The 72,089-nt window shown below is 32.9% G+C and overlaps 1 protein-coding gene across 1 annotated transcript; it reads right to left on the bottom strand.

Moving 5' to 3' along the window:
* Window positions 1–16,710: 16,710 nt before the first annotated feature.
* LOC132732199 (hemicentin-1-like) lies at window positions 16,711–40,201 on the bottom strand (the record flags this gene model as incomplete). Its single annotated transcript, XM_060718588.1, has 11 exons — window positions 40,147–40,201; window positions 39,315–39,614; window positions 38,443–38,715; window positions 36,732–37,037; window positions 31,345–31,668; window positions 30,354–30,671; window positions 30,102–30,209; window positions 28,276–28,306; window positions 24,005–24,054; window positions 20,185–20,325; window positions 16,711–16,766 (listed from the first exon to the last, which is right to left on the bottom strand). Coding segments are annotated over exons 1-11 (1,962 nt in total), but the record flags the coding sequence as incomplete, so codon positions are not given.
* Between the last annotated feature and the right edge of the window lie 31,888 nt (window positions 40,202–72,089).

Genomic DNA, 72,089 nt, shown 5'->3' with positions numbered 1-72,089 from the left:
AATTTTGTTTCTTATACTTCAAAATTTTTTGATAAAATAATTGAGAAAACATGCTCTTTTTTGATTGCTTGGGCCCCCGGGGGTTTGGTTTTTTGTCCCTTTATAAAAAATAAAAAAAATTATTTTTTTTTATAGAAAAAGAACCCTTGAGAACCTAAAAAAGAAAAAATTTTTTCGTAAACTTTTCGAAAATTTCCCAATCAAAAACCCAAAATATAAATCAATCCCGAAAAAAAGGATCTGTTTTAAAAAAATTTAATGTCTGTTTTGGGAATTAAGATTTTTAAAACCGAAAAAAAAAGTTTCTGTAACCGAAAAAAAATTTTGTAATATGTTTAATTTAATATCTGGATCAGAATGATTTTGGAAAAAAGGGCCCCTATTTTGAAAAATGATTTGTCTTTATAAAAAAAAATTTTTTTAAGGGAAATTTAAGATCTGTTTTAAAAATACATGTATATCTGTATGATAACAAAATTTGTAAAAAAATAAGATATCTATATTTTGATATGATTGGTGACTGTCATAAATCGCCAATAAACACCTTCAATGATGGGCTTTAATAAGTGTGTGTTAATTACGATAAGTGCGAAAATCCAATAATCCAATCATCGTTTTAGCGCATTGATTGCTGCCGACAGCCATGTGCACGTGTCATACGTTGTATATCTCAAATAGAAAGATCTTGTCCGTGCATTATCTAATTAAAGCACTATTATATAGTCTATAGCAATAACGTTATATACTGATCTTTTACTAAATATAGATATTATTTTTATATTACACGTATTTTAAATTATCTTTATTTTGGTATAAATCATTTCCATATTGATATTTTATTTTCATCTTATTGTTTACAGATTTTGATCTTTTTTTTTTCGTATCATTCTGAAACAGATATTATGTTCATACAAATTTATTTGTATTATTGTCGTATTTCATATTCACAGACCTTATAAAAATATTTGTAAAAATCTTAGCTGAAAACATTTTTTTATGTTTGCAGAGATCTTATTTTCGTGCAGATATATCAATTCATACAATAATTTTTTTACAGATCTTATTTTCGAATAGATCACATTTTCAATAGGATCTAATTTTCGTACATACAGTATTTTCATGCAGGTATTTTTTTAACATAGCTCATTTTCGTATATATATCTTATTTTGGCAAAAATCATATTTCAATTAGATCTTGTCTTCGTTCAAATACCAATTCAAACAGGTTTTAATTGTTTACAGATCTTATTTTCGTGTAGATCATCATATGATTTTCAATTGGATTATATTTTCGTGCAAGTATAAGTATTTTCATACATATATTATTTTCATACAGGCATTAATATTTACTAAGAGGTCTTATTTTCGTATGTACATAATTTTCATACTTACAGATCTTATATTCGTAGAGCACTGTATAGATTGTATTTACGTACATATTCTATATACAGTAGATCTTAGTCTTGTAGTCTTTGTTTCTGGGTTTTTTTTTCGAACTGATTAATTCTTGCTTTTATTTTGATGCTTTTTCACCCCACTAACTTTTCTTGTTTTATAAGAGAAGATTTACTTTTGCAATTAATACAATTTTATAAGTTATGATCTTATTTTCGTAGTCGCCATCTTGGGTTATTTTCGCATGCCTTCTTTCTATACTATTTGGGATATTTACGATATTTACCGAACAAACGGTTAATATTTCATTACAAAACATTTCATTCTTTATTATTTTATTAATACAAATCATTTAATAACAACAAAAATACATTTTTAATGCATTATATTAAAAATAAATCTTATTTTCGTACACCCGATCTTATTTTCGCTCACACGGCGATTTGAGCTATATTCGTACGTATGTATTTTCGGCCAAACTGCACTTTTTTAGATATTTCTTTGTTCTGAAATTTTGATTTGCTGTAAAATCATCCAAAGAATGCATAAATATATAACTTACATAATTATTCAAACAGATAAATGCACTATTTAAAAAATAAATCTTATTTTCGTAGCGAGATCTTATTTTCGCGAAAATAGCTTATTTTCGGTATCCATCTATACCGAAAACAATTTGTTGTATTATAATACAATCCTATAGCTGCTCTTCAAGCACCAATGCTTATATTACCCATTGGGAAGTAAGAAAACGAAATGCAAAGGAAATGTTATGAGCAGCCATGTATAAATAAAAGAAACTGAAAATGACATTTTAAAACAGAACAGACAAACCATCAGAAGAAAAGTACACGAAAATAAAATAATCATTTGATGCTTATTTACATAAAAAAAATATTTGCGAGCAGAGAATAAGCCGACGTCAATTAAAAATATAAATACTTATTTGAACTGACCAAACTTTAGCTATGTTTAGGGATCTATAACATAAATGTTACATGACTAGCCACATTTTAATTGTACTACGTTTACACATATTTTATAAATTACACGATTAAATTTTACACAATAGTATAATAGACAGTTGCGAAATTCAGTTGATTACTTTGGATTATAAAAAATGAATTTGGTTATCAATAAGTGAAGACAGCAATATTATTTTATGTTCTGGAAATTAAAAAAATAGAAGGGATTATTAAAGCGGTAACAACAATCAGCGGATATTGAAAATATTTTCAGGATATCATTTCAAAAAATATACTTAGAAGTTAGATTGGTGGAAAACAATTTTTTGTACAGTGTTTACATAGTTATAAAACAAAAGATGAGAATTTGGATATTCTATAAACTTTAACTGAGATTTAGTGTTCAGTTTATATGACACTTATTAAATTATATACATATATACTGTACATATTTACAAATAAATATCATCATGTCATTATCGTTAAAAAAAAAGAGAAAAACAACATCATCATCATCATCATAGAAAAAAAATCTAATAATCACCATACAATACAACAACATCACATGTCATGATCACATCGTCACATAAGTATATAATAATAATAATTACATCATATCGTGATTATATCGTTATCATTACATTTTTATGAACACATCTCATCATGATCACATCATCATTGTTTATTCATCAAGATCAAATATCATCATCATTACATCACGATCACATCATCATTACATAATCATGATCACATCATCATCATTATCATCATCATATTATCATTACATCAAAATCATATTAACATGGTAACATCATCATTACATTATTATCATAACATCATTACATTATCATAATCTTATCATCACATGATTATATCATCGTTATCAGTAATGTCATTCAGTCTTTAATTATATACATGTTTTCTATATGATCATCAACAGGTCATCATTATCACATCAATATAACATCAACATTAAAATATCATCATCACATTTATATTTCATGAATATCACTTAATCATCATCATCGTCATCATCATCATTATCCCAATATAAATTTATGCATTGTAATGTCCTTTTGCAATATGTAAACCTTTATAAGGATTTTGAATGAGTCAGTGTTACTTTGAAGCCAGCCCGCATAGCTCAATCGGTAAGAGCTCGAGACTTGAAATCTCGACATTGTGGGTTCGATTCCCGGGCTGGCCAACTAAATTACTAATCAGTCTTTCGGATGAGACTTTAAATCGAGGTCCTGTGTCTGAGAACTTAAACACTTTGCAAGCTAAAGATGCAGGAGAAGCTTCTGCAATTGGGTTATCTTTCTGTAGCTGTATCTTGCAATTTCCTCCAGATATCTTCAATGACTAACACTCTTCTGGAGGACTCGCCCATACAACTCGCCCGTATGGGCAACAGGCGGCGAGAATAAATAAACTCAAATACACACAAACACAGTGTGACTTTAACCTTGACCCGGGGCAGTCCAAACTGCGCTTTGCACATCAAGTAATAAAAATCGTTTTCTGTCAAATAGATTTAATTTCCTACTATCGGTTTAAGAGAATCAGAGCAGACACAAAAATTTGACATTTATACAAAATGACTAAGTGTGACTTTGACATTGACCTGGGGAAGGTCAAACCTGCGCTCTGTAAATTCAGTAATGGAAACATTTCTGCCAAATAGATTTAATTTCATTCTATCGGTTTAAGATAAACAGAGCGGACAAAAAATTGTGCAGACACACTATTTTGATATTGAAACAAATTGACTAAATGTGACCTTGACTTGATAATCGTCAAAATAGAGAACATAAGAATCCCTAAAGAAAGCCCAACACGGCAAAATTGAAAATGTTGCAGGCTCGGTTTGATTGAGCCTGTTCATGGACGGTACTGTCAAGTGCAAATTTCCGTCCACGCCCCCTAGCTCCGGCTAAAGCAAAATTCAACATTTAAACATGAAATGGTAAAATTTTGAATTTAGAAACATCCGGAAATGTTTTCATACGGCGGTTATCATGGAACCTTCAATGTGACACTTCCGTGTCATTCCATGAAAAGCGGCGTATGGTCCCCAAGTAATAGAAAGCGTTTGCCCTAAATGACAAAACAAAGGGTGGATTTAAATAAAATTTAATTTTGAAAGGGGATCCGAGGTTATGAAGCCTGCACATCACAGATAACACGTCAAAAGACAAAGTTAAAAAGCAGGCAACATATCCTAAGGGTGATTCAACATTATTCAAGTAGAATATTGGAACCATCGAACTAGGAAATGCCGAAAAGTTCAAACTAAAAATACCACAAGCACAGCAATAATGTCATGCTGAACGATCTTTAAGGATCGGAAATATAACATATCTGATTGAATGTTCGGAGCGACTTTTTACAGCCTCCACACGGCACAAACAACGCTGATGTGGCGATAAAATAGAGAAAATAAGAATCCCTAAAGAAGCCCAACACGGCAAAATTGAAAAAAATGTTGCAGGCGCTACACATCGTCTCAATATGGTTAACATTTCCTTAAATTTTTCAAAAGATACAGACCGGACATGAAAACCTGTTAACAGATGGACCATCGGTCAATCAGCTGCAAAACAATATACACTGAAATTCTGTCGGGCGTATAATAAAAGAAATTCAATTTGGTAATGAAGAACCTTCATGTGTTAAACCACTTTACATTTCAAAATATCATTATTCTGATGCGTGTGACATGTTTATTTTCATAATGAATTATCTTCACACTATGCTTGGATTAAAGATTTTAATAGATTGCTATTTAATAAGTACAAAGTTAAAACATTTCTCTAAATTATGTTTACAACGTTTTCCCCAAAAAATGTGTTAAATGAACACATAACAAATTGTTTAGTTATTAATGGTGTTCAAGCTGTTATAATGACAAAAGAGAGGAGTAAAGTATTTTTCATTATCAAAAACAGTTATCAGCTCCATGTGTTCGTTATTAGAATCGTATTGATTTTAGCTATTCGTTTGAAGTCGTGTGTTGCTATAAATCTTTTACCACCCAAACTGCTTTTAATAGAGGACCTGATGCAGTTTATTGATCTATTAAAAAAGTTCTTGAAGTAGAACAAAGTATTGTAAGGGAATAACTGGTTGAACAACACTTTAATATAGCGCCATCTATGACAGAATAAGAAATATATAAAAAGCAAACATTTTGTCATACATGTAAATATAAAGATACATAAAAAGATTAACAAAACATTATCCTGTTCGTGATCAACGCATTTTACAGGGAAATTTCGAGGCAGTGCTCATTCTTCATCTTATTTTATGTTTCGTTTAATAAAGAACATTCTTGTAATCTTAAGAGGTGTGATTATGCAGCAGATAGGAATACTTTAGAAAATTGTAATTCCTTATAATATAGTGTATTATATGGCTTTGATGATTTCTAATTAGTCTTCACTGATTCTTTTCAATTTATGTCTCAAACATAATATTTTTAGCAAATATGATCGAGGATTTAGATTCCAAAGATACCCTTCGGAATGAGTTTTAAAAAACGAAAGTTATCCATATGATTACATGGACTACTTTAAAAAATCAAAGATTCAGTTTTACATACTTTTTAGCTCAACTGAGCACAAAGTGTTCAAGGTTGAGCTTTTGTGATCACTTTGCGTCCGTCGTGCCTTGTGCGTCCTTACAAAATGGCATTCACTCTTACAACAACATCATCTCCTTTACCAATAGGCCAATATTGTCAAAACTTAACAGAAATGTTCCTGGTATAAAGCCCTTTAAAATTTGTTTAAAGAGCCCATTCTATCTTAAATTCTGGCAACCAAACGAAAAATCAAAACAAATCTTGTATAAACCGAAAGAGCTAGAGCTTAGATATTTTGTGTGAAACATTTTTTTGGGTGTCTACCAAGTTTATTCAAATAAAAGCATTGGGGTTAAAATTGGTCCGCCCCAGGGGGTCATTGGTTTTCCTTATATGTATATAGTGAAAACGCACACAAGAATCATGCAAAACATCAAAAGAGCTAAAGCATACATATTAAGCATGAAACAAGTTTGTTCAAATAAATGCATTGGGGTCAAAGTTGGTCCCACCCCAGGGTCCCATTTATTTACATTACATGTATATAGTAAAAACAAAAAAAAAACTATTCTATATACATATTATATATACTATTATACATATGTATATACTAAAATGCCATGAGTTTAGATATTTGACATGCATAATTGCCTTGTTGATCCCCTTCTTAAGTTTTGCTGTTGGTGAATCTTAGATAAAAGATCGCCCTCTGGGGTTGCTCATTTTACACAGGTTTATATACATGTATTGATCACAGTGCATTTTATTCAGGCTTAATTATATCCCTGTAATAAGATGAAATAAAGTTTCCATACCAAGAAAACAAATAAGATCTTTAATTTTTTAATTTATGATGACGAATTATATAATGAAAATATTCATATAAAAAGTGAATGTCTAAATCTGCTTTATGGTCACTAATTGTACATATACTTTATTAGTCTGGTTTCCTGCCTACACTATGAGAAATAACATACACTCTGAGGAACTTATAAAATATGATAAACAAGATCAACAAGGAAAGGCGGCGTTCAATGAACGCAACCCCCATATTTATATTTTTTTGTAAAAAATAGCTTTTTGGTATAAAATATTGTCAGGTGGGTCTCCATAAGAAACAGTACAAATTATAGCCATTAATTAATTATTAATAAATTATTTCACACCCATGGTGATAAGGCGTTTACCACAACTTTTCCGCGCAACGTCAAAATATCTTACTTCCGCCCTGGACAAAATAGTAAAGAGTTATCAGTTGAAAATTAAATGCCACATTCGATGGAATGAAAAATTCGATGTTACCTTTTTGGGGGCAAATTATGAAACTGAAACTGAAACTTAAACTGGTTTATTTGGTTAAACGCCTATTATTTACAATTAAACATATATTCAATGGCGTTTTACAATAAAATACAATTTAAACTAAAATCCCATAATGATACTGTTTTAACATGAATGCAGCGTCAGAAAATGCTAAAATACAAATAATAAAAGTGATACAGACAATTTAAACAATAAGAATTATTGCCTTTAATATACCGTAGAATATCAGAGACCCAGCACATAATACAAAGAGCATAAAAACGAATAAAAATAACTAAAACATATAAAAATATAGTTGGTTCTTACACAGTCATTAAAAAAATCAATACATGTATTTCTGGTAAAACACATAAGTTATGTAAAAATATCAGACTAAAACGCAGAAGTTACTTGAATTTTACAATAGCAATTGTGCTAGATTATTGCTTAGCAAATTGTTCTGAATCACCACAGTTGTTAAAGCCAAAAATTAAATTAAAACAATGAGTAGAAGTTATTGAAAAAGTGGGTTTTTAGTTTATGTTTAAACACATCTAGAGACTGAGACTGTCTAATATCTATTGGTTATTGGTTCCATAATTTCGGTCCCGCCGTACCAAAACTTCTGTCACTGAATGTTTTTCTTTTATTAAAAGGCACTTCGTAAACACTGTCTACTAAATCAGCTGATCTGAGCCCTTGTCGCTTTGGAACCGGCCGGCTTAAAAGTTCAGCCAGGTAAAGCGGTGCGCTGCCTACAGAACATTGGTACATGAATGTTAGAATTTTCTGATTTATTCTTGCTTTAATAGGTAACCAATGCAAATCGTACAATGCCTGTTTAGAACTATCAAATTTCCGACATTTTAAAACCAACTTTGCACACATGTTTTGAAGCCTTTGGAGTTTGTAAATGTCTTTATCGGGAATACCATACAAAATCACATTGCAGTAATCGAGATGTGAGATCACTAGACTTAAGATAAAAGTTTCTGTTGCTTCTTTGGTAAGATAGTTGCGTATATTCTTAATTCTAAAAAAGTTGAGCATGGCTGTTCTACATTTATTTTTTACATGTTCTTTAAGGTTTAATGTTTCATCGAGACAGGCTTCTAAGTAACGAATACATTTTACGCGACTGACTTAGTCACCGGCGATGTCAATTTCAGTTGTCTGACATTTGTGAAGTTGCTGTTTGCTTCCAAAAATGATAAACTCGGTTTTCGAAGTGTTCATTTCAGCTTATTCTGGTTCATCCAGTCGTTTATGGTTATTGCACAATTCTCGATGTCTTTGATTGCTTTAGTTTCACTGTTTTGAGTTGCGGGCCTGAACGTTTTGTGAGCAATGTGGTCATCTGCGAACCCATAGACGGAAATTGTGGGCGGTATGACGTCAAAAACTGTCCCTGCATATGCAAGATATAGCCATGGTCCTAGGCAGCTTCCCTGTGGCACACTGCATTCCAACGGATGAGGATTTGACAAAGATGAATTATCGCTAACTACACAAGTACGTTCATTTAAGAACCAATCCAACACAGCGCCTTGTCACTAACACCATATTGCTGTTTGACGACATCCAGTAGTATTTCATGATCAACAGTGTCAGGGGCTGCACTAAGGTCGATAGCAATAAGTGCTGTAACCTCTTGATGTTCCATAGCACAGAGTAGGTCATTTACCAATCTAAGTAAAGCCGATTCACATGAATGATTTTGTCTGAATGCAGATTGATTCTTTGGCAAAAGATTGTGCTGGCTGGCATGATGATTAAGTCTTAAAAGTACTGCTTTTTCTATTAGCTTTGAAAGAAAACTCAAATTCTCACAGGCTATAATTGCTATATGTAAGTTCTAACCCACATTTCTTCAAAAGAGGTCGAACTATAGCCTGTTTCCATCTTGATGGGAACACGCCTTGTTTCAACAATAGATTTACCAGTTTAGTGATAGTTAGAATTAAATGTGTAAGATATTGTTTGAGAACATGTTTAGGTAATATGTCTAACTCACAAGATTTAGTGTTTAATTCACCTATCAGTATTTTGACTTCGTCTTGTGAAAGCTCCTTAAATTCATCAAGGACTGGGACGCTTTTATTACATGTAATATTCATATACTGTCTGTAAAAAATGTAATTTAATTGAATATATTATAAAGCAGAGGCAGCTTGTTTGTTTACTAGACATCTTATCTGTGATATGTAGGCTTCATTACCTCTGTTCCCCTTTCAGAAATCCATTTTATTTAGTTTCGGTCATTGTTTTCTCGTTAAGTGCACACTCATTATTTAACTTTGGGACCATATACCGTTTTTAAGGGAACGACATGTAATATTCATGGTTCAATGATAATCGCCATATGAACACATCTGCGGATGTTTCAAATTTCAAAACTTTACCAGTTCATGTTAAATGTTGAATTCTGTTTACGCTGGTGCTTGAGGGTGTGGACTTTAGCTTGCAATTATCACTTCCATCTATAAACAAGATTTTTGCATCAGTTTCAATTTTGCCGTGTTTGTCTTACGGGTTTTCCTTTACTTTAGATTAAATAAACAAAAAACACCAATCTCGCAAGTAATAATAAACGTCTTAAATTGACAGTAATTAATCTTTGCCACGTCTTCTGGTCCTGCGAACCGGATAACATACAGTATATCATTTGAAGCTTATGACAAAATTGCAATCGATATCGTATTCATAAGTGAACGATTTGGAAAAGTTGAAGAGTACTTGACTTTCATATCAATAAATTAATAAATCAAAAGCCAGCATCGAATTAAACCGAAACTTTGATAAACCTGACCGATATAGTGGAAAGACATTTAAACAGTCTAGGAGTGTTAAGTCAATATGTTGATCAAGCTGTATTTGTGTCAATGATACGATCTAAACTACCAAAGAAAGTACTTAAGTGCAAGTTACCGCCCAAGGCCCCTAGGACCGGCTTACGCAGAATTCATCATTTAAACACGAAAATGGTACATCCATGTGTTCCTACTGCGGTTATCATATAACCTCCAATGTAGCTCTTTCGTGACATTCCATGAAAAGCGGCGTATGGTCCACAAGTAAAAGAGAGTGTGTGCCTGCCCTAAACGAGAAAAAAATGGATGGAAATAATCCAACTGGAATTTTCAAAGGGGATCAGAGGCAATGAAACCTACATATCACAGATAAAACGTTAAAAAAGACTGCAATATATCCTTAGGTGATTATACAGTGTTCAAGTTGGAATATTGGAATCCAGACAACATTGCAATGCAGTCTGTTATACTTGTGTTGGATTCAGGATCTTAACAAACATATATAACTGAAAAGTTAGCGAGGATGCTACATCTTGAGGTAGCAGGAAATAAAATTTGTAACAATAGGTTATAAAAGTACGCATTTTATAAAAAAAAGTGCAAAAATTGTTGTTAACTTAAAAATAGCGAATACCTTTTAATTAGTGTTAAAATTGTTCCGATAAAAACTGGAAATGTGCATCAAAATCTATAAGTGTTATGGATAAACAGTATGTTAAACACATTATTGGAAGTGTTGATTTAGCTGATATTTTACCTACTAGGAGCAAAATATAAATTAATATAAATTAATACAATTAAACTGTAAACGACATTAATTTGGATTTTATTCTCTATCAAAATATCGAATTACATCCTGCTTTGATTTCTTTTGGGTCTAGTTATGGATGGATCCTTACCAGGAGATCCTCTGATTAAGAAAGTGAAGGCCCATGTATGCATGGCAATTATGTTACAAATATAAGTTTATTTGCAAATGTGGATCGTGTCGTATCTGTGAAAATCCAGAAGATATTTGGAAAGTGGAGTCGATAGGTTTTATTGGAAAACAAAGAACTTCAGATGATGAACGTGCAATAAAATGTTCCTGGGTACAAGTCAGTTTGAACATACACGATACCAAGGCTATGGGCTAAAACATTCATAAATGTTATTAAAACCAACCAGCTTGGTGTTGCAAGATTTCTTTAAGTTAAAAGACTGTTGTTACAAACACTACACAAGAATTCAGGTTTTTCAGGGTTCCCTTTGGAGTTATTAGTTGTCCGTTTCTAGCAGGAGCAACGGTAGTCCTCCATTAAAAATGTTATGACAACCCTGTTGCAGAAAATCTAAGAAACAACATTTAGGTAGACAACGTTTTCATTGGAGCTGAAAATACAAGTGAAGAAATACAACTATATACAAAGTCAAAGGCAATATTTGCAGATACATCAATGAAGTTACGTGAATTGATTATAAATACAATAGTCTATTGATCTTGTTTTTGATCTATTGTAATAGATATCAGCAAAATAGATATGTAAGGGGAGCGGTGGCCTAGAGGTTAAGGTGTCTGCCATGTCACGACTATGTTCCTTCATATGACACCAGATCTGGTTCCAGGAAGCGGACTCGAAACTGATTTATATAAGTTGCTAGAACTTGTTTCGCAATCGAGCTTAAATAATTATGTTGAAACTAAACTAAAAGAGATATGTGTTCACTTAAAAAGTGCGTTGTGAGTTCAGAGGAAACAAAATACAAAGTACATACTGTTATGTTTCTGTGGCGCTTCGGAAAAGGCATGCCCAACAGTGTTTTAGAGGCAAACGCAACCGAATGAACGTAGTATTTGCAAAGACAAGAATTGCATCTGTTAAGAACTTGACAGTCCTTTAGTTGGAGCTTCTGGCAATTGTGATCGGACAAAATTGCCTTAAATTTGTTAGAGAACAATTAAGAGTGCCTTTTGAGAAACAATATTCATATATAGCTTCACAATGTGTTTTATGTCGAAAAGGGATGTTGCATTTGTTTGTAAGAAACAGAGTCATTGAAATCAAAAGACACACTGACGTGAACATGACATATATACAACTAAAGACAACTAAGCAGAAGCAGACCGAACGTTGAGTGTATTATTACTATTATACTGCAAAACTGCTTCCGAGGCACCTTGGAAGTTGCGAAAATTGAGAAGGTATGTGAAAGATATGTGATGTGATGGAGAGTTCCTCGGGGTGTTGAAAGCTAGTCTAGGTAAACCGATAATTACTTTCCGATTTAGGGGAAAAGGTTTACAAGAAGTTTAAGTTAAAAGATCTTACCAAATAATAACTTCTGTTTTGATTCATCCGGTGTTCCCATGCCTGAATATCTATATACCTTACGTAAATATATATAATAAAATATAAAGATAATACTGGATTATTATGTGGATACTTCTGTTTATTTACTATTTACATGTTACAAAAACAACATATCAATGCACGATATTTATGTAATACTGAAAGAAGATATTACTAAACAAAATGTAGCAACCATGATAAATTATTTGACAAGTTACTTTGAAATAATGCATAAATAACAATGATGAAAGAAGAAAAATAGGTTAGACTATTTTGTAGCTTTAAGATTTTAACATTTTCAAGGACTTGTCCTAGATAGATTTCTTGAGAAAGAGTTATAGTATGTAAGGAATGATATTGCTATTTTTGAGCTTTGAAAATTTGAAAATTGCGGTTTACAGTCTGCATTTTTTAGTTTGGACAAAGGTTAACCAGTGGTTAAGACCGATAATTACTTTACAACAAACAAGATATGATAATATAACGAGTTTAACTGATTAACACATGTATGGTATTATTATGTAGTTTTTTTACGTTAACGTACTTTCTACTCGTTTTCATTTATGAAAGATTTAAAAAGCTATGACATAAGTAAAATTTAAGTAAGAGAAAACATTACCTAAAAACAAATTATGATATGATTTCATATTATTATGTAACGATGTGAAATGAACGTATGTGCAATTTATGAACATGTATGTCATAAAGGTGTAATACATAAATAAAAGAAAAGCCGATAAACGGGCATTTGCCCGCCAAGACATACGCCCACTCTATAAATGAATCAAGGGACATTTGCCCCCCCCCCCATCCGCCAAGTGGAAATGTACAGGTACACTTTTTCCCTTCCCTTTCCTATTGTATATCAAATGCACTCTTAAGCTAATGCTCGAAGTATTATGTATTTATTTCAATAATAATACTTTTGTATTTTTATTGGAACATATCTTAAGACTACATTTGACATACTTTTCGTTTCCACTTTGGGCAAATGTCTAATGATGCATTTTTTAGTGTAAAAGGTAAGTGTCATTGGGGATTTGTTAGAACAAACATGGGCATACTGTACACATTGTCAAATCGATTTAAGAAATATTACAATGTATGCTTACGGCAGTCAATAATACACAAATCAAATAGTATTGACTCAGAAAGTCGAATTATGTTAATTTAATGGTAATCAATCTTCTTGCAAAGGCATTCATGCAACACTATAGAACTTATTAAATCGAGGTCCGTTGTAATGCAAGACTGACTGCGTGAAATATTTTCTCGCAAATGTGCAATCTGCGTACGACAGATGACTCACGCCTTACCGATATTCATAGATACTGCTGTGTATGTTAACGGTACAAAATATTTAAAAAACATTTAAAAGTAAAAAAAAACATGGTGGTCGAATTTTGCCATACAATGCATTGAGGACTATCTACTACTTGTTTCTTGAAATATTTTAAATCAACCAATGATAAATTTCAGAGATTTATATAAAATATCCCCATATTGCCAGTTTTCAATCAATTTTCAATCATCCCATAATATTTGCCATGTAACCGAACTGCATGCGCATTTTGTTTTTACTTCTTGAAATGAGTATTAGATATCGATATCAATTATAGAGATAAGAGAGCAAAAATCATTACTTTTATCCAAAATAAGTAAAATAGTTTTCTACTAATCCTCAATTTTCCCAGTTAAAAAATACAGTCATTTTTTTAAAAAAAATATTATTTACAGACTGCCATAATGGACTTTTCAGTCTAGAAAGCAGGTTTGCTATCATGAAGAAATGAAGTACTAGCATATTTTAAAATAAAAATACATGCTTCTAATATGCACATACTTTACTGTACCATAATAATAAGTAGAACTTTATAAGTAGGTAAAATTAAAGTAACCTAACTTTAATGTATCATTCTCTCGGATAATTTTTCAAGAAGTTGTAACTAATAGTGGGTTATATTGACAAAAATCCCAAAGAATTTCTTTAGAGTATGTTTTTAATGTAAAATGAGCTGTCCATCTATGCTCCTATTACGATAGCTTCAATTCTGCAAATGAATATCTATTTTACTAACTCTCGAGGAGTTAAAACATTGTAGCAAATAACACACGTTAATCTAAATTTTCGTAAGACATTTCATGATCAAAGTGAATACACGCTATATTTTTTCACTTGACATTTAATTCCAAGATATTCAATTTCAGATTTGTATTGTATGTATTTTATTGTATTCAGATTATCCTTAATTACTTTATATGTCATACCATGGTACAAATTGCCTTGAATGAATGATATTGTAAACTTGTTATAAAAGAAACCCCTTGCTACTGTCAGAAACTTATCGCTTACTATTTAATTTTTCAAAAAAAAGCGTACTTTTTAAATTGTTATATATTTTAATTCAATTGTAATAAACCTTTTCCCAATTTAAAAAAAGTCGTCTGATGACATTTCCCAAACACGGGGGTTTGTGAATGTATATTTGTTTTCTTTTCAGAAAAAGTCCACCCTTAATTTCTGCTATATGTTTTTTTCATCAGTTTTGGGGTTTCTTGACGTAAATTTTTACCCCTTTACTCCCATTTTTCGGGGACGACATAAATTGAAATCAAATAACCCCTTTGTTTTTGAGAGTAAAAAATTTGTTATATGACCCATTAAACTTTCCCCGACATCTATTTTTTTGGTTTTTAAAGGGCCTTTAATTTTAAACCCCACCCAAACCCCTTAAAACCTTTTCCCAATTTTTTTTAGAAATATGCCAGATTAATATTTTAAAGCACATTTTTAAAAAAAATAAAAAGAAAAGGGGGACCTCTTTCAAAATGAAAAAAGGTTTCTATAAAAAATTAAAAATTTTGACATCATATGAAAACTTTAAAAATATATAAATTCAAAAGCCTTTGCTAAGGTTAATTTTTTAAATTTAAAGGAAAAAATTTGGGTTTGTTTTTTTTATTTTGTGTTTAAATCGAATAAATTCTTTATTTGCTTTAGGGTTTGCACCCATCACTTCGGGAAAAAGGATGGGCCCTTTTTTTTAGAAAAGCCCACTTAAACCCATACTCTGTCAATGCCTATAAAAGGTTTCCAAAAGAATTATATTTTTTGTACCATTTGAGCATCTTTGGGAATTTTTAAAGGCCCGGCATAGAAAGCCCGTTTTTAAATTAACAATTTCTCTGAAATTTTAAAATTTCTAATTATTACATGCAAATTTAAACAATAAAACAAAAAAAAAAAAGGTGGGGGCAAGGTTTCAAAATCCGATCTTAAAAACCCCTTTTACAAAAAAGCACAGTTGTTCTTACTTTTACTGAAAATTTAGAAAACTTTGAAATAATTTGCCCTTATTGACATTTTTAAAATTTTTTAAACCCTGAAAATTTAATCTTTTCCAATTTAAAACCCCCATATTCCAAAAATTAAGTTGAATAAATTCTATAATAATCATTTTCTTTTAATTTACTATCATTGGCAAAAGAAACCCTTTAAAATTATTAGTATTTCCTAAATGCAATTTTTCACTTGCGAAAACTTCTTAGGGGTTTCATTGGTTCACCCGGTTTCAAGAACCCATTTTAAATCAAAAAAAACACGAATAAAACCATAATTTGATATGTGTCAAAATAAATTTAAAGGATTCGTAACCCCCTCCCCAAGATTGTCATTTGGGATAAATTTCGGAATCTGGAGATGTATGCCCAGTGATTTAAGTTATGCAAACCTTCCTAGACGCCATTTGTTGCCATTGATATCTATTTGACTTTACCTTTAAGCTAAAGTACAGGTTCGTGTAAGCGACAAATCGTATTGTAATGGTTAACAATTAAAACTAATTTTGAAATCCTGCAAGGAATAACAAAGTTAGAGACCGAACATTACTTTGTCCTTTTACCTCTATGTCTGGTGCGAGGTTTTGTTCCATATAGAAATTAAGTTCAAAGAAAACCGATATCACAATGGCAAATATATTACCTGCCCAATACTTCGGATGAACTTATGATTGTTTAAGGACTTATTGCGAATTTTATGCTATTTTCTTTTTGTTAAGAAAATGACAATGGCTCAATATATATACATACAGATTGCCTCTTAACCTAGTCTAATTGATAGACGGACAGAGCGATTTCGATATGCTATTATTCTCGACATAAGAATGAACAAAAAAATCAGAAGAAACTCGTTTTATTAGGAGAAAGCTTTCGATTACAGCTTTTTCTATTTTTAAAACACCAACTTTAAACATCATATGTTTGGTTTTAAAAAGTATTTTAAACGAATAATTGATTAAACAAATAAGAAGAAACAAACATACCTTTGATGGTGTCGGAATGTCTTGTTCCGCCTTTTTGGCATGCACATTTCGCTTTTCTGTAATGAATGCAATTACATAAATGCCATGTTTTCAATTAATTATGTAGAGTGAATTTATTGGTAAAAGAATGTTAAAAATTTACACATGTGGAATATAATGATGAAGTCATGACATTAGAATTAAATTGTCTTTTGATATTTATTGAAAAGATGATACTGTCAAATTGATATAAGTCATCTTCATTAACGTTTTAGTTTTATATCTGAGCATGATTAAAGGCGTAGTAGCATGTGTTGCTTTGCTTGAGTGAGTGCTTTAGAATCAATGTCATTATTATGTTTTCTGTAAATATACATGTACATATTTCAGATGAAATTGTTTTTAACAAATTATGCAAATTTTAACGATAAATTATTTACACAGACAATTAACTAATGGTGTGAAAATGATATCTTGCAGGAACAAATACCAACAGTCATGTTCGAAGAAGTAATATTTGTGGAATATTAAGGAATAATTTCATTCAATGTGTACTTCTTTTCTTGTTTAATTTGTGTCACATAGTTATATACGTATCGGAAATAGCTTGTCTTTGACTTTTAATCTTTACGAAATCGGGAAATGAGCTTATGCTTGACTTGCTAAATATTCCATTGTTTTAAAGTTTTACACGATCATGTTTAAAAATCACGACATGAGATGATGTATAATTATTACTTGTTTATCATATAGTAGTAATGGTATTTATAAAATGAAAATAAAAGAAATAATGTAACGTGTTAGGGCTAGATGCTATATATATAATTTTTCTTATGGCTACTTTGCCAGTTGATTGGTTTCAAATGATTATAAAATGATTTCTTCAAACTTTGGAATCAAGTTTAATTAACTAATGTTATAACAGTAACGTGCTTGAAAGATAATAAGTTTTCCTTGAACTTGATATAAAATTGGGGTGACACTTTTTATACTATTTAATATATAGAAAAAACACTTGGATATCGAGTTTTAAATAATAACAATTACACCTAACACAATGTTAAATGGATGCAATTGATATACTTCGTAGATAGTGCAAGAATCCAAGTAATTAAACTAATTTAAAAATATTAATTAATTATTTCTGTGGTGTTGACACTTCGGCAGCTGGACAGAGACTGATTGTCCGTAGCTTGGAGCTCTATTCATACCCAATAATGTAGTTATATTTAATGATCGTTTACTGAAGTTTAAGAAATCAAGCATTCAAGAGAATCAAGCATTCAAGAGATATTGATAATGGGTCAAATTTTGGTACGAATGACATTGAGTTCAATTGATTTAAAGGACGAACTGTTCTGATATTTTAGAAATAATAAAGATATGCCCGTTATATCAAATAATTGCTACGAGTAAGTTGTTAAATCTAATCATTTAATTTTTATGTATTTATTACTTATTTATAAAAGATTAATCTATACATTTAAACACAAGATAACATATTTGTTTACAATTTAACTTATCTGCAATTTAGGTATAAAACCACTAAATATCACTATAGAATCTAGGCAGAATAGAACAATCGTCACAATATAATAAATAAAAAACGAAAGAAATAATTGTGCGGCCATTTTTACTCTTGAAGCGTGGTCTGTTTTTTGTTTACACAGGGTCTGCTTAGTTTTGAGATTAGGTTGATGCAGAATATACAGGTTTTTTATACCATTCGAAAGACGAACGTTATTTAAGTGTTTTTCAATTTTTTCTGAACACAACATCTCTATAATTCTTGGATGTGACTACACTGCCTGTAAAATACAAGACAACAGTTCAACGGGTATTAAAAAACGTACAATACTTTTTTGACACTTGTCAATAGCGTTGAAATGCATGACCGACGAACTATTTTGATGGCCTGAAACCTTTACACTTGCAAACTTGTGTGAAACAGTGAACCCAGTTTTCATTAACAGTCACAATATTGTAAACTAGAAATGTGTCGTCACGCCACGGATGCCCCCGCATGCAGCCAAAATTTCAGATGTTATAATATTAAATTCCAAATTTTTGCACAAACTATTTATTTTTCATGTTAAGTTCAAACCCCTAAAGATTATTCAATGTAAACACAAACCATTTTTAAACAAAATTTAAGGCACTGAAACTATTCAGTGTTAGCCTTTTGTAAATTGCATATTTTTAGCCAAAATAATGGCTACATACATTTCCATTAAAGTACGAGTGCTGAAACTGAAAATTCTTAATTTTTCCAACATTCAAGAGAGACAACTTTGTCCAAAATCATTGAACCATAGCCAAATTCAAACTTAAACTGCTAATTCCTAATATGTATCTATGTGTAAAATTTGAGTTGATAGTGTACAACCATTGGGGAGATAATGAACGAAATCTAAAAATTTCTGTACTTTTTTCAAAGTTTAAGAGAGATAACTCTGTCAGCTATCATCAAACCATGACCTAATTCGACGTTGACCAGTGTTTTCTTATGACATATCCATATGTTAAATTTGAGTTGAATATGTGCAACGGTTGGGGAGATAATGAACGGAAACTGAAAATTTCTTTTTTTCCAAAGTAAAAGGGGCATTACTCCACCAAAGTTATTGAGCCATGACGAAATTCGAACTTGAACTGCTTTTTCCTACGATGTATCTATATGTCAACTTTGAGTTGAATGTGTAACACCGTTGGGAAGATAATGAACGGAATCTGAAAATTTCCTATTATTTTCAAAGTGAAAGGGGCATCACTCTGCCCACAATCATCGAACCATATTTAAATTCAAACTTGACCTGCGCATTCATTTGCCGTATTCATAAGTTACATTTGAGTTGAATGTGTGATACCGTTGGAGAGATAATGAAAGGAAACTGAAAATTTAATGAAGGAGAATAACTCTGTCAAAAATCATCAGACCATGACCAAATTCGAACTTGAACTGTATTTTCTCATGATATATCCATATGTCAAATTTGAGTTGATTGTTTGCAACCGTTAGTAAGATAATGAACGGAAACTGATGATAACGGAATGACGGAAGGACGGAACAGGGTAACACTTTATGCCCCAGCTATTTTAAGCAAACATTTTCAGTATTTTTCGAGCGCATTTAACACGCTCCTTCTGGTATTATGTTATAAAATGGGGTATCCATCTGGCAATTTTTTGCCTAACTTTTAATTTATTCTTTAGAAATGTATGAGTTAACCCTTTTGATATACCTGTGATATGAAGTACTGGGTTAGTGAAATTCTTTCATTTTTTTGAATGTTAAGTTTGACTTGTATTTTGAAATTTAATAAAATAAATTCTTAATCGGTACCCTAAATACATGACTTTGGTATCAGTTGAAAGCAGATACTTTGAAGCACACACACAAGTATAATGAGCTCAATTAGAAAATATTCTGATATTGCATTACATATTGACTCACCCTCGTATTAAAATTAAAACAATGAAAATCCTTATGCTGACCTTTTTTGTCATGCATTGTCTTCTTTTTGACAACTGCGTAAACATCTCCCGCTTCAGGTGCCTTCTTTTTCTTCACTGGCTGCGCGTATGTGTTATCTGGCATGTCATCGGCCGAAACATACATAGGGTTCACCGTGTTCACTGGGTTAATAATTCAACAAATCAGAAATATGTGAAAATATATATTATACAATATGAATGATCTGTTTATGACTAAGAAAATTAGACAACAACATATGCAAACATTTATATTCGAATGTGTATTGTTATGTATTTGGGGATGCAGTTAATTGAGAACATGTCCATTTTCATAAAAATAAATAAATAAATAAAATCGGATTTTACAGGTTTAAAATAAATATTTAACAGAATTTAAGCTTTCAATAGTTTTGATTACGCTCGTTATTTTATTGGGTATGTTTAGATTTTGCAATCATTTCCCGGTATGAATCGGTAACAATACAAAAATGCCCGTTACCGATGTACGTTGTCGAGTTTACCCGTACAATATCTTGAACACTGGTCTGTACACTTTTAAAGAAATTTATTTCGTCGAACAGAGTTTCTATCATGAGTTTCGAATAACTGGAAATGCTTATAAATATGTGTTATGTCCTCCTTAATTGAGGATATTTGATTGCCGTGAATTTATTTATCAAAATTACAACTTTTGGTTTATTATTGACGATCTATTTGTTCTTTTGTTCATTTTTTAAACAAGAAAAATAAATGATTAGTCTACCAACAGAAATACCTAAAGCCAGACCTACACAAAACACGGTTTGGCACATGGTTCCCATACGGTATACTCGGTTTAACACGGATTGACTAGTACGAGTATTTAGCTCCAACCGTGCCTGGGGATTAGTTGGCACGAGTTAGACTCGAATGTAGCACGAGCATGTACGAATAAAGGACGGATATACTCGGTCAAGCAAGGTTTGAACATGATTTGCATACGAAAACATACGATTGTTGCACGGTTCCAAGTACGGTCTAGTACGGCATGGCACGAGTCAACACGACTTTTACTCGATTAAATCGACTTTCAATGGGTTTACATAGGGTCCCGCCAACTTTTGTTCGAGTTATGCTCGAATAATCACCTATTTGTGTATGTTTTGATGTAAATTGACCCATTCTGATGGCTTGGCTTAAATTTTTGAACTTTCAACGAAAAACACCTACATATGTGAAAATTGGTTATATTAAACAATGCCAGATGCAACAGATGTCAGAATAAGGGAATTAGAAATCATGATAAGTCTGGCAGACATTGCTGTGTCTCCCTGCTCATCAGACTCGGCAGGAGCAGAGGGTTGAGTGGTTGGCGTGCCTGGGTTGCCCTTCTTGCATTCCTTCTGTGCATGGGAATTTTCTTCTTTGGATACATTCTAGTATGATGCAGCAAGTACTCAGGGTAGATCTAGCAAGTGAGCATGGAAGCAGGTTGAATGGCCCGAGTATAACTCGGTTAAACTCACGGTGCAACAGATGTCAGAATAAGGGAATTAGAAATCATGATAAGTCTGGCAGACATTGGTGTGTCTCCCTGCTCATCAGACTCGGCAGGGGCAGACGGGTGAGTGGTCGGCGGGCCTCGGTTGCCCTTCTTGCATTCCTTCTGTGCAGGGGAATTTTCTTATTTGGATACATTCTAGTATGATGCAGCAAGTATTCAGGGTAGATCTAGCAAGTGAGCATGGAAGCAGGTTGAATGGCCCGAGTATAACTCGGTTAAACTCACGGTTAGTTCGGTTGTATGTACAGTTTACACGGGTGGCCAACCGTAGAAGCCGTGTGTTCAGTGTGAGATTGGCTTAACAATGCAGATGATTAAGCTTAAGCCCATCTCATACAGAACACACGGCTTATACGGTTGGCCACTCGTGTCAACCGTACATACAACCGAATACACCGTTGCGCTATCCGAGTTACACTCGGGCCATTCGAGTGTATCCATTTAAGCCGTGTATGATTTTTAAAGCTTTTAAAAAACTGGTATAGATGTCATGTCCGTGTATAATCGTATAAGCGACCGTACAAGACCGTAAGAGCCCGTGTGAGACCGTATGATACCGTATATGCAACCGTATAAGAAGCCTGCTCCACGATTGAGTCCAACCGTATCAATATCGTATATAAATCGTATGGAATCGTTCGAGACCGTCCCAAACATCCTACATCCAACACCTGATTGATCCCCGAATGTCACAAGATCACAGTACGATTCACACGAGTGCCCATACGGTTTCAAACGATCGCAATACGAGCAATACGGTTCATGTACGAATCATACATACAGACACGGTATCGTACGGGTATACACGGTCTCACACGGCCTCGTATATAGGTTTATAACGCGGCCTCTACGTCAGCTCGAACTGTACAACGAAAACCACAACTACCTGCTTCCACCCTCAACTGCTAGATTTACCCTGAGTACTTGCTGCATCACACAAGAACATTAGAACCAAAAGAAAAAGGTTCCCACGCAAAGAAAGAATGCAAAAAGACAATCCAGGCCCGCCAACCACTCCATCCTGCTCACCCTGTCGAGCCTAATGAGCTTGTGGACCCAACAATGACTATCTGTCTTATTATGATTTCTCATTCCCTTATCATGTCATTTGTTGCATCTGGCATTGTTTTATATAACGATTTGTCACATATATAGGTGTTTCTTCGAGGAAAGTATAAAAATTTATAAAGCAAGTCATCAAACTTGGTCAATTTATATCAAAACATACACGTATGAGTGAAAATTCGAGCATAACTCAAACAAAACTCGGCGGGATCCTATGTAAACCATGTGAAAGTCAAGTTAATTGAGTAAAAATTGTGATTTATCGTATCAGGCCGTACTAGACCGTACTTGGAACCGCACAAGAATCGTATGTATCCATATGCAAATCGAGTTTAAACCTTGTTTGACCCAGTATGTTCGTGCTTTATTCGTACATACTCGTGCTACATTCGATTCTAACTCGTACCAACTAATCCAAAGGCACGGTTGGAGCAAAATACTCGTACCAGTCAATCCGTTTTAAACCGAGTATACCGTATGGGAACCGTGTGCCAAACCGTGTTCTGTGTGAGACGGGCTTTAAAAATGAAGGCTTTTGGAAGAGAAGTTACTTTTTTCAAGACTCGAATTAGAAAATTATATTAATCACTGTTTAAATATTTACAAGTTGCAATTTCCAATATATGTCTGAATTTACAACTAGCCCATTAATAGCATACTTACAGTACATTTTTATATACGTAGTTATCTTGGATGGCTCTTAAGAGCTCACAATTGGATAGATTTATTATATCAATTATATCATTGACAAAAGTTTTGCTTCTATAAAAATATTAAAATTTTGTAGAAAGCTAGCACAAGCCTGGATTAAGAAAAAATGAAATATGTCAGACAATTTATCACATGGAATAAAAATTGTTGCTTATATTTTTGTATAATGTTAATTATCCTCATATCTCCCTTGATTAATAGATATACGACCTTTGCCTTGTAGTTTTTTCCTGTAACTTATAAAAAGAAAATATCATGTGGACATTTTTTAAGCAGTACATAACAGTATTCTGTGTTGAAAACCAGACAGTAATTCGCTTTACAATAACCATAGCCCTCGATGAAAGTGTAACATTTCCATTGAATAAGTCGTCAGTACTTTAGGTAAAAAATAGCGGTTGGTTAAATATACAAAAAAGCGGTAACAAAGGGCCATGTTACCTGTCAAAACTCTTTATAAGTAATAATATACATATTGATACCAACATACTAAACAAAATTCCGGAGCTAGTTTATATTTACCTTCAGATTCTTCATCATTTTTATCTTTGTTGAGACCATCATTTCTTGAACTGTTAAAAAAAGTGAAAACTAAAAGGGGTTTTTGTCTCCCAAAACAAGGAATAGTACCGATTAGTCCTGTGAATTTTGGTCAAAATCCCGCAAGCAATTTGGCTGGACAAGATTTTTCCATTTTTAGCTCTGCCAGTCATTTTGTTCAGCGAAGAAGAACTTGCCGGTCATATGCACAACAAGGAATGGTATTGATCACTCCTGTGTGGTTTCATTGAAATCCCACATGCAGTTCAACATGTGAAAGCCGGATAATATTTTTCTATTAATATCTCTGGTGGCCATATTTTGGAACAGTGGAGAACGTGCCGGTGATATGCACAACTAGGGAAGGTACTGATCACTTCTGTTTGACATGTTAAAGCCGGGTAAGGTTTTACTTTTTAAAGCTCTGGTGGCCATTTTAGTACAGCCAAGCGGAACGTGTGGGCGATATGCACAACTGGGGATGGTACTGATCACTCCTGTTAAGTTTTATTGAACTCCCGCCAGCAGTTTGACTTGTGAAAGCCAGACAAGATTTGTCTATTTATAGCTCTGGCAGCCTCTTTGTGCAGCGAAGCCGAACTTGCCGGAAATACGCACAACTAAGGATGAAACTGATCACTCATGTGAAGTTCATAAAATTCCGACAGCAGTTTGACCTGTAAAAGCCGGACATGTTTTTTTTTAATTTATAGCTCTAGTAGCCATTGAGTGCAGCGATTAGGAACGTGCCGGCGATATGCACAACTAAGTATGGTACCTTCTGTGAAGGTTCATTGAATTCTGGCCAGCAGTTGGACCTGTGGAAGCCGGACAAATTGAATGCGGACGGACAAACAGACTGAGGGACGGATATACAGACAGACAGACAGACAGACGGCGAAGGCAAAAACAATATGTCAGAGACATTATGCCGTAAGCATATCAATTCAAAAAGAAATTTAATCAATCAATCAATCAACCAATCTACCTGCCTGCCTGCCAATCAATCAATCAATCAATATTTTCCATCTTTGAAACGTTTTTATGTGTTGCTCAATTTCATTTAAATACTGTCTTACATTAATGTAGAGCATAGTGCTCCGTTTGTTCTTTTGTTTTCATAGTTTCGTTGAAATAGCTTAAAGCGGACTTTGTGTTGAAGGTCACATGAGGTATGATCAAAAAGTTCTCGGCCCGATATACTTCTAGCAACTTCACTGACATTTACACACGATACGTCTGTACCGATACCTCATTGAAGATTACTGACCGAGTTACATGTAGTTTTACACAGATTAAGTAACATAAAACACACTTTGATAAGTAGAGGGGTGTGTCATTTAAATCAAAAATGGAGAAAGTTGAAATCAGAGCCGTCATCAAGTACCTTTGTAAGAAAGGGATGTCCCCCAAGGAAATCGATGAAGACTTCATGGATACACTTGGGAATGAGTCCCCTTCCTGTAGCACTGTGAAAAGATGGGCTGCTGAATTTAATAGGGAAGGAAGAGCATTGTTGATGAGCAGCCTGGGCGGCCAAAAGTGGCCACCAACGAAGAAACTGCCGAAGCTGTGCACGATCTAGTCATGTGCGACAGAAGGCGAGACCTACGAAGCATTGCTAAGGAAGTGGTTATAAGCTTTGGTTCAGTTCAGATAATTCTGACTGATGTCTATTGCTTGTCAAAGGTTTCCACTAGATGGGTCCCCAGACAGTTGACTGACGACCAGAAACGGACCAGGCTTGAATGACAATGTAAGATATCTTTTCTCTCACTACGAGGATGAACCTGATTTTATCTACCGGATCGTAACTCAGGATGAAACACGTATCCATCACTTCGATCCAGAATCCAAAAACTGAGCATGCAGTGGAAGCATCCTCGCTTCATTTTTTTTTGAATAGTCAAGGGGAAATCATGATTGACTATCTTGAGCAAGGTTGTACCATAAACGATACGTACTGTGCAGACAAATTGAGACGTCTGCGTCAAAAAATCGCGCGTTAAAGGAGGGGCAAACTGACTGGAGGCGTTCTGCTCCTGCATGATAATTCGCCAACTCACAAATCCCAAGTTGCGATGGCTGCTGCTATTGACTGCGGCTTTGAAATTCTTCCCCAACCCCCATATTCTCCGGAATTAGCCCCCTCTGACTTCTACCTGTTTCCGAAACTGAAAACCAAGCTTCGTGGTAGACGCTTTAGAAGCAATGAAGGTGTCATAGAGGCGGTCGATGAGTTCTTTGAGGAACAAAATAGAGAGGTCTATTTTGAAGGGTTAAACAAGTTAAAGCACAGGTGGGCAAAGTGCATTGATGTTGAGGGCGATTATATTGAAAAGTAAGACAATTAGTGCGGTTCTCTGATTACCGGAAGTACATCGGGCCGAGAACCTTTTGATTAATACTCATATTGCTAGGTTGTTAATTATGATGAATCGCTTCATGCTTGAGCAAAATGGTCTTAAGAACAATGCCATTAAGAAAATCAAATTCAATCCGACCTTTACTCTTAAATAACCTTGACCTTGAAGGTCAAATTATCATGATTGTTTTGCTATAGTTGGCTGTAACTATGTAAGTAATTAATGCTTTTTGTTCTTTATTTATGCACGACAATCTTTCGGACAAAACTTTAAAGAAGATTTAATTGTACTTGACCTTGATCTAAAGGTTAGATTATTGAATTTTGCTTTAATTGTCATTAAACATTACTCTGACGGATTTTGCCCCCCCCGTCACCAAAAAAATGGACAAAAAAAAGATAGGAATTGAAGAGAAAAAGTGTTCAGAAATACACTTTTATTATAGTAAAACAGCTTTTACATAAATGATGAACTATTCCGTATTTTATTTTGATAATTTTGCAAAGATTCGATACCAGGCTTATTACTAAATGATTGTTTTCCCAATTAAAAATATTAGCCCTTTCTATAGTTACCTGTACATATTTCTTCTAAAAATTATACAATTTGGAGGACATTATAAAAATATACAACGAACACTTATACACTGTAATTTGCACTTACTCATAAAACTAAATATTAAGATATAGTATATTACATGTAATCAAGTATCATTTTTGTTAAGAAAATACCGTACGAATCATAAGCCGTACACATGAAAAACATGCCACTAATAGTAAACAAGAGCACCGCTAGGCGGAGCATTATATGCCCGAAAGTGATCTTTTTAGTAAGGATGAAGCATTTGTAAGACATGGGAATTAAATAATTTTATTACAACGGATGGACAAAGACACCAGGGATATATAACATAATATAAACAAATCTTTTAGGGCATATAATTAATGTACTCAATATAAGTTGTAGGTTGATTAATACTTAAGGCATTGAGCGAAAACCGTTTTCAGTGACCTTGACCTTGTGGCCCCAAAATCAATAGGGGTCTTCCATCAATATTGACAATCATCCTATGAAGTTTGAACACTGTGGGCCAAATGGAACTTAAGTTGTGCTCCAGAAACCACAATTTTCAGTGAAAAGATCATTGTGCCCCGACCTTTGACCCCAAAATCAATAGGGGTCTTCTATCCAATATGGACAATCATCCTATGAAGTTTAAATATTGTTGGCCAAATTGGACATAAGTTATGCTTCAGAAACTGTTTTCAGTTTTAAGGCAATAGTGACCTTTGACCTTGTGACCCCAAAATCAATAGGGGTCATCTACTCAATATGGACAATCATCCTAGGTAGTAAGAATATTGTGGGCCAAATGGAACATAAGTTGTGCTCGGGAAACTGTTTTCAGTTTTAAGGAAATAGTGACCTAGACCTTTGACCTTGTGACCCCAAAATCAATAGGGGTCTGCTACTCAATATGGACAATTATCGTATGCAGTTTGAATATTGTGTGCCAAATGGAACTTAAGTTATGCACTGGAAACTGTTTTCAGTGTTAAGGTCATAGGGACCTTGTGAGCCCAAAATCAATATGGGTCTTCTTCCCATTATGGAAAATCATCTTATAAAGTTTGAATATTGTGTGCCATATGAAACTTAAATTATGCTCCGGAAACCAAATTGCTAACAGACGGACGGACGGACGGGCGAATGCCAGGGGGATATAACATAATATGCCCGAAATTCTTTCGGGCATATAAAAATGACAAAAGTATGTAAAGTTGATTTTTATACTTTAAATTCATTATTATGATATCACTGTTCTGTATTCCATGAATGATTACACGTACATTAATGTATTAAATATGTTTAAATAATAATACTCACCGAGCTTTTTGAGACCCAGGCTTTGTGCCTCCTGAAAGAAAATAAAATTAAGATTAATCTAAAAAGAATATCGAAATTTCTGTAAAACGTAATAACTGTGTTGTAAGGTGCTAGATACAAAAAGAATACATCACTCATTTTTTTATTTCTTTAAATAAAACAAACATGTTATATACTCTTAATTGTAAATAGACGGATAGATAGAAAATTTCAGATGCAGCATCTCTTAAAATGCAAACCAGTGCCCATTAAGCATAATAAGTCTCTAATTTCGTGAAATCAGACAATTAAACAGTCAATTATTTGTATACGCTGATGATAAAATTATTGTTTCTCCATTTGATGAAAATGTCAATAAAATGTTTAGCAACAAAGCCAGAGATTCTAAAATAGTTAGAAGTATAAAGCTGATGTTTGTGAATGTTTAAGTTTATGTCTTTTTGTTGAGGGTTCGCAAACTAATTTATGGGATATATCAAAACACATATAAAATAACAATAATTAAGATAATTAAGATCAACAAGGCAAAGGCAACGTTCACAGGACGCTGCCCCCGAAAACTTGGCTTTGAAGCCGAATGAAACCATTGTTTCACAACACAAAATTTTCGGCACTTTGGCATAATTTTAGTACTTTAATAACAACAAGTATCAAATTTAGATTTTTTAGACCCTGAAATTAAAAATGAGTTTAAATGGAATATGATATTGTATGTAATTGATTACGAAGTGAAACTAAACTGGATTCATGGGATGGGGTTCAATATGCAGTTGAAATATATTGTTTTAGACTCCTGAAATAAAAAAAAACAAAACAAAAAAACACAGGTGGAATGGATAAAATTGGATCAAATAATGATTTTTTTTTAATAAATGTGTGAACTAAAGTGCAATTATTGTATTATAGTAATGTCATATTCCAATTCTATGTACCTGGATAATGTGATATTCGGCCAATAGACTTGGATATCGTCGAAATATTATACAATAACTATAACACTATACAATCGGAAATAAAATCTTAATTTGGCAAATTAAAAAAACACCTGACAATTTCTTTTTGCACAAAATTGACACCCTTAGTAAGCGGAATAATGCCTGGACTTTTCGGGGAAAAGCTAGAGACGTTCACTTGTTTTCAGCATTTATATTCCTTTTAAAAGCTCGTGAATATTCTGTAGAATGCAAATATTATCCCTTTTTATTTCATTGCTGCATTTTTACAGAAAGGATGCTGATTTTATCTGGAATATGCACCGGTTGTAGTATTTTCAACATTGTGTTTGATTTGTCAGCTAGTGCCTGGTTAAAGCCATTTTTTAAATCACATCTTTAGAGTATTTTGGCTAATTGTTACCTGATGTAAGTAATTATGAAAATATTTTATTTCAAAGTATAAAAATGTAAACAAAGTAGTATTTTGACTTCCAGACAAAATACTCAACTTAATGTCAAATAAAAACATTAGAAAAAGATTGTATAGGTAATTGGCCATTAAGCAATTTTTATTTGAAAATACATGTATTAAAGTATAAATATTTTGAGAAATGAAATTAAAAGCCTCTCTGGGGCATAATGGGCCTTTAAAGGTAGCGCCAAGCTTTATAACGTATTGTGTTAATATCAGTATCAAATACGGTCATTATTTTTAGTATTATATTTAAAGATTGACATTTAGGCGCTTTATATACGAGAATATAAATATTCTAGTCCATTATTTTTAAAAAAAGATAACTTTCAAGAATATCAACCCGCGTGATATCCTACAGCAACAAATTAACCAAAAACAGTATTTTATAGAAGCTATCATGCTAAGTAGTGACTCACTCATTTTTTTTGCTCTTCGAATCATTATTAGAACAATTAATCCAACAAGGACGACCACAGTTGCAGCAACACACCCTCCAACGATAGCTGCTGTTTGTTTCTGGTTTTCTGAAACGTTAATTTCTTCATGTTATACATAACATAAATCATTGTATCTGCATAATTTGAAATTAACGCTACACACAAAAGCGTCTTACAACCAAATAAAATACTTAAATACGATATATTTTGTTAGTGAAAATTTGAACAAACCTGTTGGTTTAAAAACTTCAAATGTCTTTCCTAATTCGACTATGTCTGACTCTCCTTTTAAATTCTTTGAAATTAATCGGGCAGTGTATATACCAGGCTCAAGTCCATGAACTTCTGTAGAAAAATATGTATCGTTGATTTGATATTTTTCATCACTTTCCGAAATAAGTGTACGGTTTGTCCAAATATTTTTACCGGCTACAGAGGTCTGTATTATAAAACTTTGCTCAAGTCCGCCATTGAAGTTTTTCTCCCAGATAAACGAAGGAATGTTTTTTCCAGGTAAGTACTGAAATGATGTTGGTGACGATGGTTTACCTGTTACATAAATTATATAAATAAATTAATAACTTTGATTAATATAGAACTTTTTATGGTAACATTCTTATCATGATTTTGTTTGTTTTGTATCTTAAATATTCAAGTTTGACCTTCCTAAAGCAATATTCGCGTTTTGAAGAGTAATCAAACATTAACTTCATTGAAACTGATGGTAGTCGGTTAAAAACCCAGAATCTATTGTTCCCTTTCGTCCCTTGAACATTATCTATGTATGTAACAGATCCTCTTTAGAAAAAAAACACGTGTTTAATTATTAAATTATGATAGATATTTATTGGCTATATAATGCTTAATTTAATCTGAAAGTTTAATAACAAATACATGGTAAAAGTACTTAATATTTGACAAGGTCAAGCAATATACGAATGTTTCAAATGATTTAAAGGCTAAATACTTAATAATTATTGAGTTCTTTCGTATTCTGTCGTCGACAATTATTAAATTTTGATGAATCACAAAATTTTTAACGATTTCATTGGTTGTTTGGTGAGATTATGATGTTGTTTTAGAGCATTTCCCTACACATATCATGCGAAAACAAATCGAGTTTGCATAAACCCCTTTTTTATTTTGTTTTCAGTGCTCTCAATGGATGCCCGTAATGCAAATTGTTGCTAATTTTGAATTGTTTGTAATAGTTAAAATGTACCTTCTGCAATAATAGAGACAATAGCCTTGGTAGTGCCAATACTGTTTTTTAAATTCAGTGTGTAGTTGCCGAAGTCAATTTTTGTTAAGTCGTGTATCTCGAATTCGAATATACTACCGTTCAATAAAACATCTCTTCCATAGAACAACGATCGAACGATACCTTCAGAAACATATTTTTTATCAGATGAAAGGACATTCTGGTTATGTCGTAATAGAGTTACTTGGCTCAATGCAGGATAACTATATATCGATATTTCGATTCGTCCAACGCCTTCTGTAGAACCGGTAAATCTAAGGTCATCAGTCAGAATTTTAGGAAGCGCTGAAAAAAGTTGTCTAAACATATACATATCTGACATGAATCTTGAATGCTTAATCTAATTTAATTCCAGATTATGAAACATATCCTATTTCAGTACACAATGCTTTAGTCTTGAAAACTAAAAAAAACGCATTTTTAATTTCGAAATGCAGTCATTAATTAAATTCGAGGTGGTATAGATATGTCGGATCGTATATGTCACACGGGTGGGACATATTTGGCCGAATTTATCACAGCTGTCTGTATGTGCCATGTACGTTTCTGCAATTTGGTACTAAATGCCTGACCGTATATGTCACAAATTTTAATAATCATCGCCGTTTTTACCTATCTTCATCAACGTTAATAATACATCATCATCATCATAATCATCATTGTCATCATCATCAACAACAACAACAACACCATCATCATCATCATTCTCAACAAAACATCATTATCATCAATGATATATCATCATCCACACCGCCTTGCTTATCATTTTACCAGTAAGATGACTACTGTGTCAATACAAATCGACTGGCTTTGTCGCAAATATGAGCTTAATATTTTCGACATTAATATTTATTGGTTTGAAGATAAAATATCGTGGGGAGATTTTAACACGTTACTTGTCCATGCGCCTGTGCCTGTCTATGTGCGTCTGTCCGTCCCGGAATCTTAAGTGTTGCTTCATAAATTATTTAGTTATGGTCATGAAATTTTACATGAACGTTGGTCAGCATTATGTTATTGTGTATCTTTGGATTCGCTTGTCGATTTGAGCTGTCATGCCAGAGGTTTTGCCCTTGACTCAGTCAAATCGGAAATTGTAAACTATGTCGCGTGTTGCTTCAACAGTATTTGAACTAGGGGCATTGTCATGAAACTTACATGAATGTATGTCCACCTGAGGTTTATCTTGTCGATTACCTTAATAATGCCTTCACTTAGTACAAATTTGCAATTTATACATATTTCGCATGTATCTAAAACAGTATTTGAGCTCAGGTATTGAATCTTTATGTAGGTATTAAACAGGATATGAAGTTGTGTACATTGGGTTTCGCTTGTAAATTTCCCGCATTTATGCCAGATGTATTGCACTCTACTTAGTCGGAATCTGCATGTTGTTGAAAACACAATTATATATAGTGCCCTTAACTTTTATATTAATGTTTGTAAGAATATATATTGTTTTGCACGTGAGGTTTTTCACAGTAATGCCAGAAATGTTGTCTTTTACTAAGTTATAATCTAAAATTTTCACTTGTGTGGCTGACTAGCTAAAAGGTTTTTAAAGCGAACAAGAAAGCTTACAAGAATGTTGGTCAGCATATGTTGTTGTGCATCCGGGATTTCACTTATAGATTTGATAAACTAGTGCTGTCATAGTTATAGCCCTTGACTCATGGAATTTTGTATAAAAGATGGGTAGTTGGGGCATGTGTGTACTATGGTTTTAATAAGATTTATTGCCATGCTGAAGACAATTGTTTTGACTTTTTATGCCACCGCAGCATCTGCGATGCGGTGGCATATAGCGATTCACCTCTGTGTGTGTGTGCGTGCGTGCGTGCGTGTGTGTTGTATAGATTATATAGTGAATCTATATACATCTTTTTTTTCTGAAAAACCACTAGTCTTATTTCAACCAAACTTGGCATAATTGATCATTGGGTGAAGGGCTTCCATAGTTGTTCAAAGAATTGTATTCCATGCAAAAATCTGGATGCCATGGCAACCAAAAGGAATTATAAGAGTTAATTTTAAAAAATCTTCTTGTAAAGACCCACAAGGCCCAGAGGATAGATATTTTGCATAAGGCATTGTCTGTTAGACCTCTACCAAGATTGTTTGAATTATAGGTACTCTACCAAAGTTGTTCAAATTTTGCCTCTTGTGTCAACATTAGCCCCAGCCCCGGGAGTCATAGATTTTCCTTATATGTATATAGTAAAAACATAAAAAAATCATCTTCTCTAAATTGACAAAAGCTAGAGGTTAGATATTTTGCATGAAACATTGTGTAGTGAACCTCTAGAAATATTGTTCAAACTATAGCCCTGGGGTCAAAATTGGCCCCGTCTCGGGGGTCACTGATTTTCAGTTTTCCTTATATGTTTATAGTAAAAACTTAAATCTTCTTCTCTGAATTGACAGTGGCTAGAGGTTAGATATTTGGCATGATACTTTGTATAGTGAACCTCTACCAAGATTTTTTAAATTATAGCCCTGGTGTCAAAATTGGCTCCTCCCCGGGGTCCTTGATTTTCACTATGTACATATAGTGAAAAAATGAAAAATCTTCTTGTCTGAAGGACATGGCTTAGAGCTTTGATGTTTACTTATAATATCACCCATAGGTCCTCTATCAAAGTTGTTCAAATTTTGCCCCTGGTGTAAAAATTGGCCCTGCCTGGGGGCATTGATTTTCATTATGTAAACATAGTAGATACTGAAACTAAAACCAATGTTTTCTGAATTGGAAAAGCTACAGCTTAGATATTTGACATGAAATGTTGTTTGGTGGACCTATATCAAGATTGTTTGAATTAAACTCTTGGGTAAACATTTTGCCTTGCCCAAGGGGACAGTGACCTGCTTTCTTGTCCTTTGATGTACAGCCATGAAATTTGTGCACAGTTTTAGTTGTAAAATTGAACTTTGATATCAGGTGATCAATTTTTGATAATGCGCCCTTCTGTCTTGTCCTTTGATGTGCAGCTATGACATTTGAACTATGTGCACAGATTAAGATGTAAAGTGAACTTTGATATTAGCTGGCCTTAATTTTGACAAAGTGTCTGACAGTGATGTCCTTTAATGTACAGTCATGGAATTTTGGCCATGTGAAATATGACCTTCACCGCCAAATTAACTAGATTCAACTGCATTGATAGATTCATAGTCTGATTTTTAATTTGAATAACAATAGATTTAACCACTAATCTGATGATTAGATAGGTCAGTGATTTATGCATTTTGGCAATCTTCAATTGTATAGAATAAAAAAATCTGTTCCTTCATTACTATTTAGTGTTGTATTAATGCGGTGGAATAGCATTTTTCACAAATGCAATCTTGTTTAGGTAATAAATTTCATGATTTTATATTTCTGTTTTACAAACTCTCGTTAATTTATATTTTATAAATATCCAATATAATTAGCATATATTGTCGGACCTAGCCATTCACTGACAGCCTGTATGTCAATATGCACAAAATAGTGACAAATTCCAATGTCTTCAATAAAATTTATGCAAAATGATTTTTATATTTTTTAAACACAAAATCAATTTTTTAATCATGGAAAAAACGATTTTTGAACATTTTCATAAATTATTTTCTTTACTTGTAATTTTACAGTGGTGAGCATGAGAGGAGATAGTATCAATATCGTTCTGTTCACTCCACATTTATAACTTCTTATTCCTTAAACAATCAATCCATCAGGGTAATTTTCAAAATGATGATTGTATGCGTTGAAGTTATTTCGAACAAACTGTTTGACATATTTTAACATGCATTCTTACATTTGATTTTTACATGGTTGCAGCATATGTGCCATTAAAGCTCTAGCTGTCTTTCCTTGTGAATCACAGAGTATAGATGATACAATGATAAGGGGTAGTGGTGACCTAATTGCTAAGATGTTTGCCTCTCAACCAAAGGACTGTGGGTTTTAGCCAAACTCGGGTCATTACTATGATTCCTCATCTGACACCAGTACTGGTTAGTTCCAGGTATCGGCCTATAAAGTGATTAATATCGATTGAAAGAACGTGTTTTGCAATCGAGCATAAATAAGTATGTTTAAAGTAATAGTTGTAGATTTATTGAGGGCCCTGCAGTCGTTTTGTTCAGGCTGTAAGAAATATAAAAACAAACATATTTTAGTCCAAGACGAAAATATTGTCTTGTAAACAGAGATATTGAAGTACTCACGAAATATGTATTTCGCTTATTTGGTGAAATATTTGTTTATTATATACTGTTAAAAAATTCATTCGATGAAATATTTGTTGATTAGAGATCTACACTTTAATAAAAATCGGTGAAATATTTGTGAGGATGAGGTAAACAAGCGTAGTAAAAGACAAAAAATACGAACATTGGAACGACTGAAGTGACGCATGTTTGAACGCCGATCTGGCTGTTCTGGGATTTGAATCCACGCCCTACCGAAACTCTGTGTCCTTACTGGATATGAATTCTCTTGAGAAAGGAGATTCTGCATTAAGCATAATACCTTAATCAGGACGGGCTTAGACGTGGATTTTTTTTATATCCACGTCCTTACCTCGACTATGCTCGTCCTACAAATTCTCAGTGCGTCCTTATCACGACTTCAGTTTTAACTCCGTTCGTGCAGTACTGAAAACAACGAGCTTAGCGAGCATGAGATTGTATGTTTTGGACATGAACAACTAAGTATCTTGTTCTTACTATATCTTCATACAGTCGAAATATGTTTAACATGATAAAAAATATTTTTATAGTGCATTATGATTAGCCGATTGTTTCGTATGCACGACGTAGCGGTATAGGATCTAGTGCTACTTTTAATCACTATGGCATAAAGTTTAAGCTGTAAATGCTACTGCGGCTTATGATGATGATGATAAGGATGATGATGGTGATGATCAAGATGACGGTTGTGTTTACGATTCCGTCATTAGGTTATTTTATTTTTTTAATAAACGATATTGTGCATTAAATATACCCAAAACACATGTGATATATTCGTTTGTATTTTCATTTTTAAGCGCATGTTTGGTAAGTGACAAATACGTTTTGTTGAGCATTTAAAACTATATCAAACCGAATATGGCACATTTAATGTTCCATATTCGGCTGAAGAGAGTGCCATATTCAATCGAATATGTCACACGTGTGCCATATTCGGTCCGTGCCATATACGGTCATAAAGGTAAATGAACAAGCAATTTCTTTAACTATATTATTTACAATATCAAATTACAAAGTTCAGTTAGTACTATAATTTTTAAGATTCGATATAAAACACTTATGGGTAACGACGTGTAAATCATTTGCAAAAAAACAAAAACCACATATCTTACCCTCAACAAAAATCTCTTTTGAACCGGACTGGTTGATTTCTCCATTCTTATTTCTAATACCGTTTTTCAACATGCATGTGTAGAGTCCTGTGTCTTGAAATGATAACGACGAAAAATGGATTGTACTAAAACGATCTGTGCCATTTAATGCTGAATTTCTGTTAGGAATGTAACCTTGATTAAATGTTTGTGTGAAACTGATGTATGTGTTATTAGAAGGAACGCCATTTCCTTCGCAAAACAACGTCATTTCGTGTCCTTCCTTAATGTCTGTTACTGATGATCGTATTGTGACCGTTGGCGGATCTATAAATTATCAAAATTAAATATATATCAAACAACAATATGCTCAAGGGCAACTTTTCGAGCCTGCTATCACATCTGACCTTGAGGTATGACCTTGAGCTTTAACCTAGTCAAACCTATCTTGCGCATGACATGTTGAACATTTGAACATAATCCGGACGGTACATGTAATAAGACCTTGACCTTGAACATAACCACACGGTTCTTACATGCGACACGCCATCTCATGATGCTGATCACTTGTATCAGGTAATTTGAAATTACAACAGCTAGTGAAAGAGTTATGGTGCGGACAAGCTGTTTGAAACCAAATTTTTTCATTTGATATAAAAATATGACCTTGACCTTTGACACAGCCAATTGGTTCTTGCACGTGACACGTCCTCTGATAACTGTTAACATTTGTGCCATCTCCTTTGCAAAGCAAAGTCATTTAGTGTCCTTCCTTTATGTTTGTTACCGATGATCGTATTATGGCTATTTGTGGATAAATTAAATATATATAAAACCAATAGATACCCAAGGGCAACATGTCTAGTCCGCTGTCACATCTGACCTTCAGGTATGACCTTGAGCGTTGACCGAGTCAAACGGTTTTTGCGCGACATGCCGACTTATAATGTTGAACGTTGTACCCGATTATTTGAGATTCAACCAGCTAGTGATTTGGAAATGGTAGAGACAAGCTGTTTGAGTCCATAATAATTGTGCATTTGACCTAGTCACATGGAACTTGCGTGTGGAACTCCACCTCAAGATGTTAGATATTTGTGCAAGGTAAATTAAAATTCTGTCTACTAATGACAGAGTAACAATCCGGACAACAAAATTCGAACGGTAGTAAGACCTTGACCTTTGACCTTTCTTACGCCGACACATCTCATGATATTGAATATTTCAAATTCAAATTGTTTGGGACCATATTTTTGCAATTGAAATTAAAATATGACCTTGACCTTTTACAAGTCACATGGTTCTTGCGCGCGACAAGCAGCCCTCTTATAACTGTGAACATTTCTGCTAAGTCATTTAAATTCGGTCTATTAATGACAGAGCTACGTTCCGGACAAGCATATCCGGACTGACGGACGCAAGCATGCACATACACCAAACATCCATTGTGACCACTGTGTCGAGCATTCCGCATGGTGGATGAGAATCCATAAAGAAATGCCAATCAGTTTTATATTATGACAATCTATAAAATAATATGAAACAGGCATTTTGCTAATCGCCAAATATTTTCTAATTTCAAATATGCACCGTTAGAAAACTTCATTTTAATGTATGAATTCAAACCAATGCAGTTTTACTGATTTTTTTATTCTTAGAAAGCTTATATAACACAATGGGTGCATAATAAACATTTAAATCAACAACATCTAATCCTACTAAAGATACTTACAGTAAACAATTATTTTCACATTTTTTGAAACATATTTTATGTTTGGAGCGGCTGTATTTCTTATTGTACATTCGTAATCGCCTGCTACACTTCTGTTTACTTGATTAAATGATAACACGCCGTTAACACCTACTGATAAACCTATCGGTATATGTGTCCATTTGTAGGTACATCCAGGGTTACAAGTTGATGTGCATGTTATTTCCTTGCTCACTTCTCCTTCAGTTATATGGTATGGTGAATCAGCACTTATCATAGCGATATCAGGTCCATCTATGGCAGGATTAGATATAGTTATTTATGAAAATTTTGAATAAGTTATATCTACCAAAAACTGTAATATATGATATTATTATTTTATGGCCCCAAAAGCGCTCAGCTGAAGTTTAAAAATATTTAATTCATTTTCATTTTTACAAGATGTAAAATGCAAAAATATAGAAAAATTGTAAAAAAATACATTTGAAAGAAAAAGGGTTGTTCCACAAGTCCAAATAGCACTAGTAATTCGGTTCGGTTCGTCCCTAATATGAATGTGAAGAAATATTGATACTATAGATTACATTGAAATGACATTGAGAAATAAGTAGTAGGACAGGTTGTTTCCCTGTCTCCCATGTACTACAAATAACATAATACTAACAGATATTTCCACTGGTAGCGCTGCACAGTAGCTACGAGAAACCATTTATTAAGCCACGACGCACGATGGACGAAGCACGACGACGGACGATGGGGGATCACAATAGCTTACCATTAGCACGTGGTGCTAAGTTGAGCTTTAAACCAACTTTTGTTGATGGAACCTTTCTAATAAATTGCCTTACTAACTTATCTTAAATAATATCTTGATATCAATTTTCTTTACTTACAATAAACGTTAAACGAAAATATTTTACTCTCGTCCGATGAATATCCCAAATTTTCTTTCACTGAACAACGAAATCGACTATCAACATCAACCTTCACAATATTAGTTATTGTCATTTTATTCGATGCGTACGAATATCTTTCGTCTTCAGGCAAGTTTAAGCCGTTCATAATCCAGGTGTATGTCAAACTAAGGCTGTGATTGCTGGGTATCGTTGTTGATGTACTATTGCATGTGAATGTTGCATTCTCTCCCACAAATGGCATTTGCTTTAAAATTATATTTGGCTTTGAAGGGATCCCTATAAATGACAATAATTATTGTTAACATATCATGCCTTATAACAGTAATCATATACATGTACATTGTAATAATAGAGAAGAGCGATTAGCTAGTAAATAAGACTGATAATCTAGATTATACTTTAAGGAGTATGTTTCACTTTCTTCTTTCATGGTTATGGTATCACTTTGAAAAAAGTCGTCCCAGAATCTTTAATATTAACATTTTAAGAAGCAAAAATCGAAAAAAGAAGAGAAAAACTTAAAGCTATTTTCATTAAATTGATTTTAACATAAAAATGACGAAAAATATTGGAATTACCCTACCACGTGTTTTTGCATGTTAAAACATGGTCTTGCACATACTTTTGAAGAGAAAATTTTGCTTTGCGGCATTTTTTCTTTTTTTTTTTCAATTTACCCATTACTACATGAACATTTTGTGAAAAATGGCTGTTTTCATTGAAAAGCCTCTTGTTACAATTTAAAAATGCTATGAAATTATAAAAAAGGCTTCAATACTGTTTAAACTTGACAATAATTTTGACTTACCATAGTACCTTACCATTTGTAACGGCATACTCATTCTTAAATTTCCTGTTACCATGGCAACGGGGGACATCTCAAAATTGCCAAAAAAGCTATTTTGTGTTGTCTTTTCCATCAAAACTGATTTCAAAGTGCTTTTAACACCATTTCTCTAACAAGTGTTTGGGTCTAAATAGGGCATTTTTGTCACTATTTGAGGCATCAGGGGGGGGGGGAGGTGGGTGAAAAGGCTTGAAAAGACGTCTATATGAAGTAATGGTGAATGGAAAGTATGTAACTATCATTAACTTTTTAGTTGTTGTCTTACTGATATTGTTAGTTATTAATACTTGCTATTTGATAATCATATAATTTTATCGGAAGATCATAAAATATTTGTAATTGGGTGTCAAAAATGGAAATATGTGTATTTTGTGCTGAATATGTATTGAATTTTGAATGGCCAACATGACGACAATTGAATATGATAAAGGTTTATTTTGAATTACATGTATATAGACTTATTTTCAGGTTTGTTTTGCTTAGGATGTTGTGCAACAGAATTAAGTTATTTTTGATTGGAAACTGAGTTTTGTTACTGTAATAATTATGGTGTTTGAAACAGTTTACTTTCAATGGGAGTGATCGGTTGATCATTGTAGATTTGTCTAGTAAATCGAGTGTTCACAAAATAACTTTAAACCCCGCTGTCCCATCGTCCCTTATTTCGTAGCGAATTGATACCGAAAATTCAGAACGAAGTTCGCATTGTTAATTTTATTCGAGTAATTCTTTTTTCAATGTTTTAAAGGAACCAAACACCGAAAGCAAAACAAAATTGCATATAATATGTTTAATAAGCAACTTTCTATTCAGAAGTATACCTAAATAATTTGGTTCCGAAATCTCGACGAACACCTACCATTTGAGTTGCGACTAAAACGAATGCGCCGAGCATAAAGCCATTAAAGGGAATCCATTGAGGTTTCTTTACTTGACGGAACTGGAAATAACTTTTAGAGACTTTTGTTTCATTTTATGAATGTCTAAACCACTCACTTGCGTGTAAAATTTCAAATACTCCAAAATAATTATTCTAATTGTGAAACTGAAAGCCGCTACAACGCTTTTCACCCATGTTGTACTAAGAATAAAACAAACATACGATTTCAGTTCATTTCTGAGACCCTGTATTAATTATCTTCTGTATATCTTTCTGTTTAAGTGCCACAATTTATCTAAGTAAGAAGTTCAAATTATATATTTTTAGGCTTTAGGGACTCATTGGAGATTCTCTATCCCGAACCCGAAATTATTTGGCGAATCAGATTACATAATCTTGCGCCAGACTATTGCAAGTTTATTTCATGTCATAAGTGGTGATAGTTTGACACACTTCTCTTACTAATTTTGAAAGCGATAAATATTCACTCGCCATGCAAAGTTCATGAACGCATGACGGTTGCCTAATTTCGCAGTGTTAAAGCTAACTTCAAATCTGGTCTGTAGAATGTTTGCTACAATTATTGGCCTCACCCTTTGCAATAACTCATCAAATATGGCTTAAAAACACATATGTAGACGTTCTCAATTAACCATGTTAAAATGTTGAAATCTGCTTAATCCGGTGCTAGGGGCGTGGACAGTTGCTTGCACTATCTAGTAAGGTCCATTAATAGACTCAGTAAAACCGATCCGGCATTATTTTCAATTATACCGTTTTAAGTCCTTTTTGGATTTTATTTATTTCTTTTTAAGGCATGACATTGTAGAATGTTGTACTTTCTTCATTTTTGAGCTCCATCGTCAATATTTCGTATATTTCAAACTTGACAAAAGCGTGCCCATAGTTTTCATTTAAACCTTTTCCTCTTTGCAAACTTTTCATTTTGGTTTTTAGTGTTTTAGTGGTTTTTTATGTTCAGTGGAGAGGTGGGGCAAAATCCCCTTGATTGCAAGTTTTTTACAATCATATCTGGAAAGTAAATCCCTAGTTCATATTTGGGGGAAACCCATATGAAACGTATGTTGTTCAGTCAAATTTTAAAGGGTTATCTCCCTTTTTAAAATTGGCCCTATTTATCAAAAGCATGTTTCCAATTTAAAGTGAATGACTTTTAAAAGTTCTATCAAAATGGATTTTTACGAAAAGGTTAATCAACGCCGACGCCGACACTACGATAGGACATAACAATAGCTTTTTTTCGGAAAATGGAGCTAAATTCATTGAATAGTTAATGTATTTTTGTTGGTTCATTACAATCGAGAAATGGATATTATTATGAGGATCACAAAGACAAGAAATAAAATTAAAACTTAAAAGAACCTGAAATTTCAATTATCACTCCTAATCCTTGTACTGTTGCTTGAAAACCGATCAGTCACTATTTTTAAATCTCAAATATTAGTGATGATAGGCATATTTCACCCTACAGAAAAATAGTGTCAGTCCTTTTAAAATATATTTTAAATACATGCCAGTCTAAGCTGGCTTATAATAAGTTATCATACAATAATAAGTTATCATACAGTAATTGGAATATTGTTCACGGCGGCTTAGGCTGACTGTTGTGTATTAAACTTAAATAGCGTATTTTTCATTTTGTATTCTAAACATCTGACAATTTGCAGATCATACTAATCCTGTATTGAAGTTAAACACCATTAACTACTGTTATAATGCCATATGTTTTTTGGGACTTACTGAACCCGTTTGAAAGTTGTTGTAACTACTTTCATAAAAGAGATGTTCAAAAAGCATTGCTAGTATAATAAGTTGCATGAAGTTTATCCCATCACTTTTGCAGCTTTTCTGGATGGTCGACTTTAAAAGGCATTTAAATAAAGGGAGGTTATGAGAACACATTTTCTTATGCTTCTACTTCAATAAAAATGAAAAGAAATAATCATGCACTTATGGTTAAAAACTTTTCTGTCCTGTTATATATTAATAATTGAAATTAAATATGTTCTGGACAAGTAAACTGAATATAATTCTTCTCTAATTTTAAGATTATTTTTGATTATTTTAAAATTTTGATTACTTAAAACAAAATTGCATTCGAGCGTATATTGCCAAGCATGTGCGGTGATGGAGGTTTGTCGGTCTTAAACCTCCAGGTTTTCGACCAGATTTAATTCGACAAAAGTCTTTTAATAGAGAAGATTTTTGCTTGCACTTGATAAATTCTTTTTACCGAAATAAATTATTTACTTTGAAGGTATTTAGGATTTTTACACTTAAAAGGCTGGTCAAAGATATAGTTCATGTTTTAGGTCATGTTGTACCTTTCTACCACTAAATGCTTTGACCCTTTTAAGAAGTATGATAATTTCTTTAATGTTATTGTAATTTATTCTATGAATTTACCTGTTTATTACAATGACTAAAAGTATTAATATAACTCTGTAAATAAGAATGGAATGGAAAGGAACTGTTGTCTTAAATAGGGAGAGGACTATCTTTAGGTTGACGTCATAGAACGAGCTTGTGACGGGGAATATAAACATATGTTTGCTTAATTTCACAGAATATTTTAATATAAAAATGTTGCAATGGTAGTATAATTATATCTTGAACATAGAATTAAATTTGTAATTACCAGCTTGAAAAAAGCACGTCGATGTCCAGTACTCCTCAGGTCATAAACTATATTGTTTATCTTGAAAGTTTTTAATCTTCCTAAGAAGTACTGGATATCTTTCACATCTTTTAGAAACCCATGATTTTCACGAAAGCGATCTATTAAAGAATTGCGTTTTATTACAGACGCAAAACACGATACTTTAACGCTCTGACGAACATAGATGAACACTAAACATTTCTTGGGATAGCAGACGCACGCCTTTAAAAGCAAGGAAAACGATAAACGAAAAACGATACATGAAACAAAAGCTAGTAAAAACTCTGTACGTTTTGGAAACGCTTTTATCAAACAGACGTTGCACGATGAACGCACGCACGGTATATTAAGAAGGTGGACAATTTAAGTATTATAGACAACCGAAACGTTTTTCTCCCTGTTGTAACTGTATTTTTTGGACTTTGCAGTCTACTCTGTCGTTTCTAAGGCTAACCTGCCGGAAACATGAGATTATTTTTGTCAGCATTCACACTTGCAAATAGTTCAAATGGATTTACATTTACAGAATTACTACGCTAATGTTTACATTCAGCTTGCTGCTCTTTTGCTACTTTAGCTTAAATTTTACGGACGAATCGTTTACATCTCTTTCGCTCTTTTTTTAACCGGGGTTCGTAAAAACATGTCGCATGAGTTAGATGCCATAACTGAATGAAGCGAAAGGGGGTGGCCCAAGTGTGTAGTGCAGAGGGAAAGGGGAAAAAGGGTAAATGACGTGTGTCCTAGTATGGAGGCAGAACGGGGCAAACCCCCTTTTTCCCTACATTTTTGTTATGATTCCCGAACCCCCTTTTGTGCTTAAAACGAAAATTTTTAATGATTTGGTTAGATAACCCTGTTTTTTTGTCCCCTTAAAAGGCGCGAGCCCCCTCTTTTAACATTATCTAAAAAACAAACAATGAACTTTTGTAGGGGGATAAAAACCCGGGGCCTCCCCATTACAGACCGGGTTAAAAAATGACACATTTAAAAAACTGTTTTAATTATCCTCTTTGACGTCAAAGTTATTGTAGAAGTTAATATATGAACGTGTCATAACCCATGTTCTACTACAAACTCTTTATTAAAACCTGTAACATTGCAGGTAATAACTAGCATTTCAATATTTACTATGACTGTCAAATTGTCGTCCATTATGCATTATGTGTTTATGTTGCGAGTATTTTCATTAGCTGATGAAAAAAACGCTACCCGTCGCGGCTATACGCCGTCATTATCCGGATTGTTATTATTCATTAGCCAATGAAATTGACAGTCACTTAATAGAAGTTAATTGGGTTTACGCATAAAACATACGGGCACATTCAAAATGGAAGCCGCGGATAGAAATTATTAAAACAAACAAAAAATGTTACAATAATTCGTACCAGAAGTTATCATTGATGGTGGTAGATGATTGATATTTAACCGATTACATGATTAAACATTTTTATTTGAGCATGCGTTTGCATTAGATATCGTTTCACACGTGTAAATTTACAAATCGAAATTTTACGAACGTGTGGTAAAATGAAACAAGAAAGGTTATTCTTAATAATATCATGTCATCATGTCCATGTATCAAAGTGAATCATATTTTTGGAAATTTTCGATTTTTTATGAATGCCCAAACAATCCAAAGAAAAATAGCTGTTGTATACTGCGTTCTTTTTACTGAATTGAGCAATTTTAAGTTGTGTCCCTTGTTATATTATATATAGCGGGCAAAGAAAAAAATGACAGAAGCCCCTGTACATTTGGTTGGTTGGATATCGCATTGTATTAGTAATGAAGTCGTATTTTTGTTATATTCTAAGTCTAAGTTACTGAAACGTATCCATTTTTTATAGTTGTAATCTTAGTAATTTATTACACTTTATACATGTATACAGAAGGACTTTTTGCTAGTCTTGTTTTTAAATAGAACACAAGACCTAAAGAAATGAACGAATCGTGACCAATATCACGCACATGCACATTTGAAATTAGCATGTTGTTATTGTTTTACTCGTCTCGTGTCAACTTAAATGCCAAAATATATAATAATTATTTTACAAGATTAAAGTTCTGTCACCAGAATGTAAGAAATATTATTGACGCCTAAGTTTATAATCAAATTGCTTGAAATACAAGTTTGCGACAAAAATTGCTTGGTATACTTCCAATCCTACAGATGTAAAAAAACCGACAAGAATATGTCTCATATGTCAAAACTCAAAAAATGTTCATAACCAGCTTATATTTTCAATAACTCCGACGCCGAAACCCAAAACCAAGTGTGTCAAAAACATTTACTTATTGAATGGGCATACTAAAAATGAATAATATACAATATAATGACCAAGATCAACAAGGAAAGGTAGCGTACAATGAACGCAACACCCACACGATCCAGCAACAAGAGCCAGTGGCACGGAGCGCATGAGGATCCAGAACAAAAACAGGACAGGGCACAAGGCAGAGCACGGGCAGGCCAATCACTAAAATCATACATAAGAAGAAATATTTAGTAAGGAATTCAAAGAAAACAAATAAATGATTGAATAATAGGCCCATAAAGTCAAAGGGCACAGGGTTAGGGGACAGGAGAACCGGGGAAGGGAGGGGGTGGGGATAAATATACAAACCCACTTGCCTGGAGAAAAAAGGGCGGGCGTTATAAGTTTTCATGACTTGGTCATAATAATTATTAATAATTGTGTCAAGTTTGCAAGAAAAAGTTACATATTGTGACTGATCATAATCTCAATTCCAGGATTGTTTTCGTGGACATGAGTCAACGTGACAAATACATTGCCAGGAGCATCTGTTATGTTGGCACCTGGTAACGCTTCAATTGTTGAACTCTTTCTTGTTATATTGTATATTATATGACCCTTAATGTTATATTATTTGACATCAAACTTTATTGTCACAAACATTTAAGATACACAGAATATTTTATTTGTTTTACGTCCCTAATTGTACAACATTTAAATTTTTGAGAATCTGAGGGTTAAATATGAAAATCCAGGTTGTTTAGTAAAATTTCCCATTTGTAAAAAAAATTTCCCATCAGAATCCCCTGTTTACGGGAAACCCGGGGTAAGCGTCATTTAAAAAAGTTTGTTGTTTGTATTTATCGACCCTTGATATCCCATAAAAAACCAATTTAAACGTCTCGGTAAAAATTTAGATTTGAAAAGGTCGCAGAGAACTGAAAAAACAGCATCAGGTTTTTTTGGACTGTTTTTTTCTGATTGGGTACACAGGGCCCATATTTCACTAAAAGTACAAAAAAATTAAAGGAAACTTTGGACGACACATGGTTATTTAGATCAAATAACTTGTATATTCTATGGTATGTGATACACATAACAATTTGTGTTGACTGAAAAATGAAGATTGAATACTTGTATGGATCTTTTAGGAATTTCGGTATAATTTGGAGAAATCTAAACCAAGTACAGACAAAAAAATTCCCAAATGCGTTGATTAATAAGGGAAGTTATCCATTGGGGGACAACTAGCGGTGACCTAGTGGTTAAGGTGTCTGCCTCTTAACCCAGGGGTCATGGATTCGACACGAACATGTGTCTTCATACGACACCAGTACTGGTTGGTTCCAGGAAGCAGAATCGATTGTGATTAATATAAGTTACAAGAACTTGTTTTGCAATCTTGAAAGCTTAAATAGATATGATTAAACCAAACCTAAGTAGTTAAATTATTCTAAAACTAAATTTACTTGGTTAATCACACTTTTCAAAATAAACTTCCGTACCAGTTATGCCCGTATTATGATACACAAACTTTTAACGTGAAGGACGGGCGTATTAGAACTTTGATCCCGGTGAATTAACTTATAAAGCTTTGTTTGTTTTTTAAGTCAAAAAGAGGTTTTAAAATTAAAAATCAAAGCGATGACAGCTGTTACTAAATATGTTATCAACTTTAAATGTGTTTTGGGTAAACACAAAATACATACACTATACGACATGCACAAATTCTTAACGGTATAGGTGTAACACTAAAGTCTTAGTGACTTATTTATGCCACAAATTAGACATAGCCATCTAAAACGTTTCATACTTAAACAAAACAATCTACAGAAAAATACACAAAAGAAAATAGCACTTTGAAACTTGCAGATGTTAAATAATTATTTTCTTTTAATTTTAACATATTATTTCAATTAATCGTACCTGTGATGAAAATATCTATAAGCAGACTAAAAGCTAGTATTTTCATTTTATATCCTTGATTTCTTCCTGCACTCACATATATGAATAAAACCAGAATGACATTTGATACATTCTAAATGAAAAGGGTTGTTCTCAAAATAATTCTTTTACAGATAGCAAGTTTGAAACATCCTGTTTCAATCATTAACCATTTTAATCCATTCATTTGGTTTAAAACAAAATGTTGGTATATGATAAGGAAAACTATATCATTTTTGCGTGCATTTTTGTAGAATAATGCATGGCTCGAGACCAAAAGCACAGGAATATATTTACGAAGGCCGATATGCATGAGTAATTAATTAAACAGCATATGAACGATAAATCGTGCATAATTATAATGCAATAAAATTAATATCTATGTCTATCCTAACATGCTTATTAAAAGAGAATTTGTAAAAAAAGAATTAATTTGAGCGAAAAAGTAATTTTCCTGGCGTCATTTTGTTCATTGGCGTTACATTTGACGTTATATGTGCTTATCGCATAGTGCGGCGATTTGTCTTTGATTTTCCTTAGTCAGTAACGTGCTTTATTGGTAAAAACGCACAGTGCGATATCTCAGATAAAGCATACTTCTTTAGAAAAAAATATGTGCGTTATTTCAAATAAAGCAAAATTACCTAAGTACACTTGATTCATGTATAAGCGTGACCGTAGACAAAAACACAAGAGTCATTGGACGGTACTAAATTTAGGCTGGAAAAACAACGAATATTTTTAAATTGGGGAAAGATAATGGAGTACTGGGGATATGGCTGTTAGTTTAGAAAAAGTTTTGTCTTGGTCTTGAGCGTACTTGTTTTCCTTTTTCCTGAATGTAATTTGGTGCAAGGAGGCACTGCCTGGGTAAACATTTTCATGAGTAGATATACTCGCAATGTTTTCAATGTTAAGTCCACGAAAACTTAACAATAATCGTTTTCATTGAAATAGATTAAAAATCCATCATTTTGGCATGCCTTTAAAACAAATACTGATCAAACACCGGTAAGCATAATACTGGCGCGTCACAAGTATTTACAGAAATATTTTTGTCATACAACCGACCAAGAATACCCACCCACTTTATTTCTGATTGGCTCTTACCTTGTGGGTTTCAATAAGAAAAAAAATCGGTCATTTGCATAACCGAAGTTCCATGTGGGGAATTAAATCTATTAAGGGAAGCAAAATATTTATTTAAATTTTATGTCAATTCAAAAATTATATTTATGTTTATAATGCGATAAAACGGTTATAGTATATCGAAATCGACTGTTATGTGGAAATATCTGGGTGGCATCTTGGGTTCTTCCTACAAAGAATGTTCTCAGCCTTACTGTCTTGATCATTTTCTGTAGAGAAAACACCTCGATGTCGCCCAAGGCCATGATATTTCCACATAACAGTCTCGTCGCTATGCTATAACTATAACTTATGCTACACATACATCATGTTATAATGCACTGGACTGTCCGATCTGTTTAATAAGGGAACAGTGTGAAGTGTGCTAGAATGTTAATGTTTCATCGAGGAATACAATAATCGTTTTATAAATATGAATGATTTTAAAAACAACATAAAGAGAAACAGTAACAGACAATACAATAGTTTAAACTAAACGGAAAGGAAAAAAATAACAAGATAGGAAAATTGTATCCTTTTTATTATGTTTCAATAAAGAACATAATTGCAAACATATACGTTTACACTGACGCGCACGCACGAGCAGTTTATCGATCATAATATATTATACTCCAAGTCGTTTGAAATGTTCCCCAAAACTAATGTACCGGAAAATCAATAAAGACTTAAGATAAAATGCAGCGATAGTTTTGATTTATTATGAATTAGGAAGTAAAATTAAGATGAAGCGAATACAGTACTTGTGGTGAAGTGTTATTTCTTGTTTGTTATCACTGACTAAAGATATCATATACCTTTATTTTTTTGTCAAAAGGAAAGGACGTGCATAAGCGTGCGTGTTTCACTTTGTCTTTAAACAATTTTATCTGTAAGTATGTAAGAATCTTACACCGTTTGCGGTCGTAACGTGGCTCTGCCGAGTTTCTGATAGACAGTTACCCGAGAGCTAGATATTCCGTTCTGTACCGGCAGCCGGTGTTTGATTCTTTCTCTTGCATATAACATATTAATGATATTTCGGGGGGAAATTACAAACAAGAGCGCCATGATGGCCTTAGATCGCTCACCTGATCCATCAAATTAATCCGAACAATTACCTAGTCAGGCACTCTGACCAAGTTTCAAGACAGGTGAGTCAAAAATGTGACCACTAGAGTGTTAACCAATATAATTAATATTTGAGCAGTGTGACCTAGTTTTTTACCCAGGTGACCCATATTCGAACTTGACCTAGAAATCACCAAAACAAACTTTCAGACCAATTTCCAGGATACTTGGATAAAAATAGTAGCCACTAGAGTGTTAAAAAGATTTTTCTATTTTTAGCTATGGTGACCTAGTTTTTCATCCGAGATGACCCATGTTCGAACTCATCCGAGCAATGACTAAGACATCCTGACCAAGTTTGATGATAATCGAGTTAAGATGTGACCACTAGAATGTTAACAAGGGTTTTCCATATTTGGGCAGTGTGACCTAGTTTTTGACACCAGGTCCATGTTCAAACTTGATCTAGAAATTATAAAAAAAAACACTTTCAGACAGGATATTTGGATCAAAACAGTAGCCACTAGAGTGTTGTCACAAAATCAATTATATCTTATCTATTTTTAAATATAACCTCTTATAAACCTGTTTCTAGGGATAGACATTTATAATACTGACCAGTGTAAATAGTTTTCTTTATACCCGAGTGATCACTTACCTGTATTAGTTAGCTGGCCAATGTGTTAAAAAAGTACTGTTATCTATAGTTCATATAGGTTTACACTCAGTCAGTTTTGCTCAGTTTTATGAAGAACAATGATGTTAGAGCTTGGCAGAATTCATTATTTAGATTTAATGATATTGTAACCGTTTTGCTTAGTTCAATTATCTCTATATAAATACTATTACCAACTACATTAATAAACACAACATTTTCAAGTTCAATTCTGTTTTATTTGACATGAGTTTTTACTAAGAAATTGCTGATTTATAATAATACCAAATAAAATGTAACACTATAATATGAAACACTTAGTCAAAAATAATAATTATAAGTCAACAAAGCTTTTAAATTTATAATGGAAAAGATGAAAAAAAAGATAATTTTTTAAAGAGACAGGTGGAGGTGGCTTAGCCCTTTGACAGGTAAAAGTTACCTTATTGTCCGTGAACACAAGCAATGCGAATGGTCAAAAATCTCCCTTATATAGGCTGTCTAAAAATCAACTCACAAAAAATATCATGCTAGATTATAGAGAAAATAGGGGGAGTTTCAATTTAATCAGTTACTTAAGAAAGCATTATCAATAAATAAGAAAAACCATGAAAGCGTAACATGTAATAATTAATCTTGAAATGACCAAAAATTTAAGAGGACCAATTTAACACTTGAAAAGTCATGGATTAAAGTGAATCATAAATGTTTTACTGTAAACAGAAGAATTTTAGAGAGAAATAAATTTAAAGAATAAAGATAAATTAAATTGTTTTGGAAATAATCAAAATCTGCCACATTCCACCTTCCTTAAAACAAAGTTTACAAAGAAAAATATATAATTTTAAACTTTTTAAACCATGCAATGTAATACATTTTTAAAACAATTTTATCATGAAATATAATTCTGAACTTGATAGTCACTTCTAAAATTCTTAAGGTATTGTTATTGTCCTAGTTGATAATGTTTTTTTTTAATTCCTGTTGTCGATATCCACTGATATGATACATTTAGATCTCTTAAACTCTTTTCCTGTTGTCGTACCATCGTCCAAAAATTTAATAACCTCATCCCGGCAATCAGCCCTTGCAGTGACTAATGATGTGCCTGATTCTGCTCTTTCTACGTTACGTTTCCTTTTGTTAGACAAGCGAAGGCGGTGGTTGGGTGTAAAAGGTGTCACGCCACCTGGGTTGATATATTTCTCGTTGATTACCTCTTCTTCAAAAACAGTAGCCTCTAAGATTTTATGTTTCTTCCTGAGATGAGACTTCACCAGGTCCTTCCGGAAAAATCTTGACCCACATGCCACTGGACACGTGTACCGAGTTTTAGTTGGTACGTGGATACTGTCCCAGTGTCTTTTAAAGAAGTGAAATTTGTCCGTTTCAAACGAGCATCCTTCAACCAAACACGTAGTAGTTTCTTCTGGCCACTTTGGCGCACTTCCGGAACAAGGTAATGTTGATGATGATGATGATGATGATGATAATGTTGATGAAGCGGGTTGATCGTAATTGTGGAGAAAGTTCTCCATTTCATTATTGTTGACTTTAATGTCGAGAATATCCATCAGAGAAATAGTTTCTAGGACTTGTTATTATGCAAAAGTACTTTAGGCTTCTATGATTAGCCTTTTAAAGCAATGTAGCATAGTAAACAATCTTATTGTCCATATAAAACTCCATTGACTAAAACAGTCATTGTTTCATAAACAGCAATTTAATAATGTAACATATCTATGCAGTATTACTTAAAAATAAATGCTGAATTAAAGAAAGTGTATATAGAATACAAAGAAAAGGTAACACTATAATATGAAACACTTAGTCAAAAATAATAATTATAAGTCAACAAAGCTTTTAAATTTATAATGGAAAAGATGAATAAAAAAAGATAATTTTTTAAAGAGACAGGTGGAGGTGGCTTAGCCCTTTGACAGGTAAAAGTTACCTTATTGTCCGTGAACACAAGCAATGCGAATGGTCAAAAATCTCCCTTATATAGGCTGTCTAAAAATCAACTCACAAAAAATATCATGCTAGATTATAGAGAAAATAGGGGGAGTTTCAATTTAATCAGTTACTTAAGAAAGCATTATCAATAAATAAGAAAAACCATGAAAGCGTAACATGTAATAATTAATCTTGAAATGACCAAAAATTTAAGAGGACCAATTTAACACTTGAAAAGTCATGGATTAAAGTGAATCATAAATGTTTTACTGTAAACAGAAGAATTTTAGAGAGAAATAAATTTAAAGAATAAAGATAAATTAAATTGTTTTGGAAATAATCAAAATCTGCCACAATATTGATGCTCATTTCATAAAGCCATTTTAATGACAAGCTTTATTTAACAGTGACTGTCTACCTAGATATCAGGATAACTGAAATATTTAATTATTTGTAAATTGTAAATGTTTTTCATTGAATTCCTTTGTACATGGAAAATTATTTGATAAAAATAAAGTTGTTATATTGAATAAGTTGAATAAGTTAAAATGTAAATATGGGTTTATTTTCCTATACTTTCCTTTCATACATTTGCTTTACTTAAATTTAATGTGTGTGAAATATCTAGTAAGAAAAATGTCTTCATTGATAGGTCATGGTGTTGAAGGACATATCAATGTCAAGAGCGTGCGTGATGTTATGGTTTTATTAGGGTGAAGTACCAACTGAATATCATGCAGTATTTTGTATTAGGCCGAGAGTGGATCAACATTAATTGTAACATCTACGCAGAATTGTAACCTTTTATTTTGCTGTTCTACATTGACCTTTAATGGTCGGAGGTGACATTTCTTATTACAATAATTGACCTTTATAGGTCGGAGGTGACATTTCTGAGTTATATATTGATCTTTTTAGGTGGGAGATAACATTTATTATTATAACCTTACATGGTCGGTGTGAAAGACTTTCAAAGTTAGTGTGAATATTGACCTTTTAAGGTCGTAGCAGTTGATAACTTCGTGTGACATTTTACATAGTGTTTTAGACGGCAAAATAAACTGTTAAGTGGAGATAGAGACAATATATGTGTTTTGATATATTTTCTAAGAATATTTTCTAGTGACAGTTATTAAAATTTCTTAATTACTTAAGTGAAATTTAAATTTCATAACTATTAAACAGGTACTTTTCTATTTGATAAAATTATATAATTTTAGTATGTATTGAATTTTATTGTATAGATAAATGTGTATATAAATGTAAAATGTCTTTTTTGTAAAATAGTTATTTTGATGATAAAACTACCCACTCTGGCCATCTCTTACTTGTGACAAGTGTTAACAAGGTTTTTTTTTCTTTTTTTTAGCTCCTGTGACCTAGTGTTTCATCCGAGATGACCCATGTTCGAACTCATCCTTGCCTATCCAGCTAGCTTACAGAACGTCGGTAGTTCTACTCAGGTGCCCGTTTATGCCTGAAATAATGCACGGAAGGGCACCTGAGGTCTTCCTCCACCAGTAAAGCTGGAACGTCGCGATATGACTTATACTGTGTCGATGTGACGTGAAACCACAAAAACAAACAAACAAACTCATCCTTGCAATTACCTAGACAAGCATCCTGATGAAGTTTGATGATTATTGAGGCAAAACATGTAACCGCTAGAGGTTTTTCTATTTTTAGCTCCGGTGACCTAGTTTTTCATCCGAGATGACCCATGTTCAAACGCATTCGAGCTATTACCTAGACAAGCATCCTGAGCAAGTTTGATGATGATTGAGGCAAAAATGGTACCGCTAGAGTGTTAACGAACAAGTGTGGACGGGCGCCGGACAACAGACGACGGACATGGGACATTCAACGTTCCTAAAAGCTCACCCTAAGCAAGCTCAGGTGAGCTAAAAAGCTATCATTTTTATTCAGGACATTTTTATTTGTTTGAGTCGTCCAAACAAATAATGGTAGCGAAATTTCTGACCCTGATACGCTAATTTGCAAAAACCGAAAGTAGTCCGAACTCCTCAAAGCGGTTACTTCCCTTAATATGTACACTAACGCCGATAAATTAAGGGGAGATCAATGTGTAAAGATTGTCATATGACAGGCGCATTAATTGTCAAGTCTTCACGGGAAAGAAAAATAGTTTCCGATTGGTCGACGATTTCTAACATTGTGTAATTCTTTACAGATATATATGCTTATATTAAGCTCCATGATTATTTACATCAGTGTTAAACAACAGGTTTACCCTGAACGAAATATCTCGAAATTAATAAGGGTTACAAACCCTAATTTAGAATAATGTGGTTTTCATCAGGCTGTTATCTTGTAACTTCCCCGTGTTCGAGGGGTTTACACGTTCGCTTAGGAAGAAAGGCCTGGCGTTCAAATCCCAGTTAAGGCAACACACGATAGTTTTTCTATCTTTTTATTTCAAAATTGATCCTTTATTTAACGAATGAGAGCCAAAGTACATGCATAAATATAGTACCAACATTATTTAGTCATAAGTGAACTCACTATCACAGAACACAACAACTAACAAAACATTGCAATACGTTTTTTTCCACATACCAGAAAACTTAAAAGCTTAAAATGCTTCAAAAGAGCAAATATATTGTTCGAACACTGTATGCGTATGAATTCGAACTATTTTCTCAAGTGCGGCATTTTCCCGCAATCGCAATCATGACAAGTAAAGCAGATAAACATGGAGATATTTTGCTGTCGTTCCGGATGTTAAAAAAAGTTGCAAGTTTTATATTACGACCGCTTTTCAAATCTCCCTTTATGTTGAGTGAATATGCTGTTTACTTGCATAAATGGGTACTGGCTGCAATGACTACATATAAGCCAATGATACAACATGATAGCATTGCTCAATCTTTTATAGTATGAGATTTGTAATCTCGACATTGTGAGCTAAATTCCCAGACTGGCCTTCTAAAATACCTAAAAGAGCATTTCGAATGTTTTTCAGTGATTAGATCTCCGGGCAATGCGAAATTCCCGTGGCAAATGATCGCAAATCACGTTATGGTCATTGATCTCTCACTGCAGTCGGAAATCTTGTGGGATTCAAAGTAAGTCACTTAAAGAGATATTGTTACAGTGTAATTACTGTGTTTTTTATATAGAGAAGTGGGTAAGTTATATAAATGCTCTACTATGTTTATAAGCCAACTATGCTTAAAAGGTATATTTTTTTGGATTTAATTATCTTAACTTTGTTATAAATGAATGGATTGACTTCATATTATAGCACAACATTCTTTTTGAAAATACCTTTATGTATACTTAACACAAATTGACATTGGCTTTTTTATGACCTTGACATTAATGGTTAACTTATTGAATTTTCACTGATTCTTGCTACTTGATAATTAATAAATGAATTATCTTCATACTTAGACAAAACTACATTTTAGACGCGACCTTCTAAAACGTTAAACAGACATATACACTGAGCTTAAATGATCTTGAGCTTCAAGGTCAAATTATAGAATTTTGTTCAAATTGTCATAATAATTATTTTGTTTTTTTAATGAACGGATTTGATTTAAACTTAGACAAAGCAAGATTTTATTACAAAAGAAACATATTGAATAATCTAGATGTGACATTGACCTTAAATTGGCATTGACCGTCAAATGATTGAATTTTTATTATATTTTCTTAACTTTGTCATTTGTTTATGTAAAGGATTCTTACTTGGACAAAACGGCAAGTGTAACTAGACAGAAGATGAAAAAAAGAAGAGAAAACTTCATTTCATTAATTTTCTTTTAAAAGTTATGTTTAAACCGTTTATTTGTTTTCTTTAAGAAAAAGCAAAAAGTCGAGGGTTGCATCCGCCCGGCGGTGGCTCTTAATGGATTGTCTGCAACAACATTTTGGGCAAGACTGTCAAGAAGATCAGACGGAAGTTGACCTTGATTCATGAATGATATTGATCTTTAATGTCAAATGTTTCAATTTTGCTTTATTTTCGGCACAATTGCTTATTACTTTGTAATTATTGTAATTTGTTTATTTATTTGTTGGCTTTAAAAAAAAGTAAAATGTCGAGCGGTGTCCGCGCCCGCCGGTGGCTTTTATTTAATGGATTATGTCCATACTTGGACGCTTCATCCTTTAAAAAAGCCTTTAAGAAGATCAAATAGATTATGATCTTCACTCATTCACCTTGACGGTAAAATTTAGGAATTTTGCTTGAATTTTGCTGTTATTTTCTTTATCTTTTTTATTTGTGGATTGATTGTCTTCATTTTTTAGCAAAAAACTTCTGTAGGCTAAGCCATTAATGTAAATCAAACTAAATTCGTCATTGACTTATAAATGAACTGGACGACAAAATTATGGTACTTCACAGTTTTTAGCCACAAGTTGCAACCTTTTTTTATTTTTACGTCGCACTAACACAGTAGAGGTCATATGGCTACTGTCCAGCATGACTGGTGGAGTCAACAACCTTGACCACTCTGCCACAGACACAACTATCCTTCTGATAAGACATCAAAGAAGATTTAGTTGAACTTGACCTTGATGTTAATTTTGGAACATTACATTGATGTTAATTTTGACATTGTCGCTAAATGGCATTAAAGGTCAAATTTGTGATTTTAAATAAAATTGGCCATAACTTTGTTATTTATAATTATATGGATTTTTTACTTATACTTGGACAAAAGAACAGTTTATAACAAAAATACACATGAAGGATTTCAAATATGACATTGACCCATAAATAACCTTGACTGTCCAGATTAAAAATTGAATTTAGCTTAGATTTTAATCACTTTGTAATTAATTTATGAATTTGACGGAATCTTTGGCATAACCCGCTGTTATATAATATATGGCCTTGACCTTTATTTGGTAATAAATCTTTGAAGTTGGCTGAATTGTCATAACTTTGTTATTTATTTACAGATTTGATACGTACTTGGACAAAAGAACACATATGACAAAACCGACATGTTGTATTATTCTGATATAACCATGATGCTAATCGACCATTACCTTCAAGGTCTCGCTTAAATTGTCATAACTTTGTTATTTATCTATGATTCGATTCCTTCTTTGAGAAATTTAGACGTATGACAAAACATGATAATCTATTTGACATACATTCCCTAGAACGTCAAGGTCAAATATGAAATTATGTTTTCTACAAAACCCTGTACTATGATATCCTTCTGATGATGTATTTGACTTTAGATATAAGAAAATGCCGAATATGGCTCAAGCTAGGCGGTGGCTATTGTTTTAATTAAATGCCAACTATATTATTGCATGAATCCATTCGAATTAACATTCTCACATCTATTATGCACGTATAGTGCTTGAAAGGTATGGAAGGGATTATCCGCCACTCTAATTAATATGAATACATTGTTATTAATATGAAGACATTCTTATTATTTTGAAAACATTCTTATTAATGTGAAGACATTATTATTTATACGTTGTAATCATTATGCAATATTAAGATGTTGCACTTCCTGACGTAACTCGAGTTCATATAGAAATATGCGAACATTTAATTTACACTTCAGTTCTAAGGCTTTATACATGCAAACTATCATTAGATATTTAATTTGCTGGCTTCCAAATATTTTTCCTTTATTTGAATTAACTTTCTTAAATTAATTTGACACACATTTTATTCTTACAGTGTTTCAGTATTTATTTTTCAAAAATCATGGTAATCTTAGTCCCATGCTTACATAGTGTATTATGTATTCGAAACAGCAGTTTGCATAGCACACTAAGAGTTTCGAAGTATATTTCAGAATTAATTAGGTTTTTGCGCTAGAATTGGCCCCTTTAATAACTGGTAAAAATGATAACCGCTCCCTGACGGTGTTCACAAATCTGATACTACGAAAACTAATCCGATCATGTGGAGGTTAATGACTACCAAATATTTCCCCCTATATATAACGTATAGTAAAAAGGCCAAGTTTGAGGCAAAATATCTCAAAATCCGCCGCATACAGTATGCCACATGCATACCTTTTCTGAAAGATCTTCAAAAATGAGTTGATTTATAGAATAAAAATGATATGTTGCGCATTATGCAAGAGAGAACATGTTTGTTGTTGTTGTATATAGAGCTAGTAACAGCTTTTTTCAAGGCAGGGTATCACGATGTTTGATCGGATTTTTCCATGAGGTGATTTTTACGTCCGCACCGAAAGGGATAAGTTAGTATTAAACAGCGACCTCTGTCGTAAGAAAACGCACTACAAAAATTGGTTCCCCGCTTCGTTTTTTTGATAACGTCAACATTGTTATGAAGACGATTTTGTTTTAACGAGTCAATGTTAAACAGCATTTTATACTGCGAATAATGTTTCGATTGTTTTGAGTCAATGTTGAACATTTTATTACAAATGAATTAACACATATTCGGTAGCGTCCATATACTAAATACCTAATGTTGATTTTAATGTGTGATTTTGAATTAAAATGTATTAAATATATTTTAAGGAAATCAATTTTCAGAATGAAACAAACAAAAAACGTTTATAAAAATAAAATTTACGTATAACAAAGATATTTTTCAAAATACCTTTATAATTATAAAAATATGAAATACACTAAGTCTTGAAAATAACCAAAATCTAACATCAAATTCACTATCGCAAAAGTAAAAACGGAAATTGGAATGTCATAAAGCATAATAGGTGAACTGGCGGATAATCCCTTCCATAGAAAGGTTATTACAAAAATAAGATTGTTTACATGGTTTTATTTTGGAAATATTTTGTTGACATGTTTCTGTTTACATGATCATTTCTTGGAACAAATGCAATGGGGAAAGTACTAGATCTCCAAACAAGCTAGCTCTAAAATACTACTTATCTTAAAATTTGTATTTTCCTTTTTGTCCATAAGTCTAAGTCTGGGATATAGATTATCCTGTTTAAGTGATATTTTACTCTTTTAAGCAATGTCACTAGTTATTGCATATTTATCTTTGCCTGAACATGCACTTGCTTGGTTTTCTCAAAGATTAAATAAGCCTAAAGTAGGATTTAAATCTAATGGTCCCAAGGAGTTGGTTACATTTATCTCAACTGCATATCTATGCATGTTTGTACCATTACCTTCTTTGTCTACAACCCAGTACTTGTGTACTTAACACATTCATGTAAATATTATGATTTAGGTTGTTTAAGTATGTTTCTTTCCTAGGAAGTAAATCACTAAACATAAACTCTAGAATATGTACAATTGTATAGTTAACTGATTATCAGTTAACTATACTATTGTACATATTCTAGAGTTTAAGTTATAAACTCTTACTTTTCCTAATATTGTTTTAGCATACGTTTGTGTATTTCAAGACTTGCGTTATAATTCTCAAAGAAATCAATGCATTAAATGCAAATGCCAGTTTTCTCTCTTTTATGTCATCTAAATCAAACTAAAAAGAGAAAGAAGTAAGCTCTATTTCTAAGTTAAATACACATTTCCGGTCTATCTGTAAGTTTGCTCCGGTATGAACTTCATAATATAGAAACAGGAGTACCAGTGTAAATTATCATCCCTCCTTTAAGTGATCCTAGATCTGTTTTAAAATATTTATCTAGAAGATTCAGTTTTGATACATATGGGACTACTTTCACTTTCGTTTACAGAACGATATACTTTCCGGTTTTGGGTCTACTACCTCTTGACTCTCGTATTTACTAAGACTCGCTAAAGTTTTTGGTCATTTGCAATTTCATTTGGACGGGGTGTAATTATCATTTCTGTAATAGACTGGTCAAAATAAACTATATGTCATTTCAGGCAATGAATTATTTGAAAGATTATTATCTCCCTAAGATTAATACGAAGTACAATCAAACAATTGTACTAAGTTCACAAATATGTGTTTCTATAGACCTGAACAATTGACAATTGACTGTCATTTTGGGTTCAACCTCAGTCTGACCTAGTTTCCCTGATTTAAAGAATTTTCTTAGCATAACAGCGGCTCTCAACGTGCACTTTCTTATGACAATAAGTACACTGTATGTTTTCTCATGAGGTCAAAGTATCGCATTGTAACAAGACCTGCGATTGACTGAAAAAAAATGCAGGGAAAACCGTATGATTAAATTGGACATGAGGTGATTGGATGAAAATGGGGCAGTTTTAAGTATGAAACACTAATTTAGAAAGTAACACTACATAGTTTTCTGAGGGGGGGGGGGGGCGAAATCCTCTTTGAAGTCATTTTGCAAAACATTTGGTTGGCTACCCCTATATAACAAGAACATTTTCATGTGTCGGGCATTTCATTCTGCCAGAAAAGCACCTCTTTAGTATAAAAACTCAATTTTACGGTAGGATTAGGGACCATTTCTTATAATGTTAGTCTATGGGAAAATCAATGTAAGTGTCTGACCATGAAGAGAATTTCTATGTTGATATCTAGATTGAGAATCATAATTGATATTTGTAGTAGGACCTTATCTTGGATTTACAACTTTGTTTGATGAATACTTATTACTATAATTACGCATAGGGCTATAACTACGTCTCATTAAAGGCCTATCACTACCAGTTTTTTTTATAATATTTTGAGGAATAATTTGCTCTATACTGAACTACAATCAGTTTTTAACCAACTGATGATGACAAAATAACATTCAATGGACAATTTTAAATTCTCCCTTTCATCGTCTAATGATTTTATCATTTTATCTATGGTGCCTTGTAATGAAATAAATTTACGGCAGCACAACTGCGTGATCCAAAGTAATAGGATGCGTAATTTCCTTTCTTAATTCAAAACAAGGTTAGCTTTTAAAAAAGCTAGTAGCGACTCGCTTCGTAATTTCTTTCCAGGGGCGTGTTTAAATGTAAAAACGACAGTTCTGTTAGCTGAAAAGACTTCAGCGAACATCAAAATAAAAGTGACATATAAAGTTAAGGAAGCCAGTTCTCTCAGTTTAACAAAGAGGAATATGAGTATATATGAAGATGTAAACAGATAGAATGAAGTCCCTATGTCTATGCACATTTACTATATGACCTGTTGACCTTGACCAGAAAAAAAAATAGATAAGTAGAATTCATAAAAATGTCTCTTTATACGAAGTTAAGTTGTAATATGTTATTTAGTATTGGAATAAGTGACAGATACAAGTCCTAAAGTAAACACAAGTTGTCTATCAATTCAGCCAGAAAAGCCGGGATCCTAATAAAAAAATAGGATCCCGGAAATTGACCAGTTCAAGAATATAGTTTTCAGAAAAGCCGGGATCATATTAAAAAATTAAGAGATCCAAGGAATTGGACAGTTCAAGAATATTGTTTTCAGAAAAGCTGGGATCGTATATAGGGATCCCGGGATTTGACCAATTCAAGAATATAGTCTTTGATTTTTCCAATTAATTAGGCATATAATTATAAGTATTGTGATTTTGTTAATAAATAGCTCTAAATATATCTATATCCTAAGTTAAATCAATTTAACTTTCATTACATACAATAAAAAAACTTAACGTTTAATGGCCTTTCATTACGACAATAATCAACACAAATATAGTTTATTGGTTTTTTCCCGGATCCCGGCCAGTAAATACATACACTAAATACCGGAAAGGATAAAATAACCGGAAAAAAAGGAAAAAGAAAAAAATGCACAGAACCAGATGTCGTTTATGTTAATTAACCAAACGAAAACTTACTACAGAGTAAACAGGACTGGTGAAATCGCTAAATCAAAAGTCAGTGTAAATATGATTTACTGAAAAGAATCCATGAAAACAAACATTTTAATCATCAATATATCTTTGCGCTCAAAACAATACTTGCTGCTTTTTAAAAATGGCTTGAAAATTGAAGGTTTTTTGACGCTATATAAGATCAAATTTGATTGGCTAAATAATTTTGGATCCTAGCCCTGATAGATAAATTTTGTAGAAAGCTGGAAGCTAAGCTTCGATTGAATTTTTGGATTGATTCGGAGTTTTAGGTTGTTTCTCAGTAAAATCCTATCGTAATACCGGCTCGCCGTGGCGAGCCGGCATTACCTTATCCATGAATATATTTTGTCAATAATACATGTTTTTAAGGCATCACTATGCATTAAAGGAAAATGGTTTTTGTGCTAATCTTATGCATAACCCTGGTCCGAATTCAACCTTGCTTCTTTTCCTGTTACGAAATTCACAGCGAAAGGCTACTTCAAGTTAATGTGGACTAAACCTTTGCGTAAGCACACGTTTTATCTCCAAATAACTGGAGGTTGAGTGATATGAATGAATAATATTATCTGACTATTCACTAGTAGTACCATAAAAATGATCGGGACTTGGCCGAGTATTTGCAATACCCGAGTACATAGTATTCATCGAAAGTGAATTGAATTTCACATATGGCTGCAATGTCTAACTGTCACATTAAGAACAGTATAATTTATTTTTATCGGGAAAAAAACTGGCTTATAATCTTTAACTACGTGGAAAGAGTTATCTAAGACAACATGTGTAACTTGGTTGAAATTATAGGTCTGCAATAACCAAAAAAAAATAAAAAAAAATTGGGTTCTATACTTAATTGTATCTCGGCGGCGTCAATATATGGATCGTGGATGTATTTTATTCTCTTCTTTACAACAACTATGTGCACAGTTCAACTCTTTTTATTATTAATTTATAATGATAAATCTTACAGTTCACATATATTTTTCTTACATATCACTTTGACTCATCTTTATGTTAATAAATCTAATCAATCAGTAAATCAATCAGTTGATTGATCACTAGATCATTCAATTAACAATCATTAATCAGTAAATGAATCAATGAACCAACACTTTGAAAGTTAACAAATAACATCTACATAAAAAATAAAGTTTAATCCATTTTAATTGTCTGAAAAGCATAATTATCATTTTTAAAACATCCTTATTTATGGTCAATTACAATTAAATAATGACAACACATTGAACAGCTTACCAATAGGTACATTAACATATAACATAGCTATATGTTTTCTATTAGCTGGCACAAACATTTAATGAAGTTATCATAAAATACAGTACAATCATAAACAATATCAAAACTTACCAGTTTGTGGAACTGAATGTACAAATAACAGGGATTTCTTTTGGCTTATTTTATGGATATTATTGGGTAATATTCCCATTTGAAAATAGTATATTATTTTCCCAATCCACAGAAAAATATTCCCAATTGAAAGTTACAAACTAAAAATAATGAATAAAGAATTTTAAAATCTTTAAAAATGAGGGCTTCTTCATCGTAATAGTGCTCAAATATTTGAAGATACCATCCTAGACAGTGATTGTTTGCATTCATTTAATCACTGAAAAAATTCAGCCTTGCTTTTTTTCCCATTTTTTAACAAAATATTGCTGAAATTCCAAATTTCATGGGTATGGATCATGTTCCCAAAATCCTGGAAAAATCCCTGAATAATAACTTTATATTCTTCAAACACATACTGTCTCTGCTGTAACTTCTGCAAATTATAATAAACACAATATGCAAAGTGATAGGAATGAAAAGTGTGATTAAATTTACAAAAAGATAGATTTACTGCTTTTTCTGAAACAAATTATTCTCAAAGGACTGCTTTTTCTGAAACAAATTATTCTCAAAGGTTCCAAATCACGAAAACTTATGACATTTCAAATCAGATCATAATAGATCCAATTACTTACATGACATACACTCTTAAAACACTAATTACAACCAAAAGCAACTCAAAATAATACTGACCAACTATCAATAATCCGTATTTCCAATAAATTAATAACACATAGAAAATGTCTGATTTTTTTACAAACAAAGCCGCTTCAACAAAGATAAAAATACTCACATGATAAAATTTGCTGGAAACCAAGGGAAACAACTCAAACAACCGAAAATATATCTAGACACCTGAATAATCGACCCTGTTACACATGATGACTTCACGTATACCAAAGTTAGCTATGAATATCAAAGATACGTTATAATTTGTCATTTGTATCACATATAGCAGTAGGAGAATGTAAAGAAACTTTCAACCTATCACTTTCTGTCATTTGTGATGGGTAATTACTAAACCATACCAAATCTTGTCTAACAGTAAGGGAAGAAAGAAATGAGTCAGTCCCATAAGAAGTTCTATGGAAAATTTCCATGTACCGCGGTGAAGAATGCATGTTCATTTGTCCCTCCGTGACATGAAATTACTTTAACTTGGGAGTACATACTGGTGTATTTAAAGTCGAAGTTTTCGTGCGAGACGTATTTTGTGTATTGAACCTCGTATTATCAATTGTACGGTACTGACCATAACTACTATCAGAATTATATATTGGTAAATTTCCTTCTGCCATATTTATAAAATACTATACTTTCCACGAAAAACTGATGATTTTTTCCCAGTTGTATTCAACTACATGTATTTAAGAAATAATATCGGTCTGAGCGGCGTTTATCGGCTTTTTAACGCCGGTTTTAGATTAAATTTGGACTAGAATTTGTGGGCCACAAGTTCAAAATCTTGATCAACCAATATCAAATTTTAATGACGATCAAATTCATTATTGAGTTACAACTTTTTGGCTGTAGCCTGAATTACGAAAAGTAAATAAATATATCAACTTTTAGGTCAGTTGATTTCAAGCAGTATTGACCTGGCACTCGGTATTTTACCCTATATTCGGTAAATTCCGCAAACGTTGTACGATATACATTTACGTGTAAATCGATAAAAATGTATATAACATTTGTTGCAGTCGGTAAAGATTTTTTTTCACTTCAATAATACACACGTTAACTCGTAGGTTTAACTTGCCATTCTCTTAAAACCGCCAATATGAGCAATACGACTGGCATTGCCAGCGAAGTCGATTTACTGACGGGCTGTACTTTTTATTTCAATTAATGTAACGGAATAAAAAATATAATTGCATAAAAAAACTTAAATAAACTTAAAGTAAACTTAAATATGAAGTGCCAGGTCAATATTTTTGGACGATAATTCTGCATCTGAAATCGTACACATAATCAAAATACGAAAAGGTCACTTGTAAGAAATCCAGATCAGCCGCTTTCGAAATTCAATGGTATGTCATAGCTCTAAAAACTAGAAAGTAGGTCACAAGGTCTAAAAATCTAGGTCAACTTTTACCAAAAGGGCCATGATATGGACAATCAAAGAACACAAGACGATAATTCTTCCGTTCAAAATGTTTAGCTTGTTTCGTCCTGAGGATGCATCTTCCGGTTCCGTTAATGGCAGACGTTTTGTAATCAAACAATTAGAAATGTGATATAACTGGCACATTGGAGGTGTCTGTGAAGTAAAGAAGGTTCTTAAGACTATGAAGATTATATATTTAAGGTTATATTGAATTCTGATTTTGACCTGCGATCTTTTTGTTTTGAAACCATATTTTGAAAATTGACTTTATTGATCACTTATTCTACAAATTTTCGTGATTCAGGTGCATAGACCTTCCCTACGAATTTGTTTTCAAATCTATACTCAGCGAAAAAAAGTTTGTAACCAAAAATAAAGATCGTGACAATGAGTATTAATAAAGATGTCTGTACTACACCTGCACAGGAAAACAAGAAACGCGAGCTCATTTCTCCATTTGAAAATGTTGATTAAAAGAAACGTAGAACCAACATAGTTCTCGACAATGATGATTTAACTGCCATTGGCAATGTTTTAAAAGAAACTATACTCTCCGACATACAGACACCTTTAGCAAATAATGATGAACAAGTGAACGCTATCGTTGCTGGTGTTCTTGCAGGTTTGAATAAAAAGATTCAATAATTAGAGAATGAAAATGATGACCTGCGAAAACATGTTACCAAATTGGAAGATCGCATAGAAAAATTAGAAATAGAGGCTGATAATAACTTACAATACAGCAAGCAAAACACACTCCAACCAGTGGTGTTCCCGACTTTGAAACTAGTAAGGAGCCTGACGCCATATCGAAAGATATTTTGCAGTATGAACGAACTGATCTAAAAATTGTCGAAATAGCACAGGCACTAAATGTTCAAGTGTCACTTGAAGATATTGATAGGTCTCAACGTATAGGAGTTGTCAGTCCCAACAAACCCAGGGATATCATTGAAGATTTTAAATCATACAGAGCGAGAAACATCCTGTATAAGGCTAGAGTTGACTTGAAAAGTAAGGGCTATCCGAGGGTATTTATCAACGAATCCTTAACACAGATACGCTCGTCTCTCTTTTACAAGGCAAGGCAGATGGTCAAAAGCCGGTTCCTAAATGGCGCCTGGACATACGATGGAAATATCATGATTAAAGATGCCAGCCATAAGATACACCGAAATAGTACTTTATCTGAACTCATGCAACACAAATTAAAGTGGAACACCTTTTCTATCAGCATAGATGTACTCCGCTTAGATAACATATTATTGTCATATGACACGTTAAAGTGTTCAGAAGTTTTTCGTGAAATAAACTCGTGTTGTCAACGGCTCAGTGAATATAACGTTACTGTGAATAAAGTGTAACATTTATAATGTCTATCTCATAATCGATGACCAATAGGTCTAAAAATTCATATTTAATTATGTGTATTTGACTACATTAAAGTGATAATCATTTATTAAATATAAAGTGTTAAAATGAATTTAACAAGTTACTGAACATTCTAAGTGACAATATGTATTCTTTTTATCAAACAATGCAATTATTATACAGTCAACGTGTCTGGAGACTCTCGGTTACCTCCCATGTACTACTGGTTCACAAGAGTTCATCACTATGAGTTGTAATTGACTATGTATTGTTATAATTCAAATCACGATGATTTGCTTAAAGAAACCTATTTAACTATACAAGTAAATGAACCTTGCATACACAATTCTACTAAATGATCAGTACCGGATGATATTTCTACCCCACTTGTCCTGTAAGTGTAACGTAAATACTTGCATTAGATCTAAGCAATCATCACTGATATGTAAATATATATAGATATATTCCTGAGTCTGAAACCTAATAGTTTAAAGTGAAATTTTTGATTATATTACCATAATTTTACATGTATGTAAATACTTGCTAATATCTATATAGCTTCAGGTTACTATGAGCTATTTTAACCTACATTTTCATAAGACTACTTGCTACAATGCACGTGTGTATACTAAAATTTCAAGAGTGATTTCTTGCTCTTTTAAATGCAGTCTTATGTGACTTCATGCTATTATTATTATGTTTAGTATTATTATGTGAGGCTGCTGTCTATTACCCTTACAATTCCTCTTGACTCCATGTTATTATTAATATAGTCTTATGCTATTTGCTCATTTTTCTACAATTAAAGTGTCTACTAGCTGATATTACTACAAATTGACTACTTGAAATTACAATGACATATTAATGTGATTACATGCTATTATTTACTTCAGTTTCAATTAACTGCTTCTTATTATTAGTTATAAGTGAATTCATGCTATTTTTACTACAATAGAAGATTGCATGCTACTATTTAATACAGTGTTAAATGTAACTACTTCCTGTTATACCAGTATTTTAAGTGAATTCATGCTACTATTGTTACATGCTATTATCTACTTCAGTATCAAGTGTAACTAATTCCTACTATTAGTATTAAATGTGAATTCATGCTACTTTTACTACAACAGCACACTACATGCTACAGTATCATGTGTAACTAATTCCTGCTATTAGTATTACAAGTGAATTTATGCGATTTTTACTATAATAGCACACTACATGCTATTATTTGCTATAATATCAAGTGTAACTGATTCCTACCATTAGTATTTCAAGTGAATTCATGCTTTTATTAAATACAATAGTATTTTTTTACATGATAAATATGTCTACTTGTCATAACTACTACCGAAGTGTTTTCTGATTTCTTTTACTACTTGACCACATGCAACAAATTGATATTTTTTTTGTGATCGCTTTTTTTTTGTGAAGTATCAATTGTCTTCTTGTTGTTTCTTTCTAAGTAGTTAATTGACAGTATGATTAAATCGAATCAATCTATCAAAAAAAAAAAAAAACAACAACAAAACAAAAACAATTACATATACCTTCAAATTAATCTTAATGATCAGTTATATCATATTTTAGATTTGACATTATTGTTTCATCAAACCCATATTGAAAATATAAGAATCTTATACTGGCTGCTGGTACAGACCAGAATATCAAGCTCGAGGGTACTTTTTACGGCGGTAGCGAGGCTTTGCCGAGTTTCCGCTAAACAGTTACCCGATAGCTAGATATTCCGGTCTATACCTGCAGCCAGTGTTTGATTCTTTTTCTTGCATATTATATATCAATTATTTTCAAAACAGAAAATTACGAAAACTGATATTTTCATTATGCACTTTTTATTTGTTTGGGTCGTCAGACCAAACAAATAATGGTAGCGAAATTTCAGAGTCTAATGCTGTTAATTGCAAATGCCGAAAGTAGTCCACTTTTTTGAAGCGGTTACTTCCCTTTATATGTACATTAACGCCGAAAAATTCAGGGGAGATAACTGCGTAAAGATGGTCAAAGACAGGCGCATTAATTTTTAAGCAAAATAATTACCGAATGGTCGAAGATTTCTAATATTGTTTTATTGTATTTTCTGATAGAAAATAAGTAAATACAAAGCGGACATTCAATCTCTGACACAGAAGTTTACGACAAACCTAACAACAAGTAGTTCTCAAAACAGCTTAAAACTAGCGATTTAAAAGAAAGAAATATTTTTATTTTGTTACAAGTATTCAACAAATTACAACGCATTCAAAGTTTAAAAATAGCGTTGGCTTATAGAATTGTCAATAAATGCACAATCACAAATTACGCGGATGAATATGATTTTATCAATGAAAATACTATGTTTAGCGATGCCGATTACCGAATACTACACAAACCGAGTAGTGGAATATATAGATTCTACATGTCGGACTGTTTGGGCGAGAAGATTTTCGCTAAATTATTTACTTCAATTTTAAACAACAGGTTTATCCTGAACAATATACTTCGAAATTAATAAGGATTACAAACCCGAAATGCAATGGAAGTTCTAAATTTAGAATGACTTGAGGTCATTCAGACGATGTTTGTATAACTTCTCCGTGGTGCAGGGGTAACGCGCTCGCTTAGTGAGTGAGAGGTCTGGAGTTCAAATCCCAGTCGAGGAAATTTTTTTTTAAATTCTTTTTTAAGTGTCTTTGTTAAGGAAGTAGCCATGATATGCAAGGATAAAGTGTGGCTGTCGTAAAAAAATGAACATAAATGATTTTTTGATGCAACTCTAGTTATGCAGAATTCCGTATGTATCAAACTCTGGTGCCTTGCAAAATGAATTATAATACATAAAAATAAACTTATACAGGAAAATACATACAGATATACAGTACGATTTAGATTGCAAAGATCAGAAAATACCACAGAACTTGCAGCCCTTTGATTCTTTATAAATATACATGCTTATAGTAAGCTCCAGGATTATTTACATCTGTGTTAAACAACAGTTAAAGTCGTTACAAGCCCTAATTTAGAATAATATGGTTTTCTTCAGGCCGTTCACATATAAATTCACCGTGGCTGAAGGGTTTTCGCGCTTGCTTAGGAAGCGAGAGGTCTGGAGTTCAAATCACAGTAAAGGCAACTCATTTTTTTGTTTAACTCAAATTGTTTAAGTCAAATAAACATTGGATTGAATATCAGTGTTGCAATTAGTCTTATAGCCAATTTACTTCAATTAAAACGCTGGAAAGCATTGGTGGCACTATACATATAATCTCACAACCTGTACCTTTCTTACATTCTGAGACCCAAACAAATTCAGCGCCTTCTGTGCTTTGATTTCTTATAGTAGCGTATGAACTACATCTTCATTCATAACGGTAAAATGACGTCATCCTAAAAACGCAATTCATTCATAAAAAACGCGCGGCAATGACTTCATTTAAAGCACGCGACTTGTTATATTTTCGATCCTTGAAGATCGTTCAGCACGACATTATTGTTGTGCTTGTGGTATTTTTTGTTTCAACTTTTCGGCATTTTCTAGTTGGGTGGTTCCAATATTCCTACTTGAATAATGTTGAATCACCCTTAGGATATGTTGCCTGCTTTTTAAATTTGTCTTTTGACGTCTTATCTGTGATATGCAGGCTTCATAACCTCAGATCCCCTTTCAAAATTCCATTTTATTTAGTTCCGCCCATTGTTTTCTCGTTTAGGGCACACGCATTCTTTTACTTGGGGACCATACGCCGCTTTTCATGGAATGACACTACTGTGTCACATTGAAGGTTCCATGATAACCGCCGTATGAACACATCTGCGGATGTTTCTAAATTCAAATTTCACTATTGTAGTGTTTAAATGTTGAATTCTGCTTAAGCCGGTGCTAGGGGGCGTGGATGGTAACTTGCAATTTCCATTACCGTCCATGAACAGGCTCAATCAAACCGAGCCTGCAACATTTTCAATTTTGCCGTGTTGGGCTTTCTTTAGGGATTCTGTATTTTATCTATTTTGTGTTACATTGGGGTGTAAGACAGAGTTTTGTAGCACCGATGAAAACGGTAGATAATCCTGTCTGACATGCAAGAATGTTTTTTCTTTTCTATTTTTGTACTTTTCTCTATTATTCTAACATATCTCACACCTATAAACCAAATTTCTATCCATTTATCCGGAATAGTTTTACTTGCATTAAGATGATAAGTGCTAGTGTATGTTTATGCGTGATCGTGGCCAACCCATTTTTAGAGTTCCTCTCAGTAATAACATAATGAAAAACATATTATTTTACCCACGATCACTCAACATTACGCTAGCCCATGGAAATATTAAATTTTCCAGCATATCATTGTACTACTCCCCGTTACGTCTAATGTAATAATTACATACTCGATGCTTACTCATCTTATGATCGAAGCGAAACACAATATTATGTACCCACAAAAACATATTTAACCAGGATCCAACTCGTTATTCCACTTTCACCAAATTTCTTATGATTGCTCTTTCATTTGCCGTTTGTGTCCTTTGGGTATTTTGCCTCATTCTGAGAGCTGGCGACGTCCATCCGGATTCGTCATGCACTAGTTCATCTTCATTTTCTTCAGAATCTAGCACAATATCAGATTGATTGAGAACAGCAGATGCATTTTAATATTACAGTATAATGTTCAAAGTCTCCTTAACGAGATAGATATCTTAGGAGCTGAGTTTTGTATGTTTGATGTCCTTGCTTTCAGGAAAACGTGGCTTAACTCTAATACTCCTTGCAATGAAATAGCACTTAACAACTTTCATGCGCCT

Source organism: Ruditapes philippinarum, unplaced genomic scaffold (assembly GCF_026571515.1).
Source record: "Ruditapes philippinarum isolate M1 unplaced genomic scaffold, ASM2657151v2 ctg3400_1_1_1_1, whole genome shotgun sequence".
In the NCBI taxonomy this organism is placed as follows: Eukaryota; Metazoa; Mollusca; class Bivalvia; order Venerida; family Veneridae; genus Ruditapes; species Ruditapes philippinarum.
The sequence above is the reverse complement of the archived record's forward strand: the minus strand, read 5'-3'. Positions and strand labels throughout refer to the sequence as shown.